General features: G+C 40.6%; 3 protein-coding genes across 4 annotated transcripts in view; 2 read left to right on the plus strand and 1 right to left on the minus strand.

The window, feature by feature from the left end:
• Nucleotides 1-12,861: 12,861 nt before the first annotated feature.
• Nucleotides 12,862-23,278, plus strand: NMD3 (NMD3 ribosome export adaptor). Of its 2 annotated transcripts, none has more exons than XM_014945737.1 (15): nt 12,862-12,959; nt 13,231-13,365; nt 14,725-14,821; nt 15,862-15,942; nt 16,287-16,415; nt 16,881-16,971; nt 17,164-17,242; nt 17,549-17,645; nt 17,923-18,040; nt 18,687-18,832; nt 19,496-19,608; nt 20,322-20,394; nt 20,876-20,982; nt 21,868-21,938; nt 22,376-23,278. In XM_014945737.1, exons 1-15 carry the CDS (start codon nt 12,916-12,918, stop codon nt 22,507-22,509), a joined length of 1,515 nt encoding a protein of 504 aa, XP_014801223.1. In that variant the 5' UTR covers nt 12,862-12,915; the 3' UTR covers nt 22,510-23,278. The 2 variants fall into 2 exon arrangements, with proteins under 2 accessions (XP_014801223.1, XP_014801225.1); XM_014945739.1 differs by lacking the exon at nt 12,862-12,959 and adding an exon at nt 13,005-13,144.
• A 9,462-nt stretch (nt 23,279-32,740) lies between these two features.
• LOC106890221 (serine palmitoyltransferase small subunit B-like) lies at nt 32,741-33,568 on the minus strand. Its single transcript, XM_014945852.1, has one exon. The coding sequence runs from the start codon at nt 33,562-33,564 to the stop codon at nt 33,322-33,324; it is 243 nt and encodes an 80-aa protein (XP_014801338.1). The 5' UTR covers nt 33,565-33,568; the 3' UTR covers nt 32,741-33,321.
• A 23,295-nt stretch (nt 33,569-56,863) lies between these two features.
• PPM1L (protein phosphatase, Mg2+/Mn2+ dependent 1L) overlaps nt 56,864-65,769 on the plus strand; it is a 111,244-nt gene continuing 102,338 nt past the window's right edge. The window contains exons 1-2 of the mRNA XM_014945934.1: nt 56,864-56,939; nt 64,056-64,108. Coding sequence (XP_014801420.1) covers nt 56,882-56,939; nt 64,056-64,108 — 111 coding nt within the window. The 5' untranslated portion in view covers nt 56,864-56,881. The remainder of the gene's footprint in view (nt 56,940-64,055; nt 64,109-65,769) is intronic.

The raw sequence follows: 65,769 nt of genomic DNA on the forward strand, positions 1-65,769 counted from the left end.
GGTAAATTATGGCAGCATCAGGAATAGACATATTGTCAGCTTGGGTGCTGTTTCAGTTATTTTTTCTGACAGCTCCTATCTTTGGTTCATAATCATGGTGTAGATCAGAAATATCTCATTATTTCAAGGTCATATTCAAGGATGAGTTACATGCCATGAATCTTTACAAGTTTCGGATATTTAAAAAAAATGAATAGGAAGAGAAAATGCAGGTAAAGTGTACCTCAAGGAGTATTTGACTCAAAACAACTGAGGCCAGGCTTGGAATAAAGCACCCCAGCATCAGAGAGGGCTGGAATAGGATTGCAGCAACGTAATTAGAAGACGAGGTGACAAGGCACAGCAAAGGGCCTCACCCATCAGGCTGGCAGAGGGAAGAGCTTGTACCAGTTCTTTGCATTCTCCACAGCCTCAAATTGCACAACGAGAGAAGCCTGGTAGCTCGTATACACTAATTATCTGCCAAATGCACAGATATTGAGTGATTTATGAAGTAACAGCTCGAAAAAAAAGATGGTGCAAACCAAGTAGACGCCTCCAACTCCATACATCCTGGTGCCTTGCCCAGAGGAAGTACAGGATGCAGCAGGTATTTCACTCAAGGTAATTAACACTCAGATCCCAAGAAGCCCTCTCCACATCACAGATGAATACTTTTTACTTCCCTTTCCAAAATTTCTCCTCACGTGAGAATAAAAGGCACGACTTGGTGAAATGAGGCCACTATTGAGGTGCGCATACCTACATCGAGCACCGAGTTCAGCCATCCATGCTGTCTCACACTTGTGGATAAACACCAAGAAATGCTAAGTGCTTCCTGTATTAAAGCCTTTCACATCTGGCTAGACATGACTCATTTGCTGTCTAATAATCTTGAGTATTTTGGTATGCAAAAGCTCTTCCTTATCACAGATGTATTTTGGTGGCACCAAAATACCTCAGAGCCCCATACCCAGTTCAATATCAGCTTTCTATTCAGAATTACCCTGCCCTCTAAAATCTTGCCCATTCAAGCCTTGTTCCAAGAACACAGGACTTTGGCACTGAAATAAGCATCTCGTTGCAGCAGCCAGCAGTAGCCTCTCCCTCCCAAGAAATCTTCAACAACAAAACTGGCATCACCTAAGGTCGTCTTTTATATTAATGCATATACTCCTAAATAAATCATGAGCTGCAAGCATTCATATCAGCCTTGGAAGTTTCCACTCACAAAGAGCAGTCTACAATCAGTGCCTTTACATTAAAAGTCTATCATACAATAAGTTCGGGTTTTGCAATTTTATAGCTGAGCAATACCTGCACAGACATCTTTTAATAGCGATGTGTCAGATCCCCATGTCGTGCATGTGCCAGCAAGACGGGAGCGGTGGAAAGAAAAACTCAACCCACTAAAATTGCAACACCTCTTCCTGAGAATTTATCTTGATGAATAATTATAAAATGCCTATACTATCATAGAGGACTGTCGCAAGGGAAAAAAGAAGGAAGAGCTAACTGCCATTACATTTATCAAACCTGCTACTTCAGCAATGTCCTGTGTTACCATTGGTAAGATGCTTAATGTGAAAATGCTCAAGGAGTCTGGCAGAGCCCTTGGTGGGCAGGATGTCCCTGTCCATCTCCTTCCATGCTTTCTTTCCTGACTGTTTATGCATTTTTCATTTATCGGTCCACGCTCTCTGGCACAAATTACCTACCATCACCCAGATTAGTTCTCAGCTTCTTTCTGCCCTGGGCTCCTTTGAATTGGACTATTTTGCAGTCCAGCCCTGCCTCAAAGGATTACTCCAGTGATAAAAGGTTGGCATAGTGACTGCTGGAACATTACCATTGCTTACTCAAGCCTGGACAAAAGCAAAGCCACCGAACACCTCTCCTCTGCCAGGCTCTGGAGAAGGCATGCCTTCCTGCAGACCTCAGGCTGCTCCAGTCTGGGGCAGGACAATTCACCCAGTGTTGTAGTTTTATATCATCTTCCTTTCCTACCCTTTCCAGTTGGCTCCAGATGCCCCCCTTGCAAAGCTGGATCATTGTTTCCTTTTGTTTTACCTCCCAATTCCACCCACAAACTCTCCTTTCCTTACTCCTCCTTCTCCCCTATAAACTATCTTGGCTCAATCTTTGGCTCTTCCATCCACATCGAAACACATAACTTCTCCTCCACCACGCTCCTCTCCTGTTTCTACCCTCAAAAGTAGTGGAGGGTGGGAGGAGCACTGCACATCCCAACCAAAGGATGAGGGATACAGGTTTGTTTCTAGAGCAAGTTCACTAACATTTTTTTTGGCTTTTTCTCTGCTTGGTTGTCTCCAGTCAGCTAGAGGGAGGCAAGCCTAGGAAACGTCAACACCATCCATAATTTTTATGTGCAGGTTTTTAACAGAAATAATGTGCAAAATATTTTTATCTGCATATTGCTATTTTCCTATTCTCTCATAAGAGAATTCAAAGTGCCTATATATGAAAATATAAATTCTACAAAAACATGTTCATTTTGCTGATGCCAATGTCCCAAACTTCACATTGGGGTGGACCCCCTCCTGGCAGTCCCACACCTCTCAGCACGACCCACCTTCTCTCTGGTTTCCTTTACCCGGGTCATGGGATGTTTTCAGCTGAGACACGGAGATTACAAAAGGCGAGTAGAAAGCAAACAGCTACTGTACAATAGTCTCCAAGATTCCTATCATGTTCTGATAAGCAAATATTTACCTTTTTAAAACAATTATTTCTTAGTCTGAGGTTCAAGTCTAGTGCATCCTGGTACAGGTAACAAACATACCAGTAATAAAGCAACACTTCCTGGCTCCTGCCCATGCTTTTGCTTAAAATTAAATCTTTGCCATGGCTGTTCCACAGCCCAGGTAAAGAAGGCTGAACTGAGTACCAAGACCCATCATGATCTTTTACACTAAAAAAGAAAAATTGTAATAAAAGCAATTGTAAGTTGAGTGTATCTGTAGGAATTGGCTGTACTTTCTGCACAAGTTCTCCGCTGGTGGTAAAGAAGGCTGAACTGAGTAACAAGACCCATCATGATCTTTTACACTAAAAAAGAAAAATTGCAATAAAAGCAATTTTAAGTTGAGTGTATCTGTAGGAATTGGCTGTACTTTCTGCACAAGTTCTCCTGGATAGACAGGCAGGTACCAGTGCCACACTAAAACTGCCACCCCTCTTTAAAAGAGGAACACTTGGCTATCTCAGGAGAATAGCTAAGTATTAAAAAGCAATTTGCCATGGCTGTTCCACAGCCCAGGTAAAGAAGGCTGAACTGAGTACCAAGACCCATCATGATCTTTTACACTAAAAAAGAAAAATTGTAATAAAAGCAATTGTAAGTTGAGTGTATCTGTAGGAATTGGCTGTACTTTCTGCACAAGTTCTCCTGGATAGACAGGCAGGTACCAGTGCCACACTAAAACTGCCACCCCTCTTTAAAAGAGGAACACTTGGCTATCTCAGGAGAATAGCTGAGTATTAAAAAGCAGTGGAGAATTATTTACCAAAGAGAGCTTCTCTGACAATATGTCATGTTGATAAGACAAGGTAAAAGTTGAGTTGCTGAAGTTGTCCTGATGATAAACTAAACGCTTTGGGTTTTGTGGTTATCAAGAAACAATAAGCTGTGATGTTTGATAAACACAAAGCGGGTGACGGGAGCTGTTCAGGAGCAGAAGACAGCATGAGGAGGATCTTCCCTTGTAATATGAAGAAGATCCTAATTCATGAATCTAGGATGTCTCCTTGTTCAAGTAGGTCAATTCAAGTGACTTTATGGTTTGGGTTATTTTGGTTTTTAAAGGCTACTAAGAAAAATTCATCCATTGCTAACTCCACGACAGGCATAGCAGTGATTCTTAAAAGTCTCCAGGAATTTAGAAAGCAGAGGATGCCCGTCAGTGCAAAATTGCTTGCCTGCATCCACTGTGCCTCTGACTGGCTGCAGCAGGACACGGTTTGCACAAAACCCCTGGCACACTCAGCATCCAGCTACTCCCAGCAGCTTCACACACACCAAGGCTGAGCATCACCCCCTCTGCTGACAAAGGATGGCATTTCCCCATTACTCTGTGCTACCCCTGCATCAAATACAATTTATATGCCAGTTTCACGCCACACATTACCTAGCTAAAAGGAAACTAAACCCCCTGTCTGTGCTGCGACGAAGCTCATTAAAGCTTGATGATGCAACACGCAGGTTTTATCTACTGATCAGCTGAAAGGGGAGTGTCACAATACGCTGATCTCCATTGCAAAGCTATTTTAAAGAAGTTTCTTTTCAGCACGCTTCGTTCCTGCCTCTTAAGTTCAGCAGTAATAATGTTTGTGGCTCGTACTATAAATTGGATTGCTAATTGGATTCTTCACAAGGAATTGAAGAAAATAGGCAAGAACTGGAAAATAATTAGAGCATTATCCCAGCAAATTTAGTGCAGATTATCTTATAGAAAGCAGTCTCTGGAAGTGTCATGTCCCAGTAGAATTAGCTAATGTTATTCCTCCCATCCGTATCGCTCCTTGAGACCACAGAAGACAGTTGGAACAGCAGTACCTCTGCCGAAGCACAGCTCTGCATGCACTGTGTTGTTGAAATTATTAGTTTGCAACTTCACAGCTGCAATCAATAACAGGCAACAAGAGCCTTTCTTTCCTAAAGGGACAGGCCACTTGGCAATGCCTGATTAAAACCTTAACTGGGAGGGCAAGGAGGTCTTAGATGAATCTCTGGTTGCACATGCAAAGCGGGGGGGGTGTTAGATGAATCTCTGGTTGCACATGCAAAGCTGTATAAGAAACAGCAGAGAAGAGCAATCAGGCATGGAGGGGATGTGAGACCAGCCATGCTGGGGCTCATGACCCAGGGGCAGTGGTGCCCAGAGTCAGGCAGAAGCCCTTGCTGCATATGGAGGGTAAGACACCTACCGCTCAGCAAAGCACCTGCCTGGTCCCTACTGGGAGCTACATCCTGGCTCTTACTAAATTTGGAGGCTGGGAGTTACCACCCCACCCCCCCCACAGGAAAGGCACAATCTGTTCCTGCACAAGAATACCTCCTACAGCTTCCAGAACCGCTGGAACGGTGGTGACCTTCCATCCTGAAGGAGCTTGCTTGGCCAAAGCCATACCTTTATTTCCCCACTGTGAGTACCAACTATGCTTCTGTTATTTGCTCTCTGAATGAAAACTGCTTCATTCCTCCAAATTGTTATTTGATGCAATAGGAAGAAGGGTAAAACTGACAGGAACATTCAGGACCACAATAACTAAAAGAACAGACTAGGTGTGATCACAGTCCTCTTAAAAACTAAACATGGCACTAGTAAAGACCAGAGGTGTTTCATTGTTATTGCACAACCCTTCCCATATATCCATCTTAATGCTGTTAGAACACTTCTACAGTTAAATTAAGGTATTTTTATTAATTGGTAACTCAGTGGTGCTAAATGTCCTATAAGCTCTGCGCGCTGCTCTGCATCTCAATTTTATTTTACAGTGAATATTGCAGGAACGTAAGCGTATTCAGGACCACAATAACTAAAAGTACAGATTAGGTATCATCACAGTCCTCTTAAAAACTAAACATGACACTAGGAAAGACTATAGAGGTGTTTCATTGTTATTGCACAACCCTTCCCATATATCCATCTTAATGCTGTTAGAACACTTCTACAGTTAAATTAAGGTATTTTTATTAATTGGTAACTCAGTGGTGCTAAATGTCCTATAAGCTCTACGTGCTGCTCTGAATCTCAATTTTATTTTACAGTGAATATTTAAAAAAAAAAAAGCATAAAACACTATGTTTGCTTTTCTTCTTAAATTATTCAGAGTTTTGCTTTTAAATTAACACAGCTAATGAAAACAGTAGCCCAGATGAGAACAAACCCTCTTTGTTGGAAGGTCAGAGCAGCTCTAACTAGACAAGAGGTCCCAGGAGGTCCTGGGTAGCTCTGCCACCTCCTTTCCTGGATCAGGTTTACGTGAGGGAATAGTGACCTCAGGTGTCTGTTAAATTAATCACAGGAATATCTTTGCCACAAATTTATCACTTCTATGCTGCTTCTATCTACTGAAGTTTCTACTGAAAATTAAGCTACTGTGCTGGCACACCTCCACAAACACTGTCCAGGCTTTAGGTAGCACTTGAGCTTTCATAAAAACTGTGTACAGCTATTTAATCAAGGGCCCAGTCATCCACATATAAGAATGAGAGCAAACCTGCATTTAAACTGTTTTTAAATGGTGTGTTTGCTTTCCCTACACATCACACATCCTTTTAATGCTGTGACTTTAGTATTATTTAGTAGCTCAGAGACTGAGCAGTACTTCTAAATATCGGATGCAAAGTCTATGGTAAATCTCAGGATAAACTCATCTTGACTTGCATGTGAGTTCAGTGGCATTCATATAATTCAAATGTCAGTGTGCACTCAGCTAAATATTTGGATAACCTAATGAATAGAAATTAAACATAATACAGCATAAGATGGTACGCGTATGGTAATGGAGCATATAGACCCTAAAGAATATAAGAGTAACAGCAGAAAACTAGTATATAGCATAAATATAATCGTTAATACTCATTGAATTGCATGTGAGTTCAGTGGCATTCATATAATTCAAATGTCAGTGTGCACTCAGCTAAATATTTGGATAACCTAATGAATAGAAATTAAACATAATACAGCATAAGATGGTACGCGTATGGTAATGGAGCATATAGACCCTAAAGAATATAAGAGTAACAGCAGAAAACTAGTATATAGCATAAATATAATCGTTAATACTCATTGAAAAATGGAACAGGGAAAGACAAGAAATCAGTGCAAAGGGATATACTTTTTCAGTAGAGGTAAGAGGTCTAAATTCACCAAACAGCTTGTTGATAGCAAAAACTATTTATTCCTTTCTGCTTAGATTTCTGTTGGCTTAGTGATGTGAGGCCAGTGGCAAAGACCATTCCTGGTGCAAAGGACAGGGTCAGGAATTTCCCCAAGGGAAGCAGTATATAAAAAGCTGTTTTTTTCACTAGTAGCCATTCACACCTTTAGCAACTGTACCCGTTCAGAAAAGCTCTTCCTCTATATTGTCTCCATTTCTACAAATCATTCTGATGACTGGTTTCTGGATTAGTGGCATTAAAAATAACATTTATTGAAATATATGTGCCTCTTGGAAGAGATGAATCAGGGTAAAATGACACTTTAAAAACTTGCTACAGCTGTCAATAGTGAGAAAATTAATGGAAGAGCAAAAAGGTTCATTCTAGGATGTAATAAAGTATACAGACTGATAACTGAATTGATTATACAACTGTTGTAATTATTAGACAGCTCTATAAATTAGATGTGTGTACAGTACACACTGTCAATTAATGAATTCTGTATTTCTATATTATGCTTTTTATACATATTTTAACTCATATTGTCTGATCCTGTAACTGCAATTAGAAGAAAGTGAGTTATTTAAAACCTTAGTGTACAACCTTTGTCTGTGGCCTCAACTTTTGGAGGTAACTCAAACACGCTTCCAAACAGACCTCCACCAAGACAGGATGCACAGTACAGGGAAGTGTGTAGGACCTGGGCCCCTGAGGGACAGGGGCTTTTCCTTACCCTTTTTGTGAACTACTGCAGTGTTCAGACTGATGCCACAACAGTGCAGTGTCTTCCCCCTTTGAACAGGTGAGCTCTGCATAGACCCAGATGTGAAGGATTATCAAGTACACGCTTTTTATACTGAGTATTTATTTCCCAGACACTCTCACCCTAGCCATTACATCCAAATCGAAAAGAAGTGGCAAAACACTTAAATTGCTCCACATCCCCAAATTCTGCAAACTAAAAATGTAAAATAAAAACTTATGCACACTGCTCCTGACCTCAGGGAACCCTAAGGAGTAATTAACAACTCCATGCAAGCAGTCATACATACACTGAAGTGCCAATACAGTTTTAGAGAGCTGCAGTCACAGAAGGGGGAACATTTTTCACTCTCACCCTCTCCACTCTCCATCATTAGCACCCGAGTAGCTGGTGGCGGAGACCTGACAGCTTTATCACCCAAGCTGCCAGAATTTACAAAGCCACCTTTAAATTCACGGCAGTGCCTGTACACAGTCTTATAACTCCTGCAGCTCCTGGGTGAAAAGGGAAATTAAATGGAGCTGTGAAAACTGAAATGTCCTGATGAGTTACCATCTCACACTTTAGATGACAGCTCCAGAGACATTTACAGGGAGAGAAAAAAAAACCTCAAAATCTCGGCCTGCATTAGAAGTATAATTTCTGTAGGTTTTTTTTCCAGGAAGGTAAGCAGTTATTGCCACTTTCTTACTTCTGTCTTATATATGCCATTAAGCAGTGCATGGCAGCTTCACTGAGAATGAAGCCAAGAGCGCACATCCAGAACCACATCCAGACTGGCTTGAAATCCAGCCCCTCCATCCTCCTCTGGCCTGTTTAAAACAGCAACTGGGCACAGTCATAGTTATTTATTTTCCTGCCTTGTGTTTCCTCCAGTCCTTTTTATCAGGCCATAGCTGAACAGTTCCGAAACCCAATTTTTCTGCTTCCATGCTATAGTTTTACATCAACTGCTACAAGCATGACTGCCCAGCACACGTATAGAACAACGAAGAATCACACAAATGTACTTTTGCACTCTTTTCTTCCAGCCCAGGGTGTCCTTTAGTGCCCCTGGTACAGTCTCTTTGCAGCTGGTAGGGCAGTGAGGAGTCAGCATGTCTGGTTTTGAAGGCCCACCAGTCCTGCCAGATGTCCTGCACGGCTCCTGGGAGTCTGGCTGCAACATCAGTTAAAACAGTAACCAACATACAATGGCAAAAATACATGGTGATCTTCCCAAATGTAGTGTATTAATTTAAAAGGCTGATCTGGACCACCAGAAATCAAGTTGATGTGGCTTGACAGGGCTGAAAAATAAACCCATGTCCATCATTTTTTCTACAGGGGTTACCATAGCCACGTGGTGATCATACACTCAGAAGCAATCGACAGCCTACGGGATTAATACTCACAACTATGCAAATCTGACCCTCTCTTAAATGTATGATTTCCTAAAATGTCAGATCTCCGGCTAGTGCCAGCCTAAAGCAAGTAAACCCCTGCCTAAAAATGCCACTGATTTAGAGGAAATATCATCCATCTCGACAATGGCAATAATACTGCCTTTCCTTTGAATAGTGGATCCTCGCGAGGAAGAGATGGTGAAATCTTTCAGTCCGCATCACGTGGCCAAAGTCCACACAGTAACTTCTGTAATCCAGACCTACCATTGCTAGAGTTCTCAGAGAATCCAGCAGTCTGCTTTTTATGTTGTTTATTGTGTAAAAAGATGTAAAATCTTTCAGAAGTGGTGCTAAGACTGTAACAATACTTTGATAATTTAAAACATATGAATTTTACTTGGACGAGTGGAAGCCATAGGGCAACAAGAGCTGGCAGAGGCAATACAAAGTACCTTGGTGATGACAAAGAACAACAGTTCTGGTACTAACTGGCAGTAACTGGTGGCTGTGCCTTGAGCTGAGGTAGGATTTAGTATATTAGCACTGAAATAAGGTGGAGAAAACTGCACTTGAAAATAAATCCGCAGTGCAAACACTTAAACTATTATTAGGATCAAATTCTCCTCCCAGTGACTTCACAGAAAATCTGGCTTCCCTAAATGACAGCCTTTGTCCTACCCCTCTTGCAATGTGAGACTTGCCAAGTGACAGCCTGGAATTTACAGGAAGTGTGTTATTTCAAAAATCAAAGAAATCAAAGATCGAGTGATTCATCAGGGCTTGAAAGTAAAAACTATATAATACCCACTGTGCAGCAGGGGTTCTGAACAGAATAGAAATGAAACTTCGGTGCAGGGAAACACTTTTTTTTAATCTTTTTTCGCTTTTTTCTTTTCTTTTTTTTTTTTTTAATAATATGGTCCATAGTTGGTCTCAAGAGAGGTCTGCAAAGAAACTTAATTTCAAAGGAGCAGAAGTGAGTAACAGCCTGTGAAAACAAGCAGCCCATCAAAGACAAATGTGCTAAAGAGTTGGTCTCCAGAGAGGTCTGCAAAGAAACTTAATTTCAAAGGAGCAGAAGTGAGTAACAGCCTGTGAACACAAGCAGCCCATCAAAGACAAATGTGCTAAAGAAGAAAAAACAAGTCAGACAGCTCAACAGACTGTGATTTTCAGTCCCCAAAGCAACTCTCAACCAAGCAAAACAACTCTTCCTTTCCATCAGGATATTACCATATTAAACAAACCACACACAATGTGGTGATGCAACTCAGCTCTACTCTTCTCCAGCATAAGTGTAAACTTGCAGAAAACAAATGCTGACCCGCTAACACACCTTACTATCGTGACAGTTCCTCTTTTCCAAAGGGAATGGTTGGTTATTGTACACCACGAATGGAATCTAACCCAAACGGAGTGTACCATCTCCTTCTAAACCAAAGCATTATGTAACTCTTAATTAATGAATTATGACAGTGTAGTTGACAACAATCTCACTGTAAAGTTTTTTTCCAGCTTTGTGGGTAAGCTGTATTAGCAACGGACCCAGGAAGAAAGGTATTTGTTGTTCTGCTGTTCTCCCCTGGGGAAGCTCAAAGCCTCTTTCTGAAAGGGAAAGAACAATTCTACAGAGAAAGTGATGGGTGGAGCAGCGGGGAGAAACTTGGTGCTGTAATAACTTGGTGCCAGGCTTGGATATTTGGTATTTAAGCTTTAAATTATACTTCAAAAAGACAAATACTAATTGATTTGAATCATGCAGGCTGGCAGGGACCTCGGGAATTCTATAGGCCAACCATCCTGCTCAAATCAGGGTCAAACACGAAGGCAGAGCAGGTTCCTCAACATTTTAACCAGCTTGATACCTCCTGAGGAGGCCTGACACCCTCCACAGACAGAGACTGCACAAGAGACTGCAGAGAACGTGCTCCAGTTCCTGGCTGGCCTCATGGTGGGAAAGATTTTCCTTACACCATTCTGACTCTTTCTTGTTTCAGCTCATGCCTGTTGCCTCTCACCCACCCACCATACACCACTGGGAAGACCCTGGTTCCTTCTCCTCTGTGGTCTCCTCGTAAGTCTGGTGGCTGCTCTTAGGTTCCCTCAAAGCTATCTCTTCTCCAGGCTAAGTCAGCCCCAGTCCCTCCAGTTCTCCATAGGGAAAAAGCTCCAGGCCCATCGGTCTTGGTGGCAGCTGCTGAACTCACTCCAGTTAATCAAGTCTTTCTTGTACTGGGAGACAAGCGCCAGTCTGGAAGGTGAACTCTTAAAAATTGTAAAATATTTTATTTCTGTAAAATATAACCTTATAAATAAATTTTCTCGAAATGAAACCAGCTTTGCTAGGAACTGGCCATCATGAAGAGGAAGACAGTAGAACACTGACAACAGTTAAAATAACATGCTTTTATTCTGCTATTGGAACTGCATCTTCCCTTCAGAAACTTGCAGAACTGATGGGTAGTTTCACTTTAAGTGCTAAGAGTAAATTAAAGGCATCTACTAATTATTGTAGTTTAATCCCTCATATATTAGTGACAAGATAAGAACCCTACTCATTGCCATGGTTGATAATGATTTCAAATCAAAACTGAATCCCCAGCTAGAAAAGTTCCTTGTTCATTCACTAGCATCTGCAAAATCATATCATCTATGGCATATAATCTATAAACTATGTTGTAAGAAAAAAATGTGATCCCATTGCTCAGATACAGGAAGACTAAACAAAGGGACTAGTGTTCAGGCACTTTGTTTTTACCCGTTTCCACAAAGTGATGAGAAGTTGCTGGCAGATGCAAAAGGTAGCTAGTTAATTCTGAAACTAAAAGATAACAGGCTTTTCAAAATCAATACTGAAAGTAATATAAATTTAATGCCAAACATCCCTATTCTTACGCTTTCCTCCGAAGTTGGAACTTCTTTTTAAAATGCACTAAAAGAAGTATTTGGAGACCTTCACCCATAGTTGACAAACAGGTTCAAACAATAATAAAACTGCTTCAAAGCAGTATTTCTTGAAGATGAATTAGCAGCAACCTTTAAGAATTAATTACTGTTGAAACAGACCACCTCCTTGTGCATGGCTGACAGCACCAGCATGCACCAATTTCGGGATTTGCAGATGTTCCATACCTCTCAGATTAGCCCCATGGCAATAAATGAATGCAGAGCATTTCAATGAAAAAAAAAAAAAAAGAACTAGGACATAAATCTAACAGCCAAAGGAAGACTACAAGAAGCCACAGAGGCTTATAGAATCATAGAATGGGTTGGGCTGGAAAGGACCTTGAAGATCATATGGTTCCAACCCCCTGCCATGGGCAGGGACACCTCCCACCAGAGCAGGTTGCTCAAAGCCCCATCCAGCCTGGCCTTGAACCCCTCCAGGGATGGGGCAGCCACAGCTTCTCTGGGCCGCTTGTTCCAGTGTCTCACCACCCTCACAGGAGAGAGTTTCTTCCTAATATATAAATCTCCCCTCTTTCCATTTAACACCATTCCCCCTCGTCCTATGGCTCCACTCCCTGATCAAGAGTCCCTCCCCATCTCTCCTGTAGCCCCTTTAGGGACTGGAAGGGGCTCTACGGTCTCCCCCCGTTGTACTCTACTGCCGCCATTTCCTGCAACAACAACAGCGGGGAGAGGAAGATGGATAGATCGAATCCCGTGATTTTCACACAAAAAAAATGAATTTATGTTGCACAGAATCGTGAATTACAACGCCATCCCCCCGCCGGCAGGAACCGGCGGCCGCCAAGATGGCGCCTCCCTCTGCCCCGCCCTCCCTCCCCGCCGCCCGGCCTCTCGCGGGACCGCCGCCCTCCGCCCCTTCCCCTCAGGCCCGGAAACCGGGGCCGCGTGTGTTCGTCGCCGCTGCCGCCATGGAGTACATGACGGGGCCGGCAGCCCCCACCCAGGGCAACATGTAAGCGGCGGGCGGGCTGGCTCCGGGGCGGCGGGGCTCTGTCGGCCGGGCCTCGGCCTCAGGGCGGCCCGCTGCCGCGTTGGCGGGGGGGAGGTACCGGGGCGGCCATGAGGCCGGGGCGGGTGAGGGCTCTCCTGGGCCACCGCTTTTCTTTAAAAAACCTCCAAGTACAGCTTAAGTAAAAGGTACGCGTACCTTCGGTTCCCGTGGTTGTCACCCCTGAGGTGACACGTTGCTGTTCGTGACTGACTTTTCCTTCCCTGTGTTCCAGCCTCTGCTGCCAGTGCGGCGTGGCCATCCCGCCCAACCCGGCCAACATGTGCGTGGGCTGCCTGCGGGCCCAGGTGGACATCACCGAGGGCATCCCCAAGCAGGGCACCCTCCACTTCTGCAAGCAATGCGAAAGGTGGGCAGTCGGATTTCCCCCCCCCATCTCCGCCGCTGGTGCGGGACGGGGGGGGTGCGGGCCGTCTCAGGGGCGGCGGGTCCCTGCCGTGCGGGTTTGCGTCTTTCCCAGCACGTGCCTGTATTTCTCTTCTTCTGGAAGTAGAAAGGCGTTGGTGTGTGTGACAGAGAGGGTTGAAATGAGTGAGCTTATGGTCCTGTTGGAGCGGGTCCAGAGGAGGCTGTGAAGGTGATGCAAGGGCTGGAGCCCCTCTGCTGTGAGGACAGGCTGAGAGAGCTGGGGTTCTTCATCCTGGAGAAGAAATGGCTCAGGGGAGACCTTAGAGCCCCTTCCAGTCCCTAAAGAGGCTACAGAAGGGATGGGGAGAGACTGTTTACAAAGGCCTGTAGTCACAGGACATGGGGCAATGGCTTTGAGCTGGAGGGGAGCAGATTTAGATTGGAGATTAGGAGAAAGTTCTTTACAGTGAGGGTGGTGGAGCACTGGAACAGGTTGCCCAGGGAGGTGGTTGAGGCCCCATCCCTGGAAATATTCAAGGCGAGGCTCAATGAGGCCCTGGGCAACCTGGTCTAGTTGGGGGTGTCCCTTCTGACTGCGGGGGGGTCGGAGTAGATGACCTTTGGAGGTCCCTTACAGCCTGGACGATTCTATAAAAGAGGGGAGATTTAGATTATATATTAGGAGGAAATTCTTGACTGTGAGGGTGGTGAGACACTGGCCCAGGTTTCCCAGAGAAGCTGTGGCTGCCCCATCCCTGGAGGTGTTCAAGGCCAGGCTGGATGTGGCTTTGAGCAACCTGGTCCCTGCCCATGCCAGGGGTGTTGGAAGGGAATGATTTTTCAAGCCCCCTTCCAATTCTAAGCAGTCTATGATTCTGAAGGGAAGAAAGTGAGCAAATTGGTATGTATTTCAGTAAAAGTGTGATTGCACTTGGGATGCGTGAATCATAGAATAGAATAGTTTGGGTGGGAAGGGACCTTTTAAAGCTATTCAGTCCACCCCCCCTGCCGTGAGCAGGGACATTTTCAACTAGACCAGGTAGCTCACAGCCCCGTCCAACATGACCTTGAATGTTTCCAGGGATGGGGCATCAACTACCTCTCTGGGCAACCGGGGCCAGTGTGTCACCACCCTCGGTGTAAAAAAATTCTTCTTTATATCTGGTCTAAATCTACACTGTTTTAGTTTAAAACCATCACCCCTTGTCCTTTTGCAACAGGCCCTGCTAAAAAGCTTGTCTCCAAAATTGTGATGATTCAGGAGGCAACAGGTGTAGCTTGGTAAATAACTGCTCAACTTTTGGGTGGTTTAATTTGCTGAAGCAGCTTCATGTGCTGTAAAATGCTTCCTCTGTTGTAGGTATCTTCAGCCTCCAGGAACTTGGATTCAGTGTACCCTAGAATCAAGAGAGCTTCTTGCTTTGTGTCTTAAAAAAATCAAAGCTTCGCTGAGCAAGGTGAGTAGCTGATTCTGCTGTTTTTCCATAGCGTGTCTGTTGGTACTGCTTAAAGGGAAGTCCAGCTAACATACAGGGTTCAGTGCTTTTGGAGCAGGCATTTATACTTGTTTAGAGTTTATGAACTGATTTATATTAAATGTAGAGAATGACCTCAAATAACTTTGTTCTAGAACTTTGGAGGATTTGGTAAGGACAGGCTCTAACAAAAAATTTCTTGGCATGGTAAGGAGGCTCTTGCAGTGCCATTCTGTGACTTTAAAGCATCCTGTGTACTGCACAATGGTTACTGTATAGATGGGACTTGAGCATAGTTAACTGAAGGAAGCTAACGTTTTTAATACGCCTTAATTTTAGTTTTCTTTTTACATATTTTTGAAATGTTTATACAGTATTTGTTCTTACAGGCTATGACGATAAAAAAGAGGGTTGCAGGTGTCTATATACAGATTAAACTGAAAGTCACATGTTTAATTTGTATAAAGTATCTCTTAGGTTCAGAATCTTAAAAGAGGAAAAAATCTGAGAAAAAATTCTGAAATAATGTTTTAGGCAAAAAAATTGTTACTGCAGTCATCAAGGTTTTAAATTGGTTGCCTCATAGAGCTTCTTGCTATTAGGTTAGTGCTTTATTATACAAAATATCTTTTGATACAGTAAATTTGCATGTTCTTAGTTTTAAAGATTAAATTGGCTTTTAAGTCCCGAGGAAACTATTAAACTATCCAAATTCATCATTACTTGGCATCTGGAGATACTGTTGAATTGTGTACCCAGTTACTCTGGTGTGACAGTCTGAGGTTGCGTCACCATTATTTTAGGTAGATCAGACTGTGTTCTAACTAAGCATTGTTAATTGGGTTTGCTATAGTGATACATATGTTTTTAATTAAGGTTATTCGCTTTCTCGCTTGGTTGAAGAATTACAAATTATACCATTAGCTTGTGCTTTCTGGTAATTAGAGCTGTGTGGTTTTTTATCATGTACTCGTACAGCTGCTGGCAGCAGTAGCTGAGTTCTTGTTCATTCCCACCGACAGGTCCGGCTGATCGATGCAGGCTTTATTTGGACCGAACCACATTCTAAGAGGCTGAAGCTGAAACTGACTGTTCAGAAAGAGGTAACTGGAGCACAGTATTCTGTGTGTGGCTTTTTAAAAGCTTTTATGGAATTTTAGTATTTTTTGTTATTAGTATTGCATTTAAATAAGTGTTTTTCTCTGGTAAAATCCAGTGTGTGTTTACTGGCTTATCTTGAAAGAATATTGTTTTCACCCTAACTAAATTTTGTCATTAAAGTGCTATTCATCACAGTTTGGAAAAGGTTATCTGCTCTTCCAGTAAAGTTGGGGAAATACTACTAATATTTGTGACCCAAATATAGCTGACTTCAGAACACTGTGGTAAACTGGCTTGCTGTCTTGACAAGACTAACAGGGGAACTTTTTAAACTTTTGTTTTGCAGGTGATAAATGGAGCAGTTCTTCAGCAAGTATTTGTGGTGGAATATATAATTCAGTCTCAAATGTGTGAAGACTGTCATAGGATTGAAGCTAAGGATTTCTGGAAAGCTGTAGTGCAAGTCAGACAAAAGGTAGAGGCAAACTGAGTTTTCTTTTGTTTGTGGCAGAACAATGAGGCAGACAAATACAGGGATGATTTTCTGATTTTCTCAGAAAAAGGTGCACTCACTCTTTCACGCTGCCACAGCGATACGTTTTGTGTTCAAGCTTGTGGGTATTTTCATACTTGTCTTAGTTTCGAAAAACTGTCTCTCTGCTGTCCAGTATTATCAGCATATTCTTTTTAAATGATGGCTGGCAGAAGGTTTTGTGTGAATTACAAGGTATCCTTCTGTATTTCGTGATGGTGTTAAGACAGATTGTTTATAAATATTTAAATCTTCTTTAAAGAAAATAATATGTCTAGCCATCAGTTACACAAAAATGAGAAACAGAAGCTGAAATCTTTTTGGTTACTTGGCATAGACTTTGGACTGTTCCTTGCGTTTGCACTAGATGGTTCATAAATAACCTTGATAATTTTATCGTGGTTTTAGACTCTGCACAAGAAGACTTTCTACTATTTGGAACAGCTGATTTTAAAACACAGACTTCATCAAAATACACTTCGCATCAAAGAAATCCATGGTAGGTGAGGTGGCTTGTTAGTCTTGAGGTAGAATAGACTAACCTGGTTTATGTTGGAATAGTGCCTGTGCTAATAGCTATGTACAATACACAGGCTAAGTAATTTGCTGCTTATCTGTATTTGAAAAAAAAAAAAAAAAAAAAACATAATGCTTGAAATAGATGTGTTCATCAAGCTTTCTTTTCTTTAAGATGGTCTGGATTTTTATTACTCTTCAAAGCAACATGCCCAGAAGATGGTTGACTTCCTTCAGTGCACAGTTCCATCTAGGTATATAATTTATGTTTATTGCCTTGAATACCCAAAAGCTTTTGGGAAGTGTCTTTTAGCCTTCACTTTTAAAGAATTTTGTAAGTAAAAGTGTAAAGAAGCTATACTCTAGTTAAAACAGACGGAATTCCTTCTACAGAAGTCCTGTGTTTTCCCCTTGGCCACTGTAAAATTAACCTCATGTATTTTTCTATTGCCTTAATTTTTGGATTCAGAGTACCTAGCTATATATTTTCATTGCTGATTATCTCCTGTTTCAAGTAACGTCCTTCTTGCTGCCTGAAGCCTCTTTTTTTTGTTTCATAGATCAAAATCATCCCAACGTTTGATCTCGCATGATATTCATAGTAATGTCTACAATTACAAAAGCACTTTCTCTGTGGAAATTGTTCCAATATGCAAGGTAGCTTCTCTCTATTTCATCTTCAGGGTATTGCATGAAGTGGGTAGAGTTTGGTTTTGGTGATGGAGGCCTCATTTATTGGGTATTTCAGGGGGATGGGGAGGGGTCTACTTCTCTGGATGGAAAGTGCAGACAGCAGCTATCTTGAGGAAGTTACTGGGTTATATTGGGTGGAGAACTGCAAATATAAAGTATAAAAATCTATTTCAGATTTCTCTAAACGCTTGGTTAAAAATTAAGGAAATACAAGTGTAAATTATTTTCCATTTGTATGCAGGACAATGTTGTATGTCTGTCACCAAAACTGGCACAGAGTCTGGGAAACATGAGCCAGATCTGTGTGTGCATTCGAGTAACAAGTACCATCCACCTCATCGATCCCAGGACCCTGCAGAGTAAGTTATGGGTTCATTTCTGCCCTACAGCAGCATCTGCTTTTTCTGCTGGCACAGTAATTTCTGGGTTTTTTTGTTTTCATGAAATCTTGTGTTCTTAGACCTAAATCTTGTTAATTTATCTGTACAATCACTAACATAGAAATTTAAATTGTGATCTAAGACAGTTCTCTAAGCTTGATTTTCTTAGTTTTCTAGGCAAAATGTGTTCATGGGTGTTTAGGTCTCTGCTGAGCACTTAGATTTGTCAGGTATATTCCTCTAAAATCAGATGGCATCTAGTTTTTCTCTGGATTATGATTCTAACCCCTTCGGTATCAGAAGCACTGGTCTTTGATTGGTGTTTGCTGCTAAATTCTACCAGCAAAATGCCTCTAATAAGGACACATCCAGGAAAATGTTTCATGTGAATGAAAATGTCAGTGCTTTAGACACGTGATATGTGATTTGGCTGTCACAGATCAACTGCTCTTGTAGCACAAGTTTGCAATGTGGGTCATGTCCTAAATGCTTGTGTTAAATAACAAACTTGAACAAAATGCATTTGGCAGTTGGCACAATTTTGGCCGATGCTTCCTTTTCCTTTTAATTTCTTGGCAAGAAATTCTGTACCTTACAATTGCCCATGCTGGTGGTTTTTTTCCAGTTGCTGAAATTGATGGAAATACCTACTGGCGCCACCCTTTCAATAGCTTGTTCCACCCCAAACAACTAGAGGAATTTATCATTGTGGATATCAATAGGGTTCAAGAAAAGAAAAAAGGTGCAGGTGCAGGGGCAAGATCAAACAAGGTAAGAGTTCTCTCTGTTTGATTCAATGTTTCAGCCTTACTCTCCCCTCCCTCCCCTACTCAGCTGAATTTCTGTATTGAATGATTCTACTTGGCAAAGTCAGATGTATGCTTTTCTGTGCCTTGGTACTGGGAAAAACTCTTCTCAGAAAGATGTGGACGGTGTTTTGGTTTGGAAATTGCACGGGTGTTATGTGAATTCCACTTTCAGAAATACTTTTATGTTGAAGAGTTTAAACTCTACTTGTTACTGTTGTTACTGAAGTTATTTTATGTTCCCTTTGCAAATCTTCAATTATGCGGTTGTTTTTGTTGAAGTACAGAAGCATTTCTTTTTAATCAAAATTAATGAATCAGTATCAAACATTTTGTTTTCAGTCAAAAGCTGTATGTGCTTGAAAGTTATGAAGTACAAAAAACCCATCACTAAAAAGACCTGTCTAGTCACAGAAACAACCATAGTGGAATTCTTGTGAAAAGTGGTTGGCAGGTCCTCTTCCTTACTTTTACAAAGATAAGAAATGAGCAGTAGCAAACAATACATGGGATGCTTCCTGTAGTAGATACAAGTTAAATTACAAATGTAATTTAAAAGTGTGATATAGTAGTGCAAGTGTTCTAATCTTGATTGATTACAAGAGTGTTTTATTTTTCATTCCTCAAGCACACGCTGGCTGAAGCCTGGGTACAGAAAACCTCGGAGTTGAATACAGATCATCAGTATTTCTGCTGTACTCACTTGGGGCACATTCTGAATCCCGGCGACCTTGTCTTGGGGTCTGTTCTGTTTCTTGTTTTTTACTGAATGATTATTTAATGACTGAATTCCCTGGATTCTTTACAGGCTTATGTATTATCAAGAAGTTTTGAATCATTCTGATTTAAATGGGATAGAAACTTTCATCTTGGCCATGAAGAGATTACCTGAATAGCAGAAATCTTTTCTTTTTTATTTTTTTCCCAGCAGAAGTCATCTCCTGAAAAGGGCTGTTAGTAATAAGAGAGCTGAAGTACTGACTTTAAAGTTCAGATTGGAGTGACAGTTAAGACACAAATAGATGGGAGGGCTTTTTAAAATACCAGGCAAGATCTTCTTGTTTGATGGTGCGTATCATATATAGCAATGACAAATGTGACGTTTTTGCAAGATTAGGCAAATTAGGTGATTCTCAAACAGACTTAAACATGAATGTTATTGGAGCTGTTGTGAGTGAATCAGAAGCTCAGTGGATATTGCAGTTTGGGTTCAGGAGGCTGGGGGGTGCTACTGAACAGAATTTGGGAACAGCAGCTTCTGAGAGTTGTTCATAACTATGAGACTTGAGTGTAGATTTGGATTTTTTTATTTGCTTCTTGCTTCATTTAGAAACATTTTCTTAGGAGCTGTAACTTACACGATGCTGCTCTGTAATATAAGCATATGATAACATTGAGTTCAATATTGTAGACTTACATAAAAAGTTAGGATAAAGCACCTATTTTCTTTTTAGATTCGACTTGGCGAACTGCAACTTAAATGACGAGTTTGCCAATAAGATGAATCCCCACCATATTCCTGATGTGGTAAGACCTTTTTCTTTCTCTGTACAAAGTTCTCTGCGTTACCCGGGGCATTAGGGAGTATGATTTTATAATGAATACTCAGTAGTTTCATAGTGCCTAAAGGAAGAGGGGATATTAATATTGAAATTTGAACGGCTTCTAATTTTGAGAATTATTTTCTCACTAAAATTTTTGAGTGGTGGTTAAATAATACATTTACTTACCTTACTTTTTATTGGTTTTTGTTCAAATTGCCATGCAGTGTGTGGTGAAAACCTGTATTACAATTGCAGCGTGCGTAAGCCTCTTCGGGTCATCATGCCAAGTGTTTGGAAACATTTTAATTGACAAATGCTATTATAAATTCTATACAAAACTCCTGAGTGCCAGATTGACTTTGCCATTTGTTCAGCTGATTTTACAGTTGCCCAAGTCCAGACTTGGGTGTTGTTTTGGATTTCGAAAGAGCGTATGTGTAAATACCTGCTGTTTTTCACTGTAGATATTAATAAAGAAGAGCTATGACCGTACCAAACGCCAGCGTCGCAGGAACTGGAAGCTGAAGGAGCTGGAGAGGGACAGAGAGGGCGCGGATACAGACGATGAAAGGTTCAGTATCTCCCGTGAAGCTTTTTGGTCCCTCCTACCTTGGATCCTGTGCCAAGTCTAGAAATAACATTTTTCTGTTGAGGATAAACCCAGCGTGAAGCCCAGGCTGATGGGCTGACTGTTTTGGGGTGGGGGGCACAAGGAAATGCTGCTGGTTCCGTTTGAGCGTGCTGCTGGCTCGTAGGACAGGTTGATACCAGTGTTCCCAGAGGAGCAGATCTCTCTGCATTTTTCCCCCTTCCCTAGTGCAAGAAACACTTTAAGCACACACACCTTACATGTCCTTGTCCTGTCTTGACTGCTGACTTTTCAGGGAACATGGATACTGAGGACAGTGGGACCGAGGAGGGGTTGGAAACAGACTAAACCCTGAATTCTTAAAGATAACACTGCAGGCTTTTCAGATTTAGTGTTGCAAAAAATATTTTTATGGGTTTTTTTTTCCCCAAGAAAAGCTTAAATCATGAGACCAGTGAGTATTATCAGATGCATTGTGTCTGTAGTTTACAGTGGGTGTCTGTAGCTAAAGGGACGCTTCATTGAAAATGTGTGTCACTGGTTGGTTCAGTGACAAAGCTGATACAGCAACAGCAAATTCTAAGTAACATCCAATTGAGTAGAAAAAATGAGGCAATTGGAGTTAAATGAGGACAGGCAAATTAGATTACTGGCAGTCTAATAGGAATAGAACAGAAGTATAGAACTAATAATTTAAAAAAGCAGAAAGAATGAGTTGGACGTGTTGGAATGCTATCAGAAGGCACATGTGAAGGACTGCAGGTGGCAGTCTTTCCTTGGGGCTTTGTTTCTTTGATTTTATTTTGGTTCATAAATTTGCATAAATCCAAAGGAAAAGTGAGTAAATACATTAAACGTCCTTTACAGGCAATACCAGGACTTCCTTGAAGATCTTGAAGAAGATGAAGCCATAAGGAAGAATGTCAACATTTACAGAAGTAAGGCCTTTTTAATCACTTAGTTGCACGTAATTAAATTGTGACTATTTGAGTGAAAATATTTTTACTGAAGTTCTGTATTTGGATTCTTTGAACTGCATTTTGCCTAGAGAAATGCTGTAATGAAATAGCTGTGGGTATTCAGTGTATTTCACGTGCACTGAATCGATGTTGATGGTTTTTGCTTTACTACCTTTATCATGAGAGAGAGAAGCAAATTTTCTCCTGCACCCAAAACCTCTGCTGGGTGAAGGATTTGAAACGTAATTCAGCATCTTCCATGAGGGTAGTTGCCATGGGATAGTGGGTTTTTAGGAGGGATTTGGTTGGGTTTTGGTTGGCTTTTTTTCCTTTCCTTTCTTGGGGCTGTTCAGGGAGTTTGGGGTTTGTTTTCTTTGCTTAGCTGTTTGGTTTTTTTTTTTCTATTGTATTTTTAGATGCAGATGTTCCAGTGGAGAGTGACACAGATGACGATGGTCCTCCACGAATCAGTCTGGCTGAAATGCTAGAGGATCTCCATATTTCTGAGGATGCCACTGGTGGGGAGGGAGCAAATATGATGACAGAATAAGAATAATGCATTAATCAATGCAATAAATAGTCCTTTGGTGAGGAAAAAGTACCCAAAACATTAGTAAACATTACAAACTGATGGCATGAACATGAGAAGTAATGTGATAACTACTACTGTACCCCTTTAATAATGGTCCTGAATTCATATTTTATATATAATCTTCTAGAGAATCAGGAATTAAATTTCTGGTGTAAGCATTGCAATATGAATTCCACAAGTTTCTCCCATCCCTGAGTGTTCTCCCCGTGCAGCTTCTGTGGTATAAAGGCCTCAGCTGGGCAACAGCAGGGTTATACAGCAGGAGGAATCATTGTCTTGTGCTGAAGACAGCTGGTCAGAAGGATGTCCAGAGGGAGAGATTTTATTCTAGTTTGCTAGATTTGTAGGTAGAGTACCTACCTACTATTTATTGATTTCGTTTCTTCACATGGGAAGGATTTTTCCTCTCTTAATCTTTTGGGTACCATGATTTGAAGGTTTTTGTGAGACTGCTAGATTATTCCATATAGCAGTATTTTGGGGAAGCTCAAGAATGTATCTTCTCTTCCTTTGGTAAGGGAACTCCCAATACACATGTGTACACAAAAAACTTTCCCTATAAATTCATTGAAGATGCAGCCCATGATCAGAAAGATTGGAAACTTCTGTTAAGTGTAATAAATATTGCATTCTACTATATTCCTTGCCTGTATCAGCGGATTAAAAGCAATATGTGTAATGTGTAATTAATACACCAGCTACAAACTATTAAAAACCTATACAGATATTTTTGGCTCATCATTATTTAGTTAACTTCAAAAGCAGATTTCTCTCTAACGCAAACCCAAAAAGGACAGACGTGGTGCAGGAGGACGTTACATACTTTTATTCATCTGGATTTAATTCACTTTACTGCACAAAGGTGATGCAACAGAAATTTTACTAAAAGTTTATGTGCGTATGCATTTGTCTTAACTCTATAAATATGGAAGCACAGCATAGCACGAGTGGTTTGCCACTGCGTTTTTTTAAACTTCAGGAAAAAAATGTTCAAAATAAATGGTACATGTAAATAAGGAGGGAAATAATAATAATATAAAGTTGGGGAAAAAAAAGAGATGTGTAGGAATCATCTAACAGGGTATTAATGGTTATCAAAGATCTGTATAGCTGCAGTGAGAACACTTCACATAGTTTGTCACCACTTGTGTGGTCGGAAGAGACATAACGGGGCTGAAAATCTGCTATTTCTCTGTAGCCTCAGCTGAGGAGGTGTCAGGAGCACCTTCCTCTGTTTCACTGTACATTACAGCTTTTCCAGGCATCAAACAAAAGAAATTATCAAGGAGTTTGCAGTATTCAGCCCACTGCCAGGTAAGAGATTCTATTTTTTCCCCCTTCTTCTTTAGTTTAAATGTAATCTTTTGGCCATTTCCACACAGGTGTGAGGGCTGGATTTCAGGCTCCCTGTCTCAGCCCAGGCCAAATGCCACAGAAGGCAAAGGTAGTTTTGATTGTAAAAGATGGAGCAACGTTTAGTTACCAGTTTTTTTCTTTCTTTTTTTTTTTTTTTTTAAATTCTGTCTCACAACCTTGTAATCATCCATTTGGAAAGGGGGGAAAACTGGAAATTTGGAAAAGCAGTTTTGATGTAGCAAAGCTCTAATCCCACTATTGGCGTTAGCGGCTCAGCCGTCCCTTAGTGCCGTCTCTCGCTGTGTATTTGTGTCACACAAAGCTCTTCTGCTTCCACTCTCGGGAGCTTTGTCGTATTTTTTTTTACTGTGTAGAAGAGCAGTTAAGAAAAATCCATAAAGCTGCTGAGAACTAAAGATACAATTTATCTCGTGACAGTAATTTAGTTCAGTATAGGGAAGGCATAAAACCGTGCTTAAAAAATATTCATGAGAATGCAGCTGCATAGCTAAACTGAATTATTGCTACAATAAAACGTTTTATTAGACGTATTTTACAGTAGCTACACCTGCCAGTAGTGCTGGGGAGATGCAGATAAACGCATTTCTAGTGACCATTGGGCCAAATCTGTGGAAATCAAAGAATTTTAATTTGCAAGCTGTAGCCAGTGAACGCGTCTGTGTCCGCACGAGATGTGTTTTGGCTTGTGATTTTTCTGACAGGTAAAAATGATCAAGCCTTTGTCTTACACGGTTTGGTAATAAACTTCCTGGTGGTGGCAGGTGAAGGATGAGTAATAAAAGCTTGTTTAAAACCGTGCTTTTTGATCAATCCTTTTCCTTCCTCTCTAGTGTTTTCCTTCAGAGTGTCTCAGGAATTTCAGAGGTACGGCTGTCTCGTCTGTCATCCTGTTTGTTACTTGGAGACGTCTCTCTTCTTCCTGTCCCTTCCACGGTCTGTTGCCAGTCTGTATTGGGTTTCAAGTTATCTTTCAGCAAGAGTCTTGCCGGAAAGATCTCATGCTACGGATACCGGGCAAACAACTCATAAATCTAAGTATATTGCTTGGCTTTTTGTGCATTTGTTTGCTGGCTGGTAACACATAGTAACAGCTCTCCCGTGAGCGGGTAAAGCTGTGTGTGCTGGAAACCAAAGTTAGTTCTAATTTTAGGTTCTTTAGTTTATGGTGTCCCTTTAACATTTAAAGAGTTGGGAGGCAGAAGAGGCTTAACTGATGTGCTGGCAAATGGAATGTTTGCCAAGGTCTTCTCCCTGAAACCGGGTAAGTAATTTGACAAAAAGTACTTAATTCACAGTAGATAAAAGGCTGCCACTTACCCTGCACCTCTTTCTGAAGCTTCTTCACAGCTTAAAAGCTCCTCTCCTTTTATATATACAGAAGTTGCTTCAGGATTTTAAGTCATAACTGCTTAATGATTAATTTGCACCCAGGTTTTGATAGATTTTGAATCAGTAGAGCGGAAGCATAACATCCCAAGAATTTGCTGGGTGAGGAGAGGGGTTGCTTTTGAGGTGTGACTACACACGTGTGTGTAGTGGATTTGGCCCAGAGGATATGTGATCACCAGTACCAAGCAGCAGCAGTATTTATGAATAGTAACACACAGATTTTGAATCAGTAGAGTGGAAGCATAACATCCTATGAACTTGCTGGGTGAGGAGAGGGGTTGCTTCTGAGATGTGACTACACACGTGTGTGTAGCAGATTTGGCCCAGAGGATATGTGATCAGCAGCAGCAGTATTTATGAATAGTAACACAGGTATAAAAAGGTTGTCTGAAGTAGTTAAGTGATGGATAAATTTGAAACAGGTTTGCCACATAGTAAACTAGTAGTAAGACTGAGAAGAAAGAATACTTTCTAAAGTATTTCAAAACTGGAAAAAAGAAAAAAAAAAGCACAGCCAACTGATGAGATTCTGTTTCAGCAGAGAAGTTTTGTCCTTCAAAAGTTTCTAAAGTATTTGAAAGCCAGGAAAAAAAAAAAAAAGCACAGCCAGCTGATGAGATTGTTTCAGCAGAGAAGTTTTGTCCTTCAAAACAGCCAACGTTTTGTTCTTTCAGAAGCAGGGCTCTGACAGAGAGAACCCAAATAAGGCTTTGTACAGCCTTTCAGCCCTGGCACTGCAGCTTCCCTGGCTAGGAATGGTGGGAAGAAATCAGTTAAGCTAATGGAATTTCACTTGTCTTACCCTCCAGTGAATTATTGAGGGGAAGAAAAGAGAGAAAACACAAGACTAGATCTAAACTTTGTGGGGTTTTAGTGCTGAATTTCCATTTTACTTAATGGCAAAACTCTTCTTTTTTGGGGGTTCAGTTGCCTTAGTGAACAGTTTGTATCAGTTAAGCTAATGGAATTTCACTTGTCTTACCCTCCAGTGAATTATTGAGGGGAAGAAAAGAGAGAAAACACAAGACTAGATCTAAACTTTGTGGGGTTTTAGTGCTGAATTTCCATTTTACTTAATGGCAAAACTCTTCTTTTTTGGGGGTTCAGTTGCCTTAGTGAACAGTTTGTGCAGTAGCTCCTGTGAGCACTTGGTGCATTACTGTGGTTCTAGATCATTTTATTGAAATTAAAAATTTTATTTAAAAAAAAATTCATTTGTTATGGGAGAAGCTGTCTAGGCCTTCGTAATAAGTGTCTGAAAGTTTTTTTGCTCACTGAAAATGATGAAGGAGAATGTTATGATGCATAAGTCAGTGGGTCTCACTTTGGGCAGGAGGCATCCACAGTGGCAGCCACTGGTCCATTCTTCTGTAGAAGTTGCCATAGTAAAACTGAGATGTGCTTGTGATTAATGTGATAGGCCACCTGATGTCACTATTCCTTCATGTTAATGGCCCAAAAGCAGTCTGTTCAGCTGCTGTAAAGGAAAGACGGCTGTAAACTCTGAAAAAATTGTTTATGCTGACAGTTCCTAATATTTTCATTTAAATTTAAAATAACATAACACCAACTGAAGGAAAAATAAGACAAAAGCTGTTTTGATCTTGATGTTAAAGGACTTCTCCCCAGCAAAGTGCTCCTTCTGCTGGCACATTCGTTCTCTACGTTTTGCCAGGGCCACTTATGTTCACTGCATTCTCCCAGAACAGTTAAATATAGGGATGAGACTCATCTGTTGGGTTTCAGAGGGGTTTTGGCAGTGTTTGCTGTAGCTCATTCCAGAATATAATCACGTAGCAAAGAATATTACTGCCTTCAGAATTTACCCATGTTTTCTGTACTTTATTGTAAGTTTAGGATGGGAACCTGGTTAAGACACGTAAGAAACAGGAAATGGAGTTTCAAACTTGTCAGGGTCTCAGTTCCATGATGAAAACCAAAGCATAATCATCAAGGAGAGGTGCCTTTGTTTAATTTGAATATTCAGCTTTATAAAATGGAACAATTATCTATGACAGAAATCCACAGCTAATGTACCTTTTCACATCAACTAAGAAAATTTCAGATGTGCCAAGCACTGAAAGGGCTTGAAAGACTATTTTAAAATAATCTGTGTTTAGTGACAAGTTCTGTAAGATGGAAGGAAACCATTTAAGCTGTGAAATATTTGGAAAGTTGTTTGTTGTACCACTTAGCATGACAAGATCATGCTGCATGGGCTGTAATGATTATGATTAACACCTTTGTTATTAAAGTAGGTCTTGGTTAAGTCATACCTTTTTGTAGGGTGGATCTGAGATATGAAGGACTGCAATTTTTAACCCTTACCTCTGCTGAAATGAATTTATGCTAATGTATGAAAGCTTGACATATTTAAGCCAGTATGAATGCAGCAGAAGAGAAAGCCTTCAAAGTCATTTGAAGCCCTAGGTTTGTTTTAGACTTTTCCTCAAAAGGCCAATGTTCATATTGAAAATAATCCAGAATTAGGTCCTTTAGGAGCCCTGAGTGCCCCGAGGAGGGAAGATGTTCAGGCACTCTGTGTTGTGCTGGCTAGATGTGAGTTTCCCTGGTGGAAGCCTCGGTCAGAGGTGGAATTGCAGGTTCCTGATGCAGCACACACATCAAAGCTGAGGATTTGCAGAAGCTGGCACGCTGAGAGAGGTGATGCTGGAGCCAGCAGCCCAGTGGAAGTGCTTGTACGAGCACCGATGAGAGCAATCACACTCGGGCCACCCTTCCAGCTGGCTCCTGGAGGCAGCTGCTCCTCAGCCCTCTAGCATCTCTGGGCTTCCGTGCCTGCTTCTATACCCGTGTGCTGAACACCCCGGTCCAGCAGGTGGCTGGTATTGCTGGAGACCCAGATCCAACATGAGGATGTGTATGCTCCAAGTAGGATTTAAAAGGAATTCTCTTCAGTCCAAACTGTCACAGTGTTGAGGCAGGTGCTGTTTAACCTTGGCAGCCTCTGAACTCTGTATGTAGCTCACTTGGTCACCACAGTTTCCTCATCGCCTGAATTTGCTCTTTCCCAAAGCCTGCGATCTTCAGCTCCCCACAGTCTCTTGGAAGGATTCCTGTTGCTTCGGCCTTCCTCTCTGTAACGAGGTCAGCCTGAGCTAAAATGCTTTGTTAAAGTTTGGGTATTCGTAGCTACTCCAGCTTAAGTTTGATCTGACTTTTACATATCCCTTCCTGTACTAAAGACATAAAGCTGCTATAGGTGTCACTGACAGGGACAGGGAGAAACTCAGGGTGCTGTATTATGTACCCAAGCAATAGGTCAGTAATATCTGATGCGGTTGAGATCATACACAATTCCCTGCACTCCGACAGGATGCCAGATACATACAAGGTGATTTAATCTCAAAAACAAATTATTATAATGTAGGTTTATAATACAATTTTTTAAATATTCAAAGGTCGAGTTCAAGTGCTATACTGGCTTTTAATGCATGAGCTCATTATGCAGATAAATTAGCCATGCTAATGTATATTTGAAAGCACCTTGGATATCTTCAGGTAAGACTTTCAAATAGAAAAGGTTGTTACAGAGTATGTTGACTCTGGGGGGAGGGTGCTGCAGTTTTATTTGTAGTTAAACCAGCTTTCTAAAAAATGCAGGTGCTTCTCAGTAGCGTGTTTCAATTTGCTGGGAGACACTCTGTGGCCTCCGCGTGCACCCTGTAGTGGGAAGCACCAAAAAGGTTTCATTTATCCATAATTAAGCATGTGCCCCTCCACACTAGAGCTGAGGATAGAGCCCAGACCCACCAGCAGCCTGGGAAGTATGATCTGCGTGCTCGCTTGGGCAGTTGTAGGATCCATGAGGACTCCTCTCTGTGCCCACAGCTGTGCTTCTCACTCCAGTTCCCTGGGCAGGCCCTGGCCTCCTCAGGGAAGCATTAGCAGGCTCTGAAAATATCCAGAAAAATTTATGTGTAAATCCTATTCTATGTAGCTATTTACACTGTATACTGAAAACATCGGCAATATATGAAGAAGTAATTTTCTGTAACAAAGAAGGCTATAACTAAGCTGTTGCATGAAGTAGTTTCAGCTGAGCAGGAAAGTTGGGCAGAAAGTTTCAGCCAAGCGGAACTGAGTAATTTAAGGTCAGTTTTGTAAAAGCAAACAGATCTGCTGTAAACTCAATGTTGTTCTAAACAAATGTATGCAAGATGAAAAGGAATTTTTTCTGTGGGATGCAGAGGCTAGTAAGTGCTGACAAGTTCATCTTAGAAACAGGATTTTCAAGTCAGATAATGACTAGCTAAGATAAGAACTCAGATTACGCTTAGATGTAAATAGTAGCACAGACAAAATGCATACGTTGTAGTAGTAAAACAATAAAATAACAAGGAGCATGACCTTATTTTAAGCCTCTAAAAACTGTTAGAAGTAAGCAGGAGCAGAGGGGGTAGAGTTCTGTGCGAACAAAATCATCATCTTCATTGCATTTAGGAAGTTTAAACTACTTGGATCGATAAAATACAGATTATCGTTTAATGAGAGATAAGCTGTAAAAGTCCTACAATAATAAACCTTCATAATGAGGATGCTGTGAATCTTCCATTATGTATTACAGCTGTAAAGATCAAACAGTTTATAGTGAGCAGCATGAGCTGTTGTATTTTAGCAGAGGTTTATTATCTTGTTCTTGAGTCTCAACTCTTGCTGAACCAGCATTGGTAAATTGTGCAACGTTAATATGAGATTCCTTTTAAAAAGTCCATGAAGCAGTGATCTGAATGGTGCTCCATATCATCCCCACCTTTCTTTTTAATGTATAGTAATGTAATGTATAGTAACAGTGATGTAAACACAGGGACCAGAAGGTCAGATCTATTCGCAAAGGTGAGGAGTGGAAATGATGTTAGAGAACCAGATTGGCTTTATGTCAGAAAGTAACCTTGTCAAATTAAGACTGCATGTTTAAGTCCACATTTAGAAGTACTAAAATTAATTCCTTTATTGACAGGAAGTCACAAAGCAGCACGTACTGCGTCTGCTCTGTGGTCAATGGGCCTAGGAGAGAGCAACAACCACCTCTTGCATCAGGATTGATAATACAACCCTGCAAATAAATGATGGATGCTTCCCTGCATCTGATGGATACTAAAACCCTGCAAACAGCGACTGCAACCAGCCACCTCCTTTCCCATGCACACACCCCCACATGGCCCGTGGAAAACAGGCGTGTGGCATTAGCAGCTCTCGTGGGGCAGGCACTGGCACTAAGGATTTGCTATCTCTTGTTAAGCAAGCAGATACTCTGACAAGGTTTAGGGGACCAAGCAGCCAGCCCTGTGCCTAATAAACAACCTCTGACTCACGTGGCCTCTTGTCTACGTGAGCATCTCCCTGCAAACACTCTCTGCAGGTGACTGCCCCATCTGTGTGAGAAAGTTGGTCCAGAAAACTTTGCTTGCTTTTAGTTGTGCCAGAAACTGAGGCAAAGTGGGATGGAAATGCTGCTGGTGCCAGCAAGAACTCACGGGGAACTAAGCGTGGTGCAGGTGTCCTCAGAGAAGGGTGTGCAGGCAAGAATCTCATGGAATAGTCCATTTCCTATTCCTTTTGAAATACTTTCTGCTCCAGCCATGCGATAAGTAAACCTTGATTTGCAACACTCATTGCCAGGTTTAAAAAAGCAAACTTTGTGGCCACTCAGAGCCACTACAAATTCTGCTGGTTGAAAAAAAAAAGACTTGAAAAATGTTGAAGCAGGCAGTTATACTAGTCTTTATGCCACATCGGGCAGCATCTGTTCTCACAGCTGGAATCTCTATCAAGTGCTCTATCAAGTGCATGCCTAGTTTGATAGACACAAACGCTCTATCAAGTGCATGCCTAGTTTGATAGACACCAAATTATACCAGTGCCTGACCTGGATCAAATTCACCTTGCCAAACAAGCGTGCGCAGGCCTGACATTAGAAAATCTGGAGCCATGGCCTTATTCTATCAGTTCAGCCCCTCGGGCTGCTGGTCGGAGCACAGCTTCCAACAGGGAACCTGCCCAAGCAGGCGAGCATTTCGAAACTGAAATTGCAAGGTGGAGTTTGCATGTAATATTTTAAATCCTATAGATGGGCGCCTTGGTGACATGCAGGGAAAAGGTAATGAGTAAAATCAATCAAGAAATTGGGTTCTTTTCAGCTGCCTCTTGGCCCTTTTCTTCTTTTTTTTGTGTTTTTTGGTGCTTTCCCAGCTCCCTCTGATTCACGCAGCTGAGATGAGATTGTTGCTGCTGGGGAATGGCAGGAAGAGCTGTGACTGTCACCAGCAGCCAGGCAGGAGCCGTCCCTGCGGAAGGACGGCTGCATGCAAACAGCTCAACAGACACCACCCTACGCCGGCTGTTGGCAAAGAGGCACCCGGCAGTTCAGGCAACCACAACAAACAGCCAGTGGGTTTGCACTGGAGGGAGGGGGAAAGGGTGGCCATAAACAAAAACACACCCAGGGTAAGAGTTCCTCCTTCCGCAGCCTGATGTTGGGTTCCTTGATGTCCACAAATACTTTGGCTGTACGTGTGAAGTCTTCTACTGTAATTTAGTGTAACCATAGCTATGCTGGCCTGCTTATCCACTGAGCTTTCTACTGCAATGGGTGCACGTACAGTGCAAAATACTGCCTTTATTTCCCTACGCTATAGACTGCCAGCTTTGAAACAAAACTATTATCTTCATAAATAGCTTAATAATTGATGTAACTAAAATACTGTGTTTCTCCCTTCTGTTCCTAAACATCAATAAATGGAATACACATACTGAGCATGAAAGCTACTAGCAGCACATGTAAGATATTTACTACTTTAGCCATTATGTTACTTTAATAAAACATACAGTTGGATTCTAATCTGAAAGCATTAAATAGAAGATTTTTCTACAGACTTAGAGATTACTTGGGTACTGTCAAAAGAGTTTTAAATTTAAACTCAGCTGTCCTTATTTTCCCAAATAAACCATTTTCATGTCCTATCTTATTTTCTGCTAATTATAAATTGGGAAAGTAACAGAATCTCATGTTGAGATGACAAATGACATAATTAGTGTCTTCACTTCGTTTTATCACGCTCTATGACCAAATCTCATTTCATAAGTCATTTGAGTGCCACTTACTAATAACATCCTGTTCTCTGGAAGGAGAGGACGTTCTAGGAGCATCTCTGTGCTGGCAAGATGTAAGAAAACTCACTTCAGCGTGGGTGGGAGCAAAGTTGCATTTATTTATTCTGTACGTGCCTTCCTACTACTCCACTCTTCTCCTGGTACTTCATCCCTGGCCACAACTGACTATGTAGTTTCATGTTCTATGTACGGACATGCACGCTTTACTAGTCTTCTAGAAGTAAAACAAAAATTATTTTTATTTTTTAAATTCCAAGAAAATGAGAATTTTATTATAAATTTTCATGGAAGTAAATCCCCACATTTTTAATAAATCAAAGGCATTATTTGCATAATGATGATGAACCACTCAAGTATTTAATTGTATTAAATAACCGAGGTAACTAAATAAATAATAAAACCATTCTATAAATACATACATACCAAGCTTAGAGAAGCAGCTTATAGTTGTACATAGTATTGTGCAAAATCTTTTGTGTACACATCTCTCCCTTCAGCAAAGCCATGGCAGACAAGAACAAACATATGCCATACAATTTCTCAAGATGAAAACTCTCCATATCCAAGCAGCTCTCCCTGGAATAACAAAGTATGCAGCATAGTTGTTTCTGTACCAAACCCAGCTTTGTAACTCCAGCCAGTCCTTAAAATTGAAAGCTCTTTAAGAAGCAGTCAAATGATAAAAACAAGGAGTGATTGAAATTGCTTTGGCAAAGTAATTTGCTGTTAGAGTCCCAGAATACAGAAGAATATTAACAGATATTGCAGAATAAAACAGTGTTTGCGCACACCCTGAACCTGTTTCTAAACAAAACTGGAGTGCTAAGGAAAACACTTCTTTGACCCAAAAGTCAGTGTCAGGTTGCCATGTTATTTCACGACAGAAACAGTATTTTCATGTTGGTTTCCAAATAAGTGCAAGAAGAACTGGAAAGCCGTGCTAATGTGGACAGGGACAAAGATGTAAGTGGTGTATAACACCGTAACTAACATCGTAACGTTGAAAGTGTAGAAGAGCACTTTTTCCCAGGGCTCCATGAGGTAGCTGCAGGTGATTAGTTCAAACTGACAGTACAGCCAATAGAGATAATTCTTCATGCTCTTAATATCCATCTTCAATTTTGTGCCGCTTCTGAAAGCCTTCCCTATTACAATAAAGGATAATTAGTAGAAACAGAAACCTTACCCAAAAAAAAAAGGCAAAAAATATATAAAAAATCATATGGGCAGCAACTCCATGCTACTCAGTTTGCTCATACGGACCATTTCTAATAAATGATGTTTTAAGAAGATAAAAGATCTAAAATTCCAAGATTAAAAATACGTTTTAAAGCATAAACCATGATCAGATAGTCACAGACTGGCATGAGTCATTCTTTTACCCCGTGCTGTAAAAGGCTTCATTTGTATTCTTTTTTCCTTTTCTACCTTCAGTTCTGAACACCACAGTCCAATTTAGACCCCTGAGTACCGGGCACCATTATTTACCAAGGAGGTTCCACAATATCTCTTTTTTCCAGAAATGGGTTACCCAATAATTGTTGCAATTCTGTTCTCCGAGCCAAATTCTCCTTTCATAACTTTGCCTTGTACCGTATTTTTTAAGACTCTGTTGAAATGGCCTAATTCAAAAAGCACTTCAAACCTTCTCTCCTTCACCACTCATGGATTTTGACGTGGAACTTGGCTAGAAGCCTGATTTCTGCTACCCAGACTGAATTTTTACGTCTTATGCTTCAACTGCTGCTGGAATGCAAACTGGGACTATACAGAATACCACATATACAGAAATACAATAAAAGGAAACTATATAAAGATTATCCAGCTTCTTCTGCAACAATGAGACAATCAATATATCACCAGAATAGAAATAATAATATAAATATAAATTTATTTTAAAGCTTTGTGTTCAAATTAATGCTAATAATTATTGAGCGTTACATTACCAGAATACAGAACTGGAGAGGTGAAGGGAAAACAGGACTATTTCACTTACTGCTGCTTCCTGTCATTTGGTAAGTAAGAGGAGACAAAACAAAAACTGTGATTCCCCTCTTTTTACTTGCAAAATTAAGAATTCTGGTGGTGTCAAGAGATGTGGAAAAAAACTTATTCTACAGAAATTAAATACAACTTCATAGAACTTTTATCCTAACAAAAGCCACTTCCTAAAGTTTTTAGGAAAACTTAGCCTCACCTTTTCCATTTTACTTCCATAACTTCCCCACCTCTTTTCTACCTGGCAGGTGAGATAAACTAGATAAAGTTTCTGTAGTTAAGAATTATTACTAACTACTTTTACCTTACTATATCCACCACATTTCTGTACATTACATGCAGTTTTTACTAAATGTTATACTTAAGCCTCTTATCATTAAATGTATTGCCCAGCTACTTTGAGGAAAGACTTTTCTTACAACAAACTGATTTTGTAAAAAGTAGAACTTACCTCTTCACCTCTCCCTGATGACAAAACGTCCAGGTGAGAGATGCTTCCTAACACTTCTGCCTTTTGCAGCTGAACAGCTCCTATACGGATTGAGAGGCAGAAACAATTAGCTTTGATCCTCAATTACAGAGTGTGGCCTCTATACCCCGCCCTTCCTCACTATTGCTAAAAACTCCTCTGGCCAAAGCTCTCTGCATTATGCAACAAGGACAACCATCGTCTGGCTGGGTACTGCGCTCTCATCACAGCATTCATTTGATAATTTGTACAAAGTCAGAGTTGAAGAACTGCAGGTAAGGAGGAACATACAAGGCTGAAATACTGTTTAGGAAAATCAGCAAAAAATGTTTATAATTACTGCCTTCCCTAACTTCAAATCTCAAAAAGTATCTCTACTTCTGCGGGACTCTACCATGCAGGGTGACAAAGTTCCTACAAGGTGCAAATTAATGTCCCTGCAAAAACATGGTGTCAGAGTTAAGTGGCCACAAAAATGCAGCTCAATTAATATGTTGCAAGAAAAGTCTCCAGTGAAGCCACCACCTCCTGCAACCTTTGATTAATACCACTTTCAAACAGCCCCCAGCCTTCTCTACACCAGTATGTGCCAGCCCCATATGGGCACCTCAGTCATCCTCATCCAGGAACCCCGGGGTGGGCAGAACACACAGGCAAGATTTCTGCAAGGAAAAAATAGTGAGGTTTTTCTGAAAAATGCTACAAAATAAAACTCAGCCACAAATGCTTGAGGCCTTTTAATGATCTAATTGGACAAGTCAATTAGGTAGAAATCTGCATAATACATTATGTTCTAAACTATCTGCCTGCAGTCAAATCATTTCCAAATATGAATCAGCTTCATTTTGGGAGAATATGCCACAAGCAATGTCTAAGGCATCTGAGCCTCACCTTCTTTCATCCCTTCCTTACCAAACACAGCCTCAGCTGACCTACTCCCGCAACCTTTTCTGCCCACGGTTTTCAACAAAATAAAGTTTTCCCTTTAAAAACTGTCCACTTTCCATAGACAATTTGGAAACGGTAAACCAATGCCCCTGGCAGCAGTAGTCCATGCCCTATTTTTCTCCTGCAGAGTGAGGGTCTGCCACAGGTCTCCATCTCCTGAGCTGGATGAACTACTACCTCGTGGAAGATATAATCTAGGTTGGGGTCTAGAGAATGGAATCATCAAATGTGAAATATAATTGCCCTGGTGTAGTGCTGCAGGATTCTTATCTCAAGAGTTTCCACTTACAACCAAACTTTCTCAGGCACAGATTTCATGGAGGGCTGGGATGGGACTAAGAGTTTTTTAGGTTTCTTTTTTTCCATGAAAATGTTGGTGAAAAAAGGCATATAAAAATAATGCTATTGATTTTATACAAAGGAGAAAAACATTTGACTACCACAGTGCCCACGTTCTTGGCAGGCCAGCATCCCTGCTTTATGTCACTCACCTTCCCTATGAGGTGGATCAGCCTCTTCTGAATCCTTCAGCAAGATGCAGGGGCAGAGCATCGATTACCAGGGCAGCCGAAGGCAGGGCTGTCACCTCCCTGCTCTCTCAATCCTCTCCAAAAAACATTTGCATAAAAGCCAGGAAAACTCTGCCATTCCCAAGTGCAATACTGTACGGATGTTTCCATTCTTTTCAACAGTTCTCCACTAGTTCTTTCAATAACATATTCCCCGAGCTGAAACAATGTAGGAAGTGAGACTTGCCTGGGTTTGCTTTAGTTCTAACAGCTTCAAAAAGTTTTAGCTGGCAGCTGAGAGCCATTGTGAAAGAGAGAGGTGGCAGTGCAGAAGATCAGGCGGCTTCAGAGCAATAAAGCGTTGGGGTAAGCAGAATCCATTCCAACGTGATGCCGTAAGCAGATCTTGGGAGGGTGGTATGTAAAGCCCCCAGGCACCCTCTCCTCCTCGCTTCCCGAGCAGCCACTCCTGCTGCTTTTCCCAGCTTCTACCCCAAGGGGGAAAAAGAACTCACTAATACCTTTCACAATTCATAATCAGATGTGTATAGCTTCAATCAGAATATAAAATTTGCTTGAAAAGCCTACCTTTTAAGGCAGTTTTAGCCTATGTGCTTTAAGATACTTTTCCCCGTACACAAACAGAAATAGCCTTCAGATTAATAAACTAAAACCAAAACAAAAACAAAAAACCCAAACAACAAAAACCCTACGACAGCAACGTCAAAATACCAGCAAAAACATAACTGCTATATTGGGTAAGACGCTGTGATGGGTGACTGCAGATGCATGGAAAAAGCATTATTTTGTAAGCTCTTACTCTGAGGAGCAGAAAGAGACTCTCCTGGGTAGCAAGCTGTCCCAGAGGGGCTGGTCCCTTCTTTTCAGGTCTCTTGATCGTGTTGCCCACACAATTAAATTTCAAAACCTCTTTTTACTGCTTCTCGCTGTGGTTTCCAGCCAAACACACAGCCATATAAAAGTCATACAGTGACACAGCAATAATTTTTCCTAGCAAGGGAAACATGAATTAAAAAACACAAACCAGAAACACTCAAATTACCACTGCACTAAAGGAAATCACCAGCCTCCCTTCTTTAAGTTCAGTGAGGTTCCCCAAATGGAAAAGCAGCAACTTCTTGTTTATACAGAATTTAGCAGATTAGCTCCATAAACAGAAGTAAGGGTTTTTTTCCTATTATTTCATGCCTTAGAATGGTAAAATGCACACACAGCCATATAAAAGTCATACAGTGACACAGCAATAATTTTTCCTAGCAAGGGAAACATGAATTAAAAAACACAAACCAGAAACACTCAAATTACCACTGCACTAAAGGAAATCACCAGCCTCCCTTCTTTAAGTTCAGTGAGGTTCCCCAAATGGAAAAGCAGCAACTTCTTGTTTATACAGAATTTAGCAGATTAGCTCCATAAACAGAAGTAAGGGTTTTTTTCCTATTATTTCATGCCTTAGAATGGTATCCTCTGATGTCTAATAAGGTATAAACCCATACTGAGGCATTTGCTCTGCATTTGGCTTCAGAACGGCTGTCTTCTGTGTGGCTTCTCTGCTGTCTAGTACAGAGTATGCAATAATTTTGCTTTTCTCTTCCTGATCATCTCTTTTGACAAAATTTATATCTTTAATTTCTTAGTTCTTTACCCAATTTAACTGAAATGGACCATGGGTTAAAAAGTATTGTATGTGGCAGTAGAATGAGATAGAGGTAATGAAGGAAAATAAACCTCATTTCTGTAGAAGACTTAGCAAAAAAATGCCTGAAATATCTCTGCCTCACACCTATACACTGTGGTAAGCATTTATCCGTCTACTTAAAATTTAGATGCTGGAAAACAATCAAAGCAAGAAAGTCAAGGTCAGGACAGCCTTCTAATCTACCCCATCCGTCTATCCACACAAAGCAAGGCACAGACAAGTTTGTTTTGTCGTCATAGTACACTTCAGTGTGTTTCATCCCCTTTGGCTCCAGCACCGCTTGGAAAGAATGGAAAGAAGCAACGTCACCGATGAATTATTAACATTCTGGATAACGTGGTTCTGCTGGGCTCAGCAGCCTCTGCCTGCCCTCTCCCTCGTGCTGGCAGGGAGGGTACATCAAGGAACTAGTTAGGCCTGGCAGGATGAAGACGTGCCAGCGTCCTCTGCCTGCGCAGAACCTGACCATACAACTGCAGGAACTGGAGGAAGGGATGGGATGGAAAAACACGACAAGGGCAGGGAGATGGTGGGAGGTTGGTGGGAGGCAAGGCAGCCCAGGCAAAGATGAGCTTAACTGGCTCCAGAACCACACCACGGGTAAGTAGTGCGATCACAGATAGTGGTGCCAACCTCCTCCTGTGAACATCTTCATCCTCTGATAGTTATCCTCTGTCCTCAAGACACTTGAGCACCAACTTCATGGCACAGGGAGAGAAACCCAGCTATAAGGAATGGCTTGTACAGTGAATTGTTAGCTTGACTTGCCAATACAATCAAGCTGCCACAATATATATTAGTGTTCTTGGAAAGGAGAAAAATTGCCCTATACTGAAGAACAGGCCAGTTCTTAGAAAGGCTCTGTTCTGCATGGTGTAAAATATCTGGCATGCGGCTCCACAAATCCTGGCACCAGAGGACAGGTTTATCTAGAGTGGTATCACGCCTAGAATCAGGCTGTACAACACGTAACACCTAGATGAGGAACATATCTTGATGAGGAATGTATTTTGGCTACAGTTTATAGGGGCTTGAGTTACTGCTGCTTGTAATGCAAATAACATATTTTAATTATTACATTGTTGTCTGCAAGAGTCATACGATTTCCCAGCATTCTTCCCCACACCTGGTCAGACCAGTTCAGGAACTTTCTTAATTCCACACCAAGACAGATAATTAAGTAAGTGAAAACTATGGAGGCTAGTGATCTCCAAAAGCACAAGGAATCTGCATAGCCAGCCCAGAAGGATTAGGCACAGACTATTTCAACCTGAAGTAAGATGACATCATAGCATTTAATATGTCACGAACTGAGCATTTCATAAAGGTTGGACAGTTAAGCAAGTCAGTTGTGAAGAGCAGTGAACCTACATACTCCCAGTTGCAATTGCTTCTTATCTTACTATATAGCTCACTCACAAGATTTTTTATTTAGCTGGCACTGATGCAGAGGAGACCCCAGCAAAGCAAGTTTCTTCTGCCCAGTATATAAAGCACATTCTTCTGTGGCAGTCTGCTGTTGCACTTCTCGCATGGCTGGTCTCTCACCGAGGTCAAGGGTTCTTCTCTAAAGTTCAAAATCACCACATTTTCCAGCTCCAGGCTGTGCCTTGTTCCCTCACCTGGCAGGTTTCACATCCCTTTCTGAGTTGATGATGGGTCATTTAGGAGTTTAGAAAAGGTAAGGGAAGCTGTGTGTTCCTGCACTGAGCAGCAAAGTTCTGCTTTCTCCCTCATTTCTCTAAATTGTTAACAACGTTTGTTAGTTTCAGTTCTTTTCCCCAGTGCTGCCTACGCTGTGGTATTACCCAACATGGAACTGATGTTGTTTTAGGTGTAAAGCAAATATACCAGAAAAGGACAAGCTGCCTAAAAGGACTTAAAAATCTAGAACTGGACAGATACAAAGCCACAGCTGCAAGTTGCAGAGCTGAATGCCCAGCCTGGGACTAGGAGCTGATTAAACTGGGAGTTCTCTTAAAAGCAAGATTCTCTCATTCTCTAATTTCTAGGATCATTCCATAGTTTTACTTTAAAACAGGGGTGATACAAGCCTAGCTATCTTGCAGCCCTTCAGTACATGTTGTACAAAGAACTGACTGAAGCAGTAAGGAGAAGAAATTTCATCTGGCTTTTAGTAGAGAAATAGCTGTCGTTCCTTATTCTAGACTTTTTTGCAAGCATATAGCAAATCACACGCACAATGACAGTCATAACAAACATAGTTCTGTCAAACACTATGAAAGAATTTATAAACATAGTACTTGGGAAGAAAAAAAAGTGCATTTTCTCAACCAGATCGTTTATTCTGTATATTATTATAAAATCATACTTCCTGTCATTAGCCTATTTGTCAGGTATACACAAAATTACATCAGAATGCTCTGCTAAAAGTGACAACACTACAGCGGCACAGAATGGGAATCGGGGACTTTCCATTAGTACCGGTCAGGGACATCACATCCTCCAGCTCCTGGTTTCTTCTCCCCTCCTCATTCAGCTCAGAATTGTATGCACCTCTGGTGAACAGTCTGAGTAAACATTTCAACTACATACTTCAGTGAAATTGCACCTTTAATTAAGAACTCTGAAGCTGACTCCCAACTATTCCTGCAGCAACTGAGTCCCAAGAGGTGACAAAAAACTACTGCAAACTTCAGTTGTGCTGCCAGCAAACACATTTGTCTCCCACGTGCGTGTGGAGTAGAGGGTTTCTATATATAGGCTCGCGATGGCAGCAGCTGCAGTCCCGATGTGCTCCATTAATGCCTCATCCCTTTTCCAGGATGACACTCAGCTGCCCAATTCTGTCAGGACGAAGGAAATCCCAAAGCCTTCATGACTTACCCCAGTTGAAAAAAGGCAGAGTGGGCTCTTCAGCGGGTAACAAATAATTTTAAATCATTGCAGCAAGAAACCCTTGCCCATCTAATGCTGAAACCCCAGGGAACAGTGCACTGGTTTTGGAATATGCAAAATAACATTCCACTTACGGAGCATCAAAAGGATAATAGCTGTGTGCTTGGTTCTCTCTCCCAGGTGTGTCAATGCATACTTTCCAAGGGCGAAGAATGCACCACAACTGGTGCACTGTACGGAAGACTTCTCTGTAAGACAAATTAGCATCAGGTGAGGCCCAAGGAGCTGGTTTTCAGGAGGAAAGACAAGGAATTAAAAATTTGTGTTTTGTTAAGAAAATAAGCAAGATGAAAGAATGACCTCAGTGATTTTCTCTTGTTACCAGAGTGGGTGTCCCCTCCTGAGCAAGAATAATGAATTCTCATATTCTCTTTAACTTTAATTTCAGTTGTGGCATGTAAAGCCTGCCCAAAGCTTTTACCACCCTCAAAAAAAAAGGTTCTTAAAGCTGAATTCATTATTTCAGCAGAGTACAGTCCCTCATCCACCTGGCATCAGGAGGCCTGGCCTTGCTCTGAGGTAAAAGCAGGTGCGGGGCGCAGTGTCTCTGCGAGGCAGAAGCCTTTGCTTCTGACCTTGCGAGAGGCGAGCAGGGTACACGAAGAGCTCGTTGCCGTAAAACAAACCCAAAGGGAGAAAATAAAATTTAAAAAAAAAGCCAAAAGTCGAGTCCCGGCGAGAGGCCGCGGCGAGGAGGCAGCTGCCTACAAGTCCCAGCAGCCCCCGCGCCAAGGATCCGCCGGGTGCGGTGGGAGGGCACCGCAAGGGCCGCTGGGGCCGGTAGTCGCGGGGCGGTGCCCGGCGGGAAGGCTTGCGGGCTTGTCGTGAGAGGAAAAGTTCCGTGTGGGCATAGCGTGAGGGGACAAATTGTGTCTGTGGCAGTGACGGGGTAAGAACAACCACACAGGTCTCAGAAATTCCTCTCACACGGTGTTGATGGTTGTTGCTGCATCCACCCTCCTCAAGACTCTTCCCGCCCAGACCTTGTCCCCTTCCCTAGCAGCAATGTGAACAGCATCGAGGTTTTTTACACTTGTATTTTATTCCTCATTTTCCAAACTAGAAGTGGTTTTAGTCAGGTGAGTCTCTTCCCTGAAGGGCTCCCTGTGTCTCTTACCTCAGGGGGAGTGAGCAGCCGCCCTCAGAGCAGAGTCCCTCAGGTAACCCCGGCGCCGCCATTTCGCTGCGTTTCTCTTCAGCGTAGCCATATGTGTGGTGAGTAAGGGCCAAATTAGCTATAGTAAGAGAAAATACCCATTAAAATCTAATAATACATGCTCTACAGACATCAGATAATTAATGAAGAGTGTTCTGAGGAAAAAAAGAGTTCCCAACTTTGTAAGTGAACCTTTGAAAAGGCAAATTTGAGAACATTCAGTATATCCTTTGACTGTGACAGAGAGGTCTCCAGAGGAATTACAGTACTTGAAAGTATTACAGTCTTTTCTGTAATTGCTTTAAGAAGTACATGGCATTCCAATGTGTCTGTTAAGAAATGCTCTTTTCTTTCTCCCTAGGCACAGGTGGGTTTACTGGAATAAAATTTGCAAGAGTCTTTCTCATTTTTTCAGCATTTCTTTTTCTTTAATTTTGTAGCCTATAGCCATTTTAGCGTGGATTCTTCCTTCCCTCATCAAACCCGGGGCAGAGGTGTTTGGTCATTGGTGTGCATACTCTGCATAACTTCAGAGGAACATAGCAAATGGCCACAATGTGGACGTGAACAATTTGGCAGGACGAGAAAGCGAAATTAGAGTTACCGAGTTATTTAATGCTTCACTCCCAATTGTCTTGAAGAGGTATTAGGTATCTGAATAGCTTTGAGCTGTAGATACTGGAGTAGAAATGACATGGTCATTTGGGTACATACGGTCTTGCAGTGAAATCCTTTTTGGTAAAATTCTCTTTGGATTTGAATACATGGTGTAAAAAGTGAAAACAATGCAAGGGGAAAGCACTGGAAAAGTGAATAATTCATTCAAATAATACATATTTTTTTCTCCAAAAAGCCACATCAGTCTGCCTATATGTGCTTTATCTGAAACTCATTTCAAAAAAGTCTTTGTCAATGTCATCAAACTAGTTCTAATCTTATTTAAACTAAATTTGCTTTTACCCCTACACTTTTAAAATTCCCTTTCAATCACTGGAGCAAGAAAAATATTCAAGGTGCCTCTGAAAGGAAAAAAGGTGGCATAGATTATGTAGAATAATGGAAAGATTGCTGCAAGTTTATCTTCTGCCAAGACACTATCCCAGACTGCCTCATGGATGCCTTTCACAGGGTGGAGGATGAATTTCAGTGAAATTTAATCTACTATAAGAGGAGCAGAGAAGGCAATTGAAGACTCAGGAAGTTGTTTGCTTTCTTAACTGCTGATTCCTGGGAACTAGAGAAGTGAACATCCTCATATTACTGTGAAAGTGGGAGTAGGGATAAGTCAAGGAAAGACTGGAAGAAAAGAGCAATGCTTCAGGAGTCAAAGTGTGTCCTGTCACCTTTTCCTCTCGCAATGCTAATTAGACTCTGCGCTCTGCAAGTACACAATGGAGACACAAAAGATGTTGATGAATCTTGTTTGTTGCTGCCCTGAAGCTGTAATAAGTGCACCTCAAGACACACAGACGGATTGAGTTGTAATGCTAAAATTAATCCTGTGTTTTAGAAGTGAAACCAGGAGATAAAACAGTTTCTGCTTTAAGACATTCATATTTGCTCATTAAAACTATACATAGACCCCAAGCAGACACCTTTCACCTTTGCCCAGAACTCTTTCTCAAACTTAGTTTCTACTGTGGCACATGAAGGGGAAAAGCTTACTTTCAGGGCTAATTAGGATGGAGAGAAATTGTTTACTCTTGGATGGAAGAATAATGTCCTATGTGAAAAAGATTTGCAGGTATGAGAGAGTCAGACAGTGGAAATTACACGGAATGCAGCAATTTATGTTCAAAATTAAATCTCCCTAGCCAGAAGAGTAGAAATTTATTATATTAAAAGAAAATCTCAACATCTATAAACAATGTTTAAATTGTCTACAAAGAACCCAAATACCTAAAATTTATGTCTCCTCTGTGTGCATTTATTTCTCTGACTGCATTTACTTTGCATCCAGTCTTTCACTGTAAGAAGCTTTATAAATTTGGAAGGCAAAATTACACAGAAGTACGTATTTGCTTAACTACATTACAGTTTGTTGTTCCCCAGGACACGTGCATTTGAAACCTTCAGAGAGCTTTCTGAAGTTAGCTCTGACTATCTATACTTTGCAGTGTCACCTGTCAGAAAAGTGGGTCCACCTTATATTTTATTCTTGTAATTTCTGAGTAATGACATTGATTTATTGTGAGTGAGAATTTGAGGCAGATTTTTTCTTAATCTTTATGTATTTTCTATCAGAAAATAAGTCTTCTGCATTTCTGCACTGCCAAGATAATCAGTGATGCTGCTTCTTTACTGATATTGTTTTGACAGAGGTTCAGACCTTTTCCTCTATGTGAATTCTCTTTATTTAGATACTTTTTTAATGTGTCCTAGTTTCTCTAGGACTATGGCATAAGAAACAAGAATTTATGTTCAGTGAAATTCCCTAATCACCACTGACAAAAACAAAATCTGAAGAATTATTGGAACTATTCTAGAAATGCATGAGGAAAAAAAGGAAAAGAAGTGTATTCATAGCTTATAATTTAAAGCAATGCAAAAACAGTCTGTGTAGCTGATATTACACACTGTGTTCACATGCTTGCACAGGAGTGGCAGAACAGTACCCATTGTACTAGTGTGTTGACATGTTTGCACAGGAGTGGCAGAACAGTACCCATTGTACTAGTGGTACAATGATGTTAATTGGGTATTTCTTCTGTTTGGAAATTTTTATTTGTCAGCTTTAACAGTATTCCTATAAAATAATTTTGCGTGAAACTTCTTAGGTTTTACTGCTGTCTCCTGAATACTATTCATACTGTTGTGAGAACTCATGTATGGATCAGCAAAAAGGTTTCTGTTCTGCACCTTAATTTTCAATGTAATCAAGCGCTAACAGAGGGATACTGTCTTGTGTATTCATACCTATAAGGTCGTTGCATCATAAAATATGATAGTTTTTTACTAAACAATATATTAATAGGATCTGGGATTCTTGAGTTTTAATCTTTGATCTGCCTTAGCTCCCTCAGTGTCCCTTCATATGTTGCATCATAAAATATGATACAGTTATTTGCTAAACAATATATTAGTAGGATCTGGCATTCTTGACTTTTAATCTTTGCTCTGCCTTAGCTCCCTCAGTGTCCCTTCATAGTTGCAAACTGTGAAAGCAGTGAGCCAGAAGGTCTCATTTTTAACATTTCTCTTTGCTTTTTTCTTTATACTCTTCTCTTATTAATAGCCATTTGTCAATGTAGAATTCTCAGAATTTTAGTATAGATTTAAAAGTATCTTCTTTTATACATCTCCATCTTTGTGATTAATAACAGAAATGTTATTAAGACTGATTCCTTTCAAAATTATAAAAGGCTTTCATCCCATCTTCTGATCTGATCTTAAACGAGGACATTTTCAGTCCTGGAAGAATGAGGCATTGCTACTCCATATAAATCAAAATCTGAGCTCACAGTCTAATTTAATCAAAAAAGGGAAGTGCGGTTTTTACTGGAAAATGCAGACATAATCATCAAATGATGGATAACATAAGGTCAATGGTAGGTCATTTCTTAGAAGAAAAATAAACCAGAGATTTGCAGATGCAAGATTGTATTTACTATTAACCTTTACAGTGTAACTAAATAGAAACATTTCCCAGCAGGAATTAGTATCCGGAGTGTAGCTTTCAAATCTTCATGGATTTATGAACCATGTTCAATTACATTTTTAATTCTTTCCTCATACACAACACTTTTATCACCTTCCCACCTATCAAAGCACCATAAAAATAGGACTCTGCCACTCCAGAGAGACCTATTGTTTCAAGACTTCACAGACTTACTATTAAAGCCCATTTCATGTTTCATAAATTTTTATATCAAACATTCATCCCTGGCTTGCTTTCCTGTCTGAATGACATACTGGCTCTTATTTTAAAGATAAATTAAATCCTTTCAGCCATATTTTCCTCATTCCAGATGTAACCCTAGAGAACCTCTGTAAAATACCATTTGAGGGTGAGAGAAAACAAAGACCATTTTGAAAACAAAGGGCAAAATTATCTATCGTTTGTCTCATTTCTACTTGTATGTTAAAATCTTCCTCCGTGTTGTTAATATAAATGTAGTAGTTGTTGATCTCCTGCCTCTCGTCATAAGCTGAGTTCACTCAGTAAGTATGATTCCAATGAAGGCTATTTAAGAGTCGTTAAAAAATTTGCATCTTACAGAAGAGATTGGATTCAGTTGTCATATCCATATGTGGCATTTCACCTAAATACTTTTAATGCAGGACTATTTGGTGTTCCTTCAAAGGATTTATATTTAAAAGATGGCCAGGGAAACAGTTTTCCACAAAAAAAAAAAGTAGTGTAATTTTTTAAACGTTTAAAGGAAAAATTTATTTTTTATGAAAAACAGAAAAGAAATGCCATTTGATTACACAGTATTTTTTGCAACTCTGACATTTTCAATAGCGTTAAAAATATTTATAGAATTCTAATATAAAGAAGAATAATCTTGGGCATTTTTTAAAACTAGATCTTCAGGCTGTCAGGAAACAGAATGGTGTTAAGGAATTGTGCAGGAACAGTGAGAAAACAGAATTGCAGTGTGACAGTGGCAGCCTCTTGAACTGCTTCTGCCACTGAGGAAAAGGCCAATATAGCTACACACCTTTACACTCCTGTCTTTCTACAGCCTTTACTGTGTGTAAGGAGTTAAAAGCAACAAAATATAGTTCAACAGCACAGCAGTGAAATTATGCTATTTATACTTTTAAACACACAGCTATTAATGTTATTAAATAGTTAAGCAAATTACTATGGAATCAAATTCTGTGAAAAGAACTAGTATTTAGCAGCAGTGCAGGAGGTGTGGAAAGAACTATTATAAACCTTCCTTCAGATCTTTCACTTGTTTATTGATGTTTGCCTTAAAAGTACAGCATGTTGTACTTATTCTCTGTATGTGATTTTTCCATTTTCTTAACTGTGCAGTGAGCTATAATGGCAGATAACTGTGAGGTCCTCAGCTTTGAAACAAATGCCAAAACAGGTGTATCATTGCCCTGATAACTGATCTCCTTGGTTTCAGTAGAATCCTAAGATAAATTCAGGAAAGCCAGATATAGCAGAGCATAGGGTGAAGGTCAGTGAGACTATTTATGTGCTCAACTGCCTTTCCAGAGTAGGGTCACAGTTAAAAAGCCTTTCATTTCAGATTTTTCAGCAGAACTCAGCTATTTGGAAAAACTGATTTTAAGACACAAGACTTCATTAAATGTCTCTTGGTATCATAGAGGAATAAAGACTCAGTGAACTTATTAACCTTAAGGAAGTAGTAGAGTGGTTTAGAAAATGGCAACTGCAGTTTCAAATGCATATTGCTTCACCCCAATATAATTTAGCCAAAGTTTAAAGTAAATATCTTCATTTGAAATGAGGGTTTCTCATTTCTTCAGAGAGGTTCTGCCCAAGTTCCTTTCTTGATGTGTGTCAGCGTGAGACTTTTCAAACCTTTAAAAACCCACTTTATTGGGGTTAGAGGCCTTTATTACATGCCATCAACTCTGCTGGACAAGTACTTGAACTTCCTTGCATCTTCTCAACTTTTGAATTAAAACTGGCTGTAAGGGAACTTTGTGTGGTGTCTCAAACCTGTATTTTAAGCCAGCCAACATTTACTGCCACTGCTCCAGCTTCGTATCTTGTGTTTCTTAGACCGCTCCTTAACACCTCAGCTGTGCAGATGTTCTTTAGAGTGCTTGTAACCAGTAGTTTTGGGTAGAAAACTTAGGAAAATGAAAATATCTCAAAGACTTACAAGTAATATGTGTCATGCCATGTCATTACAGGAATCAAGTCTATGGGCATTTAGTTTTTTCGCTGTGGTTCTGCTGTTTCACACGTGCTGATTCGAACCAACCCTTGCTGAAGGAAGCTCTTTAAAAGGTGCCAGGCTCCAAGGCACTGAATGAGTGGGGAGGATCTTCCATCTTTTCCACAGGAGTTAGGTTGTAAATATAGCTTACTTCATTTCTGGAGAGTTTTGTGATTCAAGGCTTTTATGAGTTTTCAGGTCTACAAAGGCCAGATCAAGAACAGCCATAGAAGACAGATGAATATGCACACAGCCCACAGATTCTGCAAATTATGCGATATTTTGCTTTTCTTTCCTCAAATACATCAATTCAGGAATTAATTCCTGTAGCTCCTGGTTGGGAACAGAGCTAGCAGAACTCAAATTTTGGCTGGTAGCCCAGTTCCTCTCATATAAGTGCATCAGCCATCTCCTAATCCATTACCAAATCCATAGCATCATGTATTTGTTACACAGAAAGTGCTGTTAGTTAATGCTTAGCCAAACTGTGAAATTATTTCTTGAATACTTTACTTTTTCCATTACAGCAAGGAGCAGAAAGGAGAAATTGTTTTATCCACATGCAGTATTCAGGTTTTACTTCTGAAACACAGGATTAATTCTAACATTAAAATGTTTCTGCTCAGTTGATCTGCCTATCCCGAGGTACAATTCTTATGCTTAAAAGTTAAAATGGTAGGAGAGTCTGTAGAGGAAGGGGTGCTTTTTCTTTGTGCTGTCACTTCTGGTGACAGAGCAGTATGGTTGATACACTTTTTCCATAGCAGGTCAACTCAATCAGCGGTGGTCCTGGCCTTCCTGAGTCACCCCAGCACCTACAGAGGGGGCAGGTGGAACCAGGGGCACGAGGGGAAGCAGCAGGAATATGGACTGTGTGTCACAGAAATGAGCAAACCCTTCCCCTCCCTCTTCCAGCAAGAGCTCGGGATATAGCGAGCAAACAGCAAACAGCATCACTTTCCATTTACTGCAGAGTAACTTCTATGGGCAGCAACAAACAGGACTCATCAACATCTTTTGTGTCTCTGTTGTGCACTTGCAGAGCGCAGAGTCTAATTAGCATTGCGAGAGGAAAAGGTGACAGGACACACTTTGACTCCTGAAGCATCCCGGTTTGAAGGCGCTGACAGGCGTTGCTGATGCTGATGAGCCAATTGCAGAACATGCATCTTCGGTCCCACAGCACGGGGCCTGACGGCAGCACGAGGTGAATTCGCTGTCTCTTTGGGGCACAGATGACTCCAGAGTGCCGGCATTTTGCGTACTGCTGAACCTTGTTATGCTTTGCTGTTGGGAGCTACTCGGGAGAGCAGAGACGGTGCAGCCATCTCCATTCTGTAAGCTGAGCTCCAACACGTTCCTGTGAGTGGGTCTGACAGTCAGAAGAGGCAGGATCCGGCAGGTTGAAACAGTTTGGTTATTGCTTTGAGTATTTTTGTAGGAAGCAGTGACTAATTACATCAGCTTGGAAAAGTGCAAATCCCTGTTCCTTATTTGTGGAGCATTACTAATGGATTGGGCATTGCACAGGCCACTGAGAGTCAGATCCCCTGTATAAGGAGCTGACAGTATAAGCAACTGATCAGATTACTGACTAAGTGTCCTCAACTCCCATATTAAATCAAGTTGTGGTTATTTTCTTTTCACATACCAAGTTTACTGGTTATTCTGGAGCTATCCATAGATTATTCAAGCTGTCCATAGTGGCCAGCAATGATAAAGTGGTAAAAAAAGCAGGAGATACAGTAGTTAATGATGTATTCACAATATAGCAAGAAGCTTTTTCCCCTCTGTGTTTTAGTTTAAAAATATTTAATTTACTTGGCAGAGTAGGTCTCCTGACTTTCAATTTAAGTGTAAAGGTCAGCAGAGAACAATGTTTTTGGAGAAGTCATTAGCTATAAATAAATCAGTTCGTAACATCTGATAAACAGCCTCCTGCAGAGGGATCTGTGTAAATACATTCCGTTCCTTCTATGCGTTCTCTCGTCCTTTGTTCCCTTCTTTTTCATCAGCTGAAGGCAGCTGCCAGTCATTCTGTCCTCTCTAAACAGATACGGTGCTTGAGGCAGATTTTGTGAGCTGTGAGAATGCTGGAAGCAGTGGAGCTTGCAGGGAAGAAAAGTTAATTTAGTATTGTCTTGCCATCACCAGCTTTTTCTGTATGCACGTGCAGAAATGAATCCTTGATAGCTGGAAGCAGCAGTAGGGAAGCCCGCAGCTGTTTGAAGCTCATTCCCCCATCTGGTGTCAGCTTCACAGTCTGGTGCCTCAGGAGACCTAGGACTGATATGGGAATTAGAGGAGGGGGCAAGGTGGGGGGGGGAAGTGGATATAAAACAAAGTCATAAAATTCTCTTGTAGTCAGATGATTTTTTCCCATTAAAAGACAGCTCCTATGCGGCAAATCTGCATTGTGGGGAAGCAGATGGTGCTGTGGTATGTATATTTCACAAAGTGGGAAGGAAGGAGACAGTTCTGGCAGCTGAAGGTACCAACCCATGCAGCTATTTCAGTACAAACCATGCCGTTTGGATCTCACTAGACATATTGCCCATGAGAAGACGGAGAACAAACAAAAAGAAATGCATTTGTCGCTGCAGACACACAAGAAGAATAGATATCACTTAAAACATCCTTGAGTAGGAGTTGTGTAAGGGAATTATTACTTTTCTTACTGCATCCAGTTCTTATCAACCCAAACTTTCTTGTACGATTCAATGAGCATCAACATCTAAATATCTCTAATCAGCTTATCCCTATTACCTAACATAGAATGTTTTTAAAGTCTTCTTCTGCCAGTGTCCTTAACAGTTAGTTTCTGATTTTATTTTTTTTTTTACTTCCTTTTGTATTTCTTTCTGTGCTTTTGTATTTCCCTTGGAGGAAGATTATGGCTGTATCCAGTGGACATCAGCAATGCTCCTTCAGTTTTCTGTGCCGACTCTTTAGAGAGAGCCTAAGTCTCTTCCTTTTCCTGCTGCTTATAAAATACATATCCCATTTCAGCCCTAGAGGTCTGAATGCCTCATCTTTATTTATCGACAGACCTATTTCAAGCAAATTTCAAGCACTAGGCATGAATACAAACACTATAATTTAATAAATGAGGAAAGTCTAAATAAATTCTCCATACCCCACTAAAAAAATTGTTCCACCATCCTTGTTTGAATATTTCTCTATCTCCATCACCAAAATCTAGGAAAATAAGTCAGCCTTTTGAACTGAGTAAAAGAAGCCTGTCCCTGAGGCTGCATATGAAAATGAGGCAGTGTGTGAGAATCAATCATATATTCCCAGAGACAAAAGGAACACAGGCTGCCTGCTTCATGCCATTCGGGGACCATAAAGCAGTCAGAAAACCAATTTACCTGGCTTGCTCAAGGAAATCTTGAGTAGCCCAGAGCTGAGTTATCTCTATCATGCCTTTTAAAAGGCTTTACTTTTTAGGGTATATTAAGAGTATGGCCAAGGGAAGGTGTCAGGGTTGGATCGCTGCTGCACCTTTGAAATTTACCGTGGCTGTAACTAACCTCTTGAAGAGGCATGAAGCTGAGTGCAACTTGGGATCTGTTTTAAATTGTGCAGTCAGCTGAGTCCACAGTTAATTTTAGCGTGCGAGTAAGTCACAAAAAAAGGCACCTGTAACCTCAGTTCCCCTCTCATCTCAGTTTTGTTACAAGCCTGGCTTGGCTGACCTGGGGATCTAGTCCAGAATGCAGCCCATAATATTTTGCATACAAATTTATCTGAAAAAAGTAAAAATGCAAAGAATTAAAATGTATAAATCAAATTTGTAGTCTCTTGCTTAATGCAAATTAAATAGTCTACAACAAAGACACGAGACATCTGCTAAACCAAGTAAAAATTAATGAAGAAGAAAATGAAGATTGCTTTGTTGTTGGTTTTTTTCAATTTGCATTCAAATCTGAGAAAGATTTAGTAAGAATGCTGCCACTTTGTGGCTAATTCAAAGTGATTCTAATTTGCTTAGCTTCTATTTATATTTTCCTTGCATATTTTAGAGTTCTTCATAAAAGTGCTAAGTTTGTGATGCATTAATTTACCAGCAAATCCTTTAGAAACATTTCCAAATATGTCTTCACTCAGTACTGATGCAAAGTTATGCTGCTATTTAAATGAAAGAATACTTTAGATAGCAGCTTTGGCAGTCAGGATCATCTTCAGCTTTATCTGCCGGGCTTTTTTGGCGATATTTCAGTCATGCTCCAGTTCTCAGTGTGTTCATCTCTGGAAACTGACAGGGAAAAATGTGTTTTGAATAATTATGATACAGAGGGCCTAACCAGGGAAACCTCAGAATAAATCAGTGAGAATTTCCAAGAGTATGTTGTGCCCTTGAGAGGTGGACTCAGAATTAAAATTGTGGGATCATGCTCCCACCAAGGTCCAAAACAAAGATTCCCACTGACTTCAGTGGGAACAGAGCTTCAGCTTTTCATTTGCATTTCATTGTCACCGTCGGTATTATATTTCTTTGTGAACCTTTTATTTATTTGCATCAACTGGTAACCTTATACTGAGACCAGAATCACATCGTATTCACATCAGCTTCTTTCCATCCCACTTCCTTACGCCAGTCGCAGATTGTCTTTACATCAGCATGTGAGCTCACTGTTAGAAAAATGTTTTACTTTTCACCTACAATAACCAAATTTTTCTTGCAATTCTAGAATTTTATTAACTCAAGTTTCTGTAAGTCTGCCTTAGCTCCCTCAGTGTCCCTTCATAGTTGCAAACTGTGAAAGCAGTGAGCCAGAAGGTCTCATTTTTAACATTTCTCTTTGCTTTTTTCTTTATACTCTTCTCTTATTAATAGCCATTTGTCAATGTAGAATTCTCAGAATTTTAGTATAGATTTAAAAGTATCTTCTTTTATACATCTCCATCTTTGTGATTAATAACAGAAATGTAGTGACTGGCCTAAAAAGACTGATTCCTTTCAAAATTATAAAAGGCTTTCATCCCATCTTCTGATCTGATCTTAAACGAGGACATTTTATTAAGACTGATTCCTTTCAAAATTATAAAAGGCTTTCATCCCATCTTCTGATCTGATCTTAAACGAGGACATTTTCAGTCCTGGAAGAATGAGGCATTGCTACTCCATATAAATCAAAATCTGAGCTCACAGTCTAATTTAATCAAAAAAGGGAAGTGCGGTTTTTACTGGAAAATGCAGACATAATCATCAAATGATGGATAACATAAGGTCAATGGTAGGTCATTTCTTAGAAGAAAAATAAACCAGAGATTTGCAGATGCAAGATTGTATTTACTATTAACCTTTACAGTGTAACTAAATAGAAACATTTCCCAGCAGGAATTAGTATCCGGAGTGTAGCTTTCAAATCTTCATGGATTTATGAACCATGTTCAATTACATTTTTAATTCTTTCCTCATACACAACACTTTTATCACCTTCCCACCTATCAAAGCACCATAAAAATAGGACTCTGCCACTCCAGAGAGACCTATTGTTTCAAGACTTCACAGACTTACTATTAAAGCCCATTTCATGTTTCATAAATTTTTATATCAAACATTCATCCCTGGCTTGCTTTCCTGTCTGAATGACATACTGGCTCTTATTTTAAAGATAAATTAAATCCTTTCAGCCATATTTTCCTCATTCCAGATGTAACCCTAGAGAACCTCTGTAAAATACCATTTGAGGGTGAGAGAAAACAAAGACCATTTTGAAAACAAAGGGCAAAATTATCTATCGTTTGTCTCATTTCTACTTGTATGTTAAAATCTTCCTCCGTGTTGTTAATATAAATGTAGTAGTTGTTGATCTCCTGCCTCTCGTCATAAGCTGAGTTCAGTCAGTAAGTATGATTCCAATGAAGGCTATTTAAGAGTCGTTAAAAAATTTGCATCTTACAGAAGAGATTGGATTCAGTTGTCATATCCATATGTGGCATTTCACCTAAATACTTTTAATGCAGGACTATTTGGTGTTCCTTCAAAGGATTTATATTTAAAAGATGGCCAGGGAAACAGTTTTCCACAAAAAAAAAAAGTAGTGTAATTTTTTAAACGTTTAAAGGAAAAATTTATTTTTTATGAAAAACAGAAAAGAAATGCCATTTGATTACACAGTATTTTTTGCAACTCTGACATTTTCAATAGCGTTAAAAATATTTATAGAATTCTAATATAAAGAAGAATAATCTTGGGCATTTTTTAAAACTAGATCTTCAGGCTGTCAGGAAACAGAATGGTGTTAAGGAATTGTGCAGGAACAGTGAGAAAACAGAATTGCAGTGTGACAGTGGCAGCCTCTTGAACTGCTTCTGCCACTGAGGAAAAGGCCAATATAGCTACACACCTTTACACTCCTGTCTTTCTACAGCCTTTACTGTGTGTAAGGAGTTAAAAGCAACAAAATATAGTTCAACAGCACAGCAGTGAAATTATGCTATTTATACTTTTAAACACACAGCTATTAATGTTATTAAATAGTTAAGCAAATTACTATGGAATCAAATTCTGTGAAAAGAACTAGTATTTAGCAGCAGTGCAGGAGGTGTGGAAAGAACTATTATAAACCTTCCTTCAGATCTTTCACTTGTTTATTGATGTTTGCCTTAAAAGTACAGCATGTTGTACTTATTCTCTGTATGTGATTTTTCCATTTTCTTAACTGTGCAGTGAGCTATAATGGCAGATAACTGTGAGGTCCTCAGCTTTGAAACAAATGCCAAAACAGGTGTATCATTGCCCTGATAACTGATCTCCTTGGTTTCAGTAGAATCCTAAGATAAATTCAGGAAAGCCAGATATAGCAGAGCATAGGGTGAAGGTCAGTGAGACTATTTATGTGCTCAACTGCCTTTCCAGAGTAGGGTCACAGTTAAAAAGCCTTTCATTTCAGATTTTTCAGCAGAACTCAGCTATTTGGAAAAACTGATTTTAAGACACAAGACTTCATTAAATGTCTCTTGGTATCATAGAGGAATAAAGACTCAGTGAACTTATTAACCTTAAGGAAGTAGTAGAGTGGTTTAGAAAATGGCAACTGCAGTTTCAAATGCGTATTGCTTCACCCCAATATAATTTAGCCAAAGTTTAAAGTAAATATCTTCATTTGAAATGAGGGTTTCTCATTTCTTCAGAGAGGTTCTGCCCAAGTTCCTTTCTTGATGTGTGTCAGCGTGAGACTTTTCAAACCTTTAAAAACCCACTTTATTGGGGTTAGAGGCCTTTATTACATGCCATCAACTCTGCTGGACAAGTACTTGAACTTCCTTGCATCTTCTCAACTTTTGAATTAAAACTGGCTGTAAGGGAACTTTGTGTGGTGTCTCAAACCTGTATTTTAAGCCAGCCAACATTTACTGCCACTGCTCCAGCTTCGTATCTTGTGTTTCTTAGACCGCTCCTTAACACCTCAGCTGTGCAGATGTTCTTTAGAGTGCTTGTAACCAGTAGTTTTGGGTAGAAAACTTAGGAAAATGAAAATATCTCAAAGACTTACAAGTAATATGTGTCATGCCATGTCATTACAGGAATCAAGTCTATGGGCATTTAGTTTTTTCGCTGTGGTTCTGCTGTTTCACACGTGCTGATTCGAACCAACCCTTGCTGAAGGAAGCTCTTTAAAAGGTGCCAGGCTCCAAGGCACTGAATGAGTGGGGAGGATCTTCCATCTTTTCCACAGGAGTTAGGTTGTAAATATAGCTTACTTCATTTCTGGAGAGTTTTGTGATTCAAGGCTTTTATGAGTTTTCAGGTCTACAAAGGCCAGATCAAGAACAGCCATAGAAGACAGATGAATATGCACACAGCCCACAGATTCTGCAAATTATGCGATATTTTGCTTTTCTTTCCTCAAATACATCAATTCAGGAATTAATTCCTGTAGCTCCTGGTTGGGAACAGAGCTAGCAGAACTCAAATTTTGGCTGGTAGCCCAGTTCCTCTCATATAAGTGCATCAGCCATCTCCTAATCCATTACCAAATCCATAGCATCATGTATTTGTTACACAGAAAGTGCTGTTAGTTAATGCTTAGCCAAACTGTGAAATTATTTCTTGAATACTTTACTTTTTCCATTACAGCAAGGAGCAGAAAGGAGAAATTGTTTTATCCACATGCAGTATTCAGGTTTTACTTCTGAAACACAGGATTAATTCTAACATTAAAATGTTTCTGCTCAGTTGATCTGCCTATCCCGAGGTACAATTCTTATGCTTAAAAGTTAAAATGTTAGGAGAGTCTGTAGAGGAAGGGGTGCTTTTTCTTTGTGCTGTCACTTCTGGTGACAGAGCAGTATGGTTGATACACTTTTTCCATAGCAGGTCAACTCAATCAGCGGTGGTCCTGGCCTTCCTGAGTCACCCCAGCACCTACAGAGGGGGCAGGTGGAACCAGGGGCACGAGGGGAAGCAGCAGGAATATGGACTGTGTGTCACAGAAATGAGCAAACCCTTCCCCTCCCTCTTCCAGCAAGAGCTCGGGATATAGCGAGCAAACAGCAAACAGCATCACTTTCCATTTACTGCAGAGTAACTTCTATGGGCAGCAACAAACAGGACTCATCAACATCTTTTGTGTCTCTGTTGTGCACTTGCAGAGCGCAGAGTCTAATTAGCATTGCGAGAGGAAAAGGTGACAGGACACACTTTGACTCCTGAAGCATCCCGGTTTGAAGGCGCTGACAGGCGTTGCTGATGCTGATGAGCCAATTGCAGAACATGCATCTTCGGTCCCACAGCACGGGGCCTGACGGCAGCACGAGGTGAATTCGCTGTCTCTTTGGGGCACAGATGACTCCAGAGTGCCGGCATTTTGCGTACTGCTGAACCTCGTTATGCTTTGCTGTTGGGAGCTACTCGGGAGAGCAGAGACGGTGCAGCCATCTCCATTCTGTAAGCTGAGCTCCAACACGTTCCTGTGAGTGGGTCTGACAGTCAGAAGAGGCAGGATCCGGCAGGTTGAAACAGTTTGGTTATTGCTTTGAGTATTTTTGTAGGAAGCAGTGACTAATTACATCAGCTTGGAAAAGTGCAAATCCCTGTTCCTTATTTGTGGAGCATTACTAATGGATTGGGCATTGCACAGGCCACTGAGAGTCAGATCCCCTGTATAAGGAGCTGACAGTATAAGCAACTGATCAGATTACTGACTAAGTGTCCTCAACTCCCATATTAAATCAAGTTGTGGTTATTTTCTTTTCACATACCAAGTTTACTGGTTATTCTGGAGCTATCCATAGATTATTCAAGCTGTCCATAGTGGCCAGCAATGATAAAGTGGTAAAAAAAGCAGGAGATACAGTAGTTAATGATGTATTCACAATATAGCAAGAAGCTTTTTCCCCTCTGTGTTTTAGTTTAAAAATATTTAATTTACTTGGCAGAGTAGGTCTCCTGACTTTCAATTTAAGTGTAAAGGTCAGCAGAGAACAATGTTTTTGGAGAAGTCATTAGCTATAAATAAATCAGTTCGTAACATCTGATAAACAGCCTCCTGCAGAGGGATCTGTGTAAATACATTCCGTTCCTTCTATGCGTTCTCTCGTCCTTTGTTCCCTTCTTTTTCATCAGCTGAAGGCAGCTGCCAGTCATTCTGTCCTCTCTAAACAGATACGGTGCTTGAGGCAGATTTTGTGAGCTGTGAGAATGCTGGAAGCAGTGGAGCTTGCAGGGAAGAAAAGTTAATTTAGTATTGTCTTGCCATCACCAGCTTTTTCTGTATGCACGTGCAGAAATGAATCCTTGATAGCTGGAAGCAGCAGTAGGGAAGCCCGCAGCTGTTTGAAGCTCATTCCCCCATCTGGTGTCAGCTTCACAGTCTGGTGCCTCAGGAGACCTAGGACTGATATGGGAATTAGAGGAGGGGGCAAGGTGGGGGGGGGAAGTGGATATAAAACAAAGTCATAAAATTCTCTTGTAGTCAGATGATTTTTTCCCATTAAAAGACAGCTCCTATGCGGCAAATCTGCGTTGTGGGGAAGCAGATGGTGCTGTGGTATGTATATTTCACAAAGTGGGAAGGAAGGAGACAGTTCTGGCAGCTGAAGGTACCAACCCATGCAGCTATTTCAGTACAAACCATGCCGTTTGGATCTCACTAGACATATTGCCCATGAGAAGACGGAGAACAAACAAAAAGAAATGCATTTGTCGCTGCAGACACACAAGAAGAATAGATATCACTTAAAACATCCTTGAGTAGGAGTTGTGTATGGGAATTATTACTTACTGCATCCAGTTCTTATCAACCCAAACTTTCTTGTATGATAAGGGAATTATTACTTTTCTTACTGCATCCAGTTCTTATCAACCCAAACTTTCTTGTATGATTCAATGAGCATCAACATCTAAATATCTCTAATCAGCTTATCCCTATTACCTAACATAGAATGTTTTTAAAGTCTTCTTCTGCCAGTGTCCTTAACAGTTAGTTTCTGATTTTATTTTTTTTTTTACTTCCTTTTGTATTTCTTTCTGTGCTTTTGTATTTCCCTTGGAGGAAGATTATGGCTGTATCCAGTGGACATCAGCAATGCTCCTTCAGTTTTCTGTGCTGACTCTTTAGAGAGAGCCTAAGTCTCTTCCTTTTCCTGCTGCTTATAAAATACATATCCCATTTCAGCCCTAGAGGTCTGAATGCCTCATCTTTATTTATCGACAGACCTATTTCAAGCAAATTTCAAGCACTAGGCATGAATACAAACACTATAATTTAATAAATGAGGAAAGTCTAAATAAATTCTCCATACCCCACTAAAAAAATTGTTCCACCATCCTTGTTTGAATATTTCTCTATCTCCATCACCAAAATCTAGGAAAATAAGTCAGCCTTTTGAACTGAGTAAAAGAAGCCTGTCCCTGAGGCTGCATATGAAAATGAGGCAGTGTGTGAGAATCAATCATATATTCCCAGAGACAAAAGGAACACAGGCTGCCTGCTTCATGCCATTCCGGGACCATAAAGCAGTCAGAAAACCAATTTACCTGGCTTGCTCAAGGAAATCTTGAGTAGCCCAGAGCTGAGTTATCTCTATCATGCCTTTTAAAAGGCTTTACTTTTTAGGGTATATTAAGAGTATGGCCAAGGGAAGGTGTCAGGGTTGGATCGCTGCTGCACCTTTGAAATTTACCGTGGCTGTAACTAACCTCTTGAAGAGGCATGAAGCTGAGTGCAACTTGGGATCTGTTTTAAATTGTGCAGTCAGCTGAGTCCACAGTTAATTTTAGCGTGCGAGTAAGTCACAAAAAAAGGCACCTGTAACCTCAGTTCCCCTCTCATCTCAGTTTTGTTACAAGCCTGGCTTGGCTGACCTGGGGATCTAGTCCAGAATGCAGCCCATAATATTTTGCATACAAATTTATCTGAAAAAAGTAAAAATGCAAAGAATTAAAATGTATAAATCAAATTTGTAGTCTCTTGCTTAATGCAAATTAAATAGTCTACAACAAAGACACGAGACATCTGCTAAACCAAGTAAAAATTAATGAAGAAGAAAATGAAGATTGCTTTGTTGTTGGTTTTTTTCAATTTGCATTCAAATCTGAGAAAGATTTAGTAAGAATGCTGCCACTTTGTGGCTAATTCAAAGTGATTCTAATTTGCTTAGCTTCTATTTATATTTTCCTTGCATATTTTAGAGTTCTTCATAAAAGTGCTAAGTTTGTGATGCATTAATTTACCAGCAAATCCTTTAGAAACATTTCCAAATATGTCTTCACTCAGTACTGATGCAAAGTTATGCTGCTATTTAAATGAAAGAATACTTTAGATAGCAGCTTTGGCAGTCAGGATCATCTTCAGCTTTATCTGCCGGGCTTTTTTGGCGATATTTCAGTCATGCTCCAGTTCTCAGTGTGTTCATCTCTGGAAACTGACAGGGAAAAATGTGTTTTGAATAATTATGATACAGAGGGCCTAACCAGGGAAACCTCAGAATAAATCAGTGAGAATTTCCAAGAGTATGTTGTGCCCTTGAGAGGTGGACTCAGAATTAAAATTGTGGGATCATGCTCCCACCAAGGTCCAAAACAAAGATTCCCACTGACTTCAGTGGGAACAGAGCTTCAGCTTTTCATTTGCATTTCATTGTCACTGTCGGTATTATATTTCTTTGTGAACCTTTTATTTATTTGCATCAACTGGTAACCTTATACTGAGACCAGAATCACATCGTATTCACATCAGCTTCTTTCCATCCCACTTCCTTACGCCAGTCGCAGATTGTCTTTACATCAGCATGTGAGCTCACTGTTAGAAAAATGTTTTACTTTTCACCTACAATAACCAAATTTTTCTTGCAATTCTAGAATTTTATTAACTCAAGTTTCTGTAAGTTGACAGACTCCAGAATTTCCTTCTGAAATACATCTCTGGTTAAATTTTTCCATAAAATGAGTATTGGCATATTTTCTTATTTTGTGTATCACAGGGTAGATTTGCTCTGATATTGAAAGTAAATAAGAATATGTAAACCCTAATAGGCAATACCCCTTAGTTTACTTGGGAAATCACATTGATTTTTGTTTTCTTGAAATAATGTTAGCTTCAGGTAGAATTTACACCAAATTATATCCTTCTAATCAGAAATTATATGCCCTAACATCAGTAAACCAGGTCTGGGATTTCCATTCTCGTCTTATCTGTCTGTGTGCAGGTACCTGCATACATTTAACCTTCCCATTATATCCAGGATGTGCTTCAGCTGCAGAGCAATACACTGCTTCACTGTTGTGGTTCAGTGCACACTATTCCATAGCAGAATCTTATGTTTAAATAAAAGATGCTATTAAAACATGACTCTGTTTTCCAGAAATCTCCCTGCATCCTGCAGCTCTCATTCTCACTGATGCTAAGGTCACTTTATGCTGCCAGGAAATAAAGGAAAAGCATCAGACTTTAGATGGGAAGATGTACTTTAATGAGGAATGGGAATTGAGAATCATGGAAAACAGAAAAGAACAACTTGTGTGGAAAATTGCTATTTTCATTCCACATCTGTAAATGTTCCTCTTCAACGGAGATGCAAGATGAGCAAGATTCCTGTAATAGGATTTCTCATGGGTTTACAAGGGAGAAGGCAGAATTTACCTGCAATGCTTGGCATTTTCTGGAACATAAAATTGCAGAAACAATATTAGGAAGCGTTGTTTATATCAACTGACATCGAAAGAAAGCATAAAAGTAATTGGCAGAAAAACTAAAACTTTATTTACCTGTTATCGAAACTATTGTAGAAAGCAGGTTTTGATTTTGCTATATCATTATTCCTCTGGAGACCTGTGTCTGTCACGGCCAAAGAACATTCTGAATATTCTAAATAATTTTTTCTTAAAACATCTGAGAAGTAAACCAAGAGAGATTTTACTGCATTGCAGTTTTATTCCTGACATGCAAAAATACAATTTTATAGTTATCATTGGTACTATTTTTTCTACTGTGATTTTATATATTAACAGAAGAAAAGGGAGATGGCTCTGTAGGCTTCTGGGAATATTTTAATATTAGTTTTGGTGTTCTGACCTGCAATGAAAGGACTAACCTGCAGTATCCTACATTACTGTGCACTTCTGATTTATGCTAATAACACTGTTTGAATCTGAAAATCCTGAGAAGATTTTTCAAATAGCAGAAGAATACAGTAAATAATAACAGAAGCATACTCCACATTTTAGAATATTATAAAATAGATGTTTTAAAGATTTTTACATCTGTAACAGTACAGTAGCATTTTTACAAGGAAATTTCCATCAAGTGAAATGCTTCATGTTAGTGAAATTGTCCAGTAAGGCTGATGACCCATTCAGTATTGTATCTATCTTCCCTGTTCATCATAAAATAATAGCAAATTCAATTTGCATGCAGAATAAAAAAGATAAATTTTATTGTTATTATTATTATTGAAGTTATCATTGTAAGTATCTTTACAAAATGAGGCTTCTTGCAATCAAGAAATGATAATGCTAACAGTGTTAGTTAGTTAGTTAGTGCAGACTAAAAAAAAAAAAAAAATGAATGCATTTTCCAATATCTTATTCTGTGTTTTAATTCTGGGTACCATGATTAATTGCCTGTGAATGAAAGTTGTATGCTGCTTTTTTTCTCTTAGACCCAAAATAATTTCCAATTTTATTGCATAACAGGCAACATAGACCCAATCCCCGTGTATTATAACACTAAATAGACGATCAATACTTGTTTATATTAGCAGATTGTTTGCTTCTGCAGGCAATGCGTGAAAACATGAAGTTATGCCTTGGTAGCTTCGTGCTACATGTGAGCAGTAGAAGGAGCTGTTGAGCAAGAAATGTTTTTCCACATCTTCAGCTCCTTAAGTTTGTATCCTGTATCATTCTTAAGTTTGCTGGTGAAGCTGACTCAGTGATCGCTTTTCATTCCTTTCACAGATGAACAAAAGTCACAGGTCTTCCCCCTCTCCCCCGAAAAAACCCACAAAAAAACCCAACATGAAATCTTTCAATAACAACTGATATCCCAAAGATTTGTGATTTTTTTTATTATCGATTTCCGGTATTTAAATGAATGCGTTTGGATCTTTCTGTTCCGTTCCTCCCCTGGGGAGATCTGGGGGGTAAGCAGTGTGGGACGCTGCCACAGAGTGCAGAATGAAACCCTTCAGTGGGTTTGTTGGCTCCCTCTGGATCAGCCCACTGGGCTGTCTCAATGTTGCTTTGAATTTTGCACTTAAATGGTCCATTGGGCTAGAATTTATAAGTAATACCTGGATTATTAGTGTTTAGTTAGTGGACAGTTCCATTTCAAGGACTGAGTATTTACATGGATTACTTCGAGACGGCCCTGTCACAATGACAATTGCTGCCCCGTTGCATCTGTTCAGCAGAAGAAGACCTTTCCTGTGCCCTATAGTTTCATCTGCCTCCCGTTCAGAAAGGGAAGCTTTAGCCACTGCAGCTGCAGAGCGTTTCAGGTCATATTTTTACAGCCGAGATGCTTTTGGAACCAAGTCAAAATCTCTTGCAGTATGAAATATGTATAATGCAATGGAAGATGGGCAACAATAATGATGTTGCTAATGGACTGTTCCAGCGTAGTATGGAGCATCTTCTGCTCCTGAGGGCACTTAGCACAGAGAGGATCCTGTACTTCTTTGGAGAAAGTTGTTGAGCAGCGTATGGATACCAGTTCTCGACAACTGAAATAACAATGAGGAGATGCTCGCTGGTGGCTGGAGGAGTGATTTGTGCACTCTCTGGCTTGAAACCACCACTTTATTTCACCTCTCAGTCCCATCGACTGAATTCAAATTGCCATGAGTGAAACACAGCTTTCATACAAGTCGCTGTTCCCTGGCAGTACATACGCATTTATATTTCTTTAAAATGAATTAGCTGGTGGTAGTGAGCAGTATTCTCCACATTTTTACATTTATTTTAACTTTCATTAAACCGATTAAATAATGAATTAGCTGGTGGTAGCGAGCAGTATTCTCCACATTTTTACATTTATTTTAACTTTCATTAAACATCAAATTAAATAGAATTAAGAGAAGCCATAATACAACAAGTTGTTATTATAAACAAAGACAATCATTACAGAGCCAATTTTGCTTAGTGGCCACGTAACGGCTCCCAGCCAGTAACAACCAACCTGCCAAAAGGGAGTTGCTGCAGCAGATACAGCAAAAAGCCCGGGAGAAGAAAATTAGCTTTCTGAGGGCACACATACAAAGACAAATCGACTGTGCGGCGGGATCTGTGTTGTAACACAAGTGTACCAGGCACGAGCAGACACAGTTTAGATAGAACAAAAGGGAGGCTTTGTTTAAACTGAGAAGTTTTGCTAGAAAAGCTCAGGTTAGATGTAGCTGAAAAGTTTGTGCAACCAATTTCAGCCTCTGTTTGTCACGTTCGGTCTGATGTTTGCAGGAATTACTTGTGAGGTTAGCAGTTCCGTCAGCAGCATGAGCTGCAGCAGCTCTCTGCGTTGTTACCGTATAACCGAACTCACAGGCGTGTATTTTGGCATTTCAGATAAAGACCCTGCTGCTCAGCTCAAGTGGACAGTGACAGATGGGAAGATAAAGGTAAGGGTTTCTTCAGGCCTGAAATGTACAATTTTGGATAGTCCTTTGGAATACTAACAAAATGTCACGGACCTCTAAGATTTAAAGCAGTACCACTATTATATACAACACCTGTCATTAACTTCCCTGCTTCTCAGAGCTGGGTGTAAGAACCAGACACAAAAATCATTAATTTGGGGTTAACCAGATTTGGGTTTATGTGATTTACTTAAGCTGATCTTTGTAAAAAATGGCAAAACAATACTTTATATACATTTATTTGTGACTCCTATGTTAACAAAAGTCCTAAGGAAGTGGGAGCTGCTGGAAGACTCAGAAGGCACATACCTGAACGCTCAGCCTTGGCTGAAAGGCAGTATATTATAATTTTCCACTCAAAATTTCAGGCTGGTTTTGTGGTTTGCTAATTCATCTTCACCACCACTCTAACGTGTTTGACTATTACATCAGCTGTCACACCCTCTGAGGCTGGTTGACGAATTTTGTCAGTTCTCAGTCAGTCTGCCAGCTGGATGGAAATCACTCCAGCTCATTTGCAGCTCAGGCACTACGCTGAATTGTTTATATTCCAGCAAACTTCTGCTCACACAGTTACAGCTTGTAATTTTCACTGCTTATCAGTTAGCAGGAAAGTGACAACTTACAGAAATGGGTCAGAGAAAGAGAATACACGTTTTGAGGATTGAGGGTTTTTTTGCCGTGAAAATGCTGTTTGGCCAAACTCTAATATCAGTTTCATAATTGAGAAATTCCTACTTTGGTTCCCCTTCACCTGTGAGCCCAGGAATGGAACTGGAGACTCCTTGATTACAATCTTGTAAGATTATCCTCTAGAAAAATCCTGGCACTGCTTTGTTTTTTGGTTTCCCAGGGTTTTTAGCAGGTGGGGCTCCAACAAGTCCATGTCCTTCTGTTGGGGAACCCTGAGCTGGACACAGCACAGCAAGTGGGGTCTCACCAGAGCAGAGCAGAGGGGCAGAATCCCCTTCCTCGCCCTGCTGGCCACGCTGCTGGGGATGCAGTTGGCTTTCTGGGCTGTGAGGTCACATTGCCAGCTCATGTTAAGCTTCTCATCCAGCAGCAGCCCCAGGTCCTTCTCCTCAGGGCTGGTCTCCATCCCTTCTATCCCCAGCCTGGATTTGTGCTCGGGATTGCCCCAACCCATGTGCAGGACCTTGCACTTGGCCTTGTTGAACTTCATGAGGTTCACACAGGCCCACCTCTCAAGCCTGTCCAGGTCCTTCTGGATGGCATCCCTTCCCTCCATCATGCTGACTGCACCACACTGCTTGGTGTTGTCAGCAAACTTGCTGAGGGTGCACTCAATGTCCATGTTGCCGACAAAGATATCTGGTCCCTACCCTCAGGGGAAGGCACTGGTCCCAGTACCCACCCCCGAGGAATGCCACTCGTTACTGGTCTCCATTTGGACATTGAATAGTTGAGTGTGGGCATCCAGCCAGTTCCTTATCCACCGCATGGTGCATCCATCACATCTGGGTCTCCAACTTCAGAGACCAGGATGTGATGTGTGACGATGTCAGTTGCTGTCCCCGTACCCACCACATCGGGCTGAGCTGCCATGTCTGCACCGCTTCACACCGATCCCCCCGCACCGCCCCGCACCGCCGCCCGTATCTCCCCGGCCCAGCCCCGCAGCC

This window comes from Calidris pugnax, unplaced genomic scaffold (genome assembly GCF_001431845.1).
Source record: "Calidris pugnax isolate Ruff unplaced genomic scaffold, ASM143184v1 scaffold111, whole genome shotgun sequence".
In the NCBI taxonomy this organism is placed as follows: domain Eukaryota; kingdom Metazoa; phylum Chordata; class Aves; order Charadriiformes; family Scolopacidae; genus Calidris; species Calidris pugnax.

Bases quoted from the DNA above. Each gene is read 5' to 3' on its own strand.
- NMD3 (XM_014945737.1), top strand. From the start codon at position 12,916: ATGGAGTACATGACGGGGCCGGCAGCCCCCACCCAGGGCAACAT. The intron at 13,366-14,724 runs GTGGGCAGTCGG...CCTCTGTTGTAG, and splicing joins TTCTGCAAGCAATGCGAAAG to GTATCTTCAGCCTCCAGGAA. The intron at 19,609-20,321 runs GTCTGTTCTGTT...TTTTCTTTTTAG, and splicing joins CCCGGCGACCTTGTCTTGGG to ATTCGACTTGGCGAACTGCA.
- LOC106890221 (XM_014945852.1), bottom strand. From the start codon at position 33,564: ATGGATATTAAGAGCATGAAGAATTATCTCTATTGGCTGTACTGTCAG.